We start from the raw sequence: 72089 nt of genomic DNA, 5'->3' as shown, positions 1-72089 counted from the left end.
AACTCACTTTTCAGAGCCACACAATAGAGACCCAATAAAATTTTAAATTAATAAGGCTTTAAATTGTGAATAAATGAGTGTGTCCATGAGTGTGTGAGTGTGTCCATACATTACCATGAGTTTCTGTGACACGCTGTTGTACATGGAGAACTTGGAGGAGCTCTGTGTGGGGGCATCCATGGCTGCGGCATTATGGGATAAGCTGGGCATGGAGAATCCTGGTCTGTGATCCTCCTGGTCGCTGTGTGAGTCGCTTTGGCTGGAGTCTGGACACCATGCATACCACACACAGACGTAAAGCAGAGCCCCAATAAAAGCCCTTCCCTGGATTAAAATCTTATTCTGATCTGATTTGAAATGAGATGTAACCACAGCTTTGAGACTTTTAGGATTTTCCATCTATGGTTGAATTTGTCAGGACTTAAACAGTTAGGCCTATTTATTTGTGTTACTCCAAATATGGGCATTTATGGAATAAATGCTTTCATTTTTAATAAACTGGCAGCAATCACAGCATGGAACAGCTTAATACACAACAACGTCATGACACAGTTCCTTGACAACTAACACCACCAAGAGGATACACATTCTCTTTTTGCTCACTGGTGTTATTAGTACTGATAATAAATGATGGTAAAAACATTATCTTACAGATTTTTTTTTATTACGGCTGCATGACTTCCTAGCTTACCCTGACTGCCGGACAGAACTGGCGACTCCTCATCTGAGCTGGCATCATCACGGCGCCGCCTACTTCCCAGCAGTGGTGCTGATGCTGCCTCAGCTCTCCTTTTCATTATGACTGAAACAGAGAAGGGAGGACAGTCAGGACTCAGGAGCAGGATAAGCAACAGATGCAGTGCAACAGGGACACAAGCAAGATGCAGGTAAACAACTGTAGGCATAACTACAGGTTATGGTGAAGAGCAAATAAGGGAAATGGAGCAGCAAAATGCCTCTCCATATGCATTTCAAATTATAACTACGATACTCAAGAGGGAATATTTTACTGCAACTGTATGACAGTAACACAATGCAGCAAAGGTCACCGTGGCTTCCTAAAGCATGGCTACCAATGCGTGTATCTGTTTTTTTTTTTTTTTTTTTATTATTATTATTATTTTTTTATAAAGCAGCATTAAAAGTAGAACAAGACACAGATAATTAGCTTTATGGTGAGTGGATAAGAGTGAAACCAATACAAGGCATGTCCTGACCTCACTGCTGTTTTTATCTGGTCTCAAGCCGGAAGAAATACTATGTTTGACGAAGAGCCACGGGCTCCAAATGTCACTTATTTTAACTGCTAAATAAATAAACACGACGAGAGCACCCGTGTGTGAACCTCTTCTGCTCCTTGCAGGAGGAACAGTAAGCCATAGGAATAAAGCTAACTTGATTGTAACTGTGATAGCAGTTGGATCAGAGAAACAGAACTAGGATTCAGGTAATCTGGGGACTATGGGTGGCAAAAAAAAAAAACATCAGATCACTTAAGTATCGCAACTCTTTTTTATGGATTTATTAAAATCTTTTTTTTCCCTACTGAATCAATTTAAAGATATTGGTATCCTATGAAACTAGACAGCCTAAGAAACCTGTTGGTACCAAGTATGTGATGCTAGGTTGTTGGCAAGGTGGCAAAATATATATCAAAGTATTGTGCTAACATTTGGTGAGGGAAAATCTGCCATGCAAGTCTTTGCATGCAGTCCACATGAGTTCTTGTGGCCTGTTGTAAAATGGTGTATTTGTGCAGACTGGGGCCTAAACAGTCTTGGAGTTGCATCTATTGACTTTGACTGGAAAGCTGAGACTCTTGTGGATTAAATGAGCCACATTTGATTAATATGTGATGATGTTACCCACCATAGGAGCCATTACAGTATAGAGAGAGCATTTTTCTAAACTTGACATCACTGTATAAGGTGACTTACTGTGACCTTTAGGATAATCACAGCCTTATGAAACTTTACATCCAAAAACTAAAGGATAATTTAAAGAAAAAAATATATATACTATCCAATCACAATACTTGTAGATCCAGAACACTTCAGAATCGCAATACATAATGAAGTCTGGTGACAGTATGAAATCGGGAGATAGAGCATGTGCCCAAGCCCTGCTGGGGACGAGGAAGAAATCAAAGTCCCTTGCAGGATGCAGACATCACATGCACATGTGTGTGCAAGTCCTCCGTGGCTGCATCAGGGGCTTTGCTGCCACTGCTGGGCGCTCACATTAGCTGTTAGCAACAGCACCAAACCAACCGAGCAACAGCTAGCTCACACACACACAGCACCTGTCTCACCAGTCCAACTTACACCAGGTTAGTGGAAACAGACACTGTGGACTTCCACTTTCCTCGCTGTCCTGGGGGACTACACAGTGCCGCCAGCTAGCTGTTAGCTAGCCGGCTAATGTTTACCAGCTCAACTGGATCACTTTATTCTCCTCTGGAGGAACAAGTAGCTGACACTTCGTCGACAAAATTTACTTCCATATAATCATCAAGACTTCCCAGTCATATTCCTATTTACAGGCCAACTTTGTTGTCAAACTGGTTATTTATCGAAGCCCACTGTAGCCCGCGTTCTGTTTCAGAGGTATCAGGGGTCCATCGATGTTTACAGACACGCGGTAATGACGCACGGACGGAGCGAGTGTCCAAAGAAATGCCTGAAGCGAGCCAGCGAGATGGAGACTGCATAATCATTCAATCAATTAATAAATTACAATCGATTAATATGGATCTGTCTAACGGAAGTGGCTTTGCTTAGGCCTAAAAACGATGTTCCAAAAACAACATAGTCAGTCAATGACATTTATTATTATCCAGAACCACAGCGCACACAGACTTTACTACTTTTTTTTTTTTTTTTTTTTTTTATGCTATGTTATTTAAGTGTTTAGTCAGTGTAAACAAAATTGTCACAGTAAGTCTTTATATTTCAGGTAAACATGTCAAAATAAAAAAGTGAAATAAAATGAAAACAGACAGATGGTCCGGGGAAGATTTGTGCAAATGAGCAAGGAACCAGGGAACCCCTCTGCCACCAGGGACACGAGGGCACAGTTTGACTGGTTTAATGATCAAGTGTCAGAAACCCAGAGGCATCATCCTTTTGCACAGGGACCAAACGTCCATATACATTGGGGGGGACTTGTCCCCCCCAATGTTCAGGCACTCCAAAAATGTCCCCCCCAATATTGCTGGAATATATTAGCAATTCAATAGCAAATTCAATATCTGTCCCCCCCAATGTTGAAATGGTGGTTTTGGCCATGCTTTTGCAAATAGCCTCAAGTTTTCCTTGTGCTAAGAACAACATTGTTAAACATACACAGAATCAATTTACATAAGAGTTTAATTGTAGGCTGTTGATTGTAGTCTATCATTATGTAACAGATTAATCTACAGACTAATGTGTTCCTGGCTGATAAATGAAGGATCCTCTCTTCTGTCAGAGCTGCAGCCTGATTTCTGTTGGTTCTTAGAGGGAAAAAAACAATTTGGCTTTCTAGTGGTAGATTTAAAATGATTTATGATATCCAATAACTGGTCTATGTAGGCAAATGCTTTGTCATGAGAAATGAAGGCAGTACCTCTGTAGGCCTAATCTCCTTTGTGTGATTTCTAGCACGCAGCACAGGCCCAGACCAGGCTTATTAGACTTACAGGAAAAGCCTTTCCTTTCGTGATGCAGCTTGAAGTAAAATGTCACTTCATGGCATGACAAACCTACCTGTGGGGTCTGCAGAATCCCTTCGAGAAGAAATAATGTCAGCTGCCTGTTTTGGTGACACCGGAGATAACCAGATAAACTGGTCAAGCTCTGCCTCCTCATGCAAAAGAATTAGGAGGCCTGCTTGTCCCACGACATATATCTATAATCATTTATACAAACAACTGTACTTGAGGGTCTTGTCTTCTATTCAGTCTTTTCAACATTTTTTTAATTTCCTAAGTTACAAGATTTAGTTTTATATTTTGCTGAACATCTCACTGTATAGATGATTGAAATGAATCTCCACAGGTGAATAAGCTTGATGAATGTCATGCAGCCACTGCAGGTCAAAAATTAAACCACAGAATGTCCAAGATTTTCAAAAAGATCAAGAATGTTATGAAAACATGATAGTGGTTTTATAATAAATAACTCTTAGAAAATTGTTATGTCATAGAACGCACCTGTACGACAAAGCCTCTTGTTTTTAATACGCTGGACCAGTAAAGATGTGAAGAATGGAGACCAGACGTCTCACTGTGTTTGGAGTGCCACCTCTCTTTATCCACAGGCATACAGTTGTGACTATAAACTACCCCAAAAACAGACCAGCTGACACCTGATAGGTCATTGGATGCACAATGTTACAGAAATTAGTAGTTATAGCCACTGATTCCTTATACTAGTGAAGAAATCAAAACACTAGTTTGTGCTGAAAGAGGAGGGAAAGATATACTGAGAGACTCTTACATTCAACACAGCTGATAAATGACAGCGCGTGGCATTACAGCGTTAGCAGAGTTGTTTGGCAGAATGGAACATACCTTCCATCCAGTCGAGCTTCACTAGTGCCTTGGCACATAAACACATGGGGGGCAATGATGGACAGAAGGCAATGCAGATACAGACATGTCAATACATGTGGACATGCAATACATTTAAATGTGTGCAGTTTGTCTGTCATTGTTTCCTGTGTATTCATGCACCGCTACATTTTTGACCCATTTTACTGAGGCAGCAGGGGATCTAAAAGGGGAAGTTAAAGGTCAGCAGTAAATACCACAGAGAAGTGATATTCATCATCTGGAAGTTGGGAACCTGGAGATTGATTTGAGATGCGGCTCAGCACCGTGTGTCAAGTTATTATAGTCATAAATCTGTAATAAATATTCTGTTTTGTTTAAGCACCTATTTATCTATCTATTTATTTATTTATTTATTTATATTTTATTTAGAGTGTATAAGGGTTAGATTATTATGACTGAAGGATATGAAAGCCATTCCCATGGTCAGTGATTACATTGTTGCAGCTATTTTTGGGCTGATACCATTTGTTACCCAGATTTAGTGCAACATTTAACCATTTTTGACCACTTGAGAATGGATAAAAATGGTCAAGAGTCCCTCCAAAATACCACATTAGGTTACCAAGACCTTTAGGAACACCACGGAGATATTCATGCTGTGATTTGACATCAAAAACCTTTGACATTTGGAGATTTCTTTGAGCCAGACATCCTCTGAATGTCCTCGGTCTCTAGTTTGTAGATGGAAACTTCCACAAAGCTTTGATTTTCTTAAAGGTCACAATAGGTTTATACAGTGATGTCACATTTGGACTGCATTAAAAAAAAAAAAAAAAAAAAAAAAAAAACTGTATAGGCACCCCTTTGAAAATAGCTATACCGGTTTTTCCCCTCGCCAAAAATGTAGCCCATCTTTGGAGTAATATTTTGCCTCTTTGCTGACCTACCCTACCTTCATCTGCACTTCAGCTTTACAACAGAGCCCTCTGCAGCCTATGTCAGCCAGGCCTGCAGGCGAACCCTGTGGGGTTTGACAAGTATGTGTGTTTGCAAGGAAAAGCTTCCAACCTTTTTTTTGTAATGCCTTGAGCCATTTGGAAACTTTGAAGCTTTTTTTCCTCCCACTGTTTTTTTTTTTTTTTCTTTTTTTCTTTTGTGGATATATCATATCCACATGACATATTCTGAATTGGGCATACTGACAATTCCCCTGTTACTTCATTTTCATTTTTGTGTCATGACCAAGATATGTTCCACATGCTAAGAAATGTAAATGGTGTGCTATCTTGGCCAGGTCTCAAGGGACTTCCTGGTTAAATAAAGCTTGAATAAATAAATAAGTAGGTTCAGGTGTGCACAGGTAAAATGGCTGTTTATGCCTCTGTTACACATATGGGTTAGGCCAGCATCTGCTGTATGCAGACAATGCTAAATCCTCACCAACCAATTTGTGTGGTAATTGTACCTAATTGCTGACCTGCCCGTCCGTGACCCCATTTGATGTCATGACATCGTTGTCTTCTGCACCGCTGATGGGTTTATGTTTGTTTATTCCTTACAGAGGGCCAGGCCAGCAGACAAAGTACATCTCTCACAGGTGTATTAACCCAACAGCAGCTCCAGTGGCTCCTCTAATCCCCCGCAGACACAAATGCACACTCACTCAAACACCATGTGATCAGCTTACGCAATAAAGCCAAGGCTTTATATACTCCCTATAGGGGCACGCCTGCCTCTTGGGAGATCACACAGCACAGGTGTGTATTGGGGCATCTGTGTGAGGGAGCAGGCGTAGTGTGTGTCTTCGGACACGGGGGAGAGAGGTGCCGAGAGAGGGGCTCACAGCGCTGAGGTCGCCTGGCACAAGGTCCTGAGGGCTGGCTGCTGAGGCCTTTTCCTCATCGCAACTGTGAAGCACCGAGGAGAACAACAAAGATGTTTTTCCGCATCCCACGACTGACGCCCGGGTACATCAGATACCTCCAGGTGCGTAAGCAAGCTCCAGGGTGCTTTCTCTCCTTGAAGCGGATTAATAATTGGCTGTAGCTATTACGGGCTCTGCTCTGAAACAGCAGAGAACATTCCATTAAAGCCTCTCATGCCAAACAGCTCAGTGTTTGTTAGGTCTGTATCCCACACTGCAGGCCCTACACCTTCAGATTTATATTGCAATAAACTGAAACCTTTCTGAAAATGTAAAACATAGCCTCAATTTGACATATTTGCCGAGGACACCATTATTTGAGGCTTTCAGTTGGCTTGAATATGCTCATGCTGTATTTATCTTGTATGGCCCATATGAACAAGAAAGAAGAGATGCATGATCTTGCGTATCTGCCATATGTGATTCTTCAAAACTAACAAAAGCATTTTAAAATTGTTAAGGCATAGTAAGCATGTGTATGGCAGAATCCTGTTTTCACTATGATGGACTAATAAAGATTTAATGGTATAAAGTTGTATTATTATAAAGTCTTTTTGTTTTTGAAAAGGCCAACTTTGTCCACAGGGACACTATTGTGACTGCAAGAGTTATTAGGCATGGAACTGGGTTTTTACTGCACTTATTAAATAATTTTAATCAGATATATGGCTATACACTTTACATATACAGTATAGTTGCAGGATTAAACCTGAACAATGATCCTGTGCACCCCAATGTCTCCTGTGCAAAATGATACCATGCACATCTAATAGAATGAACACATCCATGTGTAGTCCAGGAAACTAAAAACCTGTGTAAAATAGCAAACGCACCGGTGGGGGTTCATAGGCTTAATGAGATGTTCGCTGGCATGTTTCAATCTGAATATTAGAAACTAAATCCTGCCTGCTTGCATTCTCTGTTTCATGAAGTAACCCGATAAACTAAGCAACCTTGAGCTGGAGAAATGTTGCTGGGCACTTCTTGCCGCTGTCCTGAGAGTGTCCACTTGTGTGTGTCATGGCAGGATTAGATTACAGGATTATTGCAGCTTGGCTTTGAATGGATTTGAATCAGAGATGCCTTAGCTCCTCCAGGCTCAGGTCTAATTGGATCTCCAGTGGAACGGCATGAGACTCATGCTCCCATTCACCCCAAGAGGTATTTCAGGAGCCTGCAGCTGGATTTACGAGACGTGTCTTTTTCTTTCTCTCTTTTCCTTCAATGGGAAATGTCAAACCTGATTATCTGTATTTCAACTCACCACAGTTAACCTCTTCAACTCTGCAGTGCCCATGTGTAGCTTTGCCATAGAACTCAATTTTAAATTCTAGTAAAGATCCAAAGGTTTCCAAAGAGAACATGTGCTGCTGAATTCCAGGGAAAGGTGTATAAAATGATGCACGAGCCATGTAGAGCTGCTATAAAACAATAACATCTTGGCTTTGAATATTTCACCCAGTAAACCTGACGTAGCTTCAAAGCAGCAGCACCCAGCAGATATACAATGTGGATGCGACATTGTTTTAAATATAAAAAACATGTTTTTCCTAACTTTGAGGCTACTTAAGAGGAAATCTGAGCAAAAACAAGAGTTTAAGGGGTTAAGATTAGATGAATCAGACTATGAGAAATATACCAAGAAAAAGAAAATGACTTGATTTATGTCTGACTCTCAGACTTGTAGGCTCAAAATTCTGAGATGCCCAAACCCCCACAGGACTGTATTATTTGCCTGACTCAAAATTCAAACTTGACAAAATGAAGATCATTGCGCCGTATTGTAAGACCTGTTCTCTCTCTCAGACTCAGGCGGCCCAGACCGTGCTGCAGAGCCGGGAGGGGCCCGCAACGCCACGCCTGGCCGTGCTGATGGGCCTCATGGGAATCGGCGTGTCCGGCTACAGCTCCCGTCAGCTCACACTGCACTACAAGCCATCCAATCATCTCTTGAGATGAGCAGGAGGGAGGAATACGCACACACACACACACACACACACACACACACTGACAACATCAGACCTGCACTGAACAGCAACAAGGAAAGACAAACAAGACCAATGGAACTGTCAGCTTCCATTGGTCTTGTGTGAAAATGTGTGAATTCCTGTACTTCCTCAATTCCTGTACAATCAGGTTCCAGGGAAGTACAGGAATGATGTTTGTTCCTGTCAAAAGCCAGTTTTCCTCTGTGCATCCATACTGTGAATGCCTCCTCGGTGGTTGAACTTCAAAATCATCCTCGTTCTGGATTTAGTTATGTTTTGTTTTTTTTTTCTTGTCATGTTTGAGATGTGTAGTTTGTTGCCTTAAGACTTGTGGAGCAAGGAGTAAAACTATCAAGTCCCCGCTTCTAAATGCTACCTCTTCATTTCAGCACGATGAAGGTATCTGCTGTTTTGAGCTTGATTGATATGTAGTCGAAGATTGAAGGATCATACCAGTGATTTTAAGTGTTTGGCCCATTCACTACAATTGACCCACAGTTTACAGTGCAACAAACCAACTGGTGTGAGGAAGGTTTGAAGCCAACAGCTGGATAAAAAGGTAGGAAAAATGATATCAGAGTTATAAAATATGACTGCTTGCTTTTGGAAACTATATTTTGTAGATATTACATTTAACATGCAAAATCACTGCTATAGGCCTATTCTTGATATTTTAGCTGAACCGGAGTGATGTTGCACTTCAACCACAATCTCTTTAAATAGTCTGTGCCTTATAAAGAGGAGGCGTTAATCTGCAGTCTGAATCAAAACAACAAGCTTATTTTAAGAAATCTGTCTGTGTCAGTTAAGCAGGTAAGGCCTGCTTTGAGAATTCTCCTCCAAAGCCAAGAGCCCTCTAATTCCAAGAGCCACTTTCTCTCCTCTGGCACCTCCTGTGGCGTTTCAGAAATGCCATGATGTAACACAGAGATCACAGGGTGTTCCTCTGAGAGAGTTAGCTGTGACATCTCTGCTTGTGTCCTCTGTTTAGATATCTAAAACAGGGAGAGATAATACCAGTAGCATCGTCCATTCAGAGAGTTAAGGCATTCAAATCGCTTTGACAAACCACTCTGTGATTTCAGTGTGAGATCTGGATTTACCAGAATGAGTTCTGGGCTCTCTGATTTCTTTCGCTTGTGTTTTTGTGACAAAAGGTCTTCCAAGTAAAGAAATGCTCTCGAAAATATATACATATATATATTTTGCAAATCTACTTCTTTTTCAATCTTGATTTTTATTTCTCTCATGAGAATGCACAGAGGAAAAAGTCTTTTGACAGAACCTGATTGGTGACCTTTGACCTATGAGGACACTGCTACTTTGCACTTTGAGGACACTATGTATATATAAGATGTACAAACCATGTGTGTACAGTATTTGATGCTGAATGAGATTAGTAGAACATGACATGGCGTGCGGCCAGCCTGTGTTGTGAGCTGGCCTGGGCAGTATCCAGCCAGATTGACACATTGGCACTGCTGTTTCGTGGTCAGGCTGAGTAGCCAGGACAGCCACCCTGGGTGCCACCTGCTCCAGCAATGTGCTGACAAAATGTGTGAATCCAGCCGGATCTCTCCCAGCTGTGCACGCCACTGTCACATGACGCAGAGGAGGACAGCAGAATGACTTTAGATGCCTGACCTCTCAGGTCTCCTAACATAGCTAGAGAAGTGATTTATCTTGCTGTTTATCTGCTGTGCGTGAGGTTTTATAAAATGAAAAATGACTTTGACAGCGTATGAATGTATCACCGACAAGTAATGTAACTTAGCAGTTAAACTGTGGCTGTGGAGGGGAGTGTTGACTTGAAGGTGTCATAATCTCCTGTTATAAGACTGTTTCAAGGAAAGACTGGCGATAACCATACTTTACATACTATATCCATGCAGGATTCACAAAACAAAGGGATTAGCATGTAAACAGGTCACAAGGTGGGTGTAGTAATACTTCCAGGCCTCACAGATCCTATTAGGATGCACCTTTTTCTAGACCAGCTTACATATGAGCGAGTCACAAGCCCTTCATGTGACAGAAGAAGCGGAAGAAGTGTGATTTTTTTTTTTTTCCCCAGCTAAGCCTGGTCAGTTGAACAAGGGATTTCAAGCGGAAGCACATGCACAGGGTAATGGTGGTTTTTGAATAGTATGTTGTTATGTAGCAGATATTACAGCCACATAGTCAGTTGTGAGTGTTTAGTGAAATGTTTTGTCTGTCAGATTGTTGTTTTGCTTGTCACCAGTGTGGTAGCAAGGCATAAAATGTCTCAAAGACTACTGTCTGGAGCAAAGTTATCCGAGTTTGTATGGAAAGCCACAAAACTCATCTAGATATTTACTGCATATCTGGATACCGATAGACTGTTGATATGTTGGCTAATAGCCTATTTATTCTTTTGGGGTGTCATTTAGTTTACTCTGTGAGGTAAGTGTGATCTTTGCAGGCTAGAGCTGCTTTCATACAATGAAAATGTATTGCATTGATGTATACATACTGTACAGCACTGTTGTATATGGCGTAATTTTGTATTTCATATGTGTTCAGCAGTGTTAAATATTCCACTGTGCTGTTGTTTAGCTTTGCCATAGTGACCTGAGGCATTGTAAATGCACAGCAAAGCACCTTTCAACACTGGGCTGTTCATGTTTGTGATCTGATGAGCATGTATACATAAATAAATTCTAAATTATGAACATAATCAAATAACTGGACATGTTTTTGGCTTGTGTGTGCTCTGATTTTTTTTTTTTTTTAATAATAATAATATTGTCCGGAATGATGCAGACACTACAAAAAGAAAGGCTTTTCCCACACACTAGATGTCAGCAGAGATTTTCAGCCTTCCACAGGGCTGAGGTAAACATATTTTGAGCATCACATCTTACTCGCCATTAGAGTGTGCAAATGCGCACACTGCATGAGGCCAGTGGAAATAACCTCACTGATGCCTGTCACATAATCAGCAAACAAAATATTGAACGGGAAGAGCGGGGCGGTGTTCTGTTTGTCTTACCAGCACTCGTAGCAGGATGTAACCTGGGAGAGGCAAGGAGAGGAAGGGAGGAAGGCGAGTGAGAGAAGGAAGCAGAAGCTAGCAGACTCAGGACAGTTGTTTCCATCTATCATCATCATTACTGATGAAGTGGCTCATATCACAAATGCACGTCCAACAGCCAATATTTAAAGTGCAAGTTATAGTATTGTTTTCTAATGAAAAGAATGCTCCAGAACACACTCAGCACAGTTTGATCTGCATTTTATCAGTACATTAGAGCTACATTTATTTGAGATACTTGTGAAACAGAGAAAATCCACACTAATCTATTTTGTAATGAAAGTAAATGTTTTTGTTTTGGCAAGATTTTTTTTTTTTTTTTTTTTTTTTTAGAAAATACTAGGGAAGAGAGATAGTATATACCCCATTAATACTCAAAGTAAGACTAGGATTTGAATTTGCCCTACATTGAATGTTACATGGGTTGGGCATTATCACAATGCAGGATGATGAAAGGTTCCTACAGGACAGTGTGAGGCAGTTTCATTTGTTTCCTACACCACAGCAGTAGGACAGTGTGCAAATGGTGATGTCAAAATCAATCTCAGGGTCACAAAGGAAAGTGTGAGGCACTGTAAAAATAATAAAAATAACACCCTGGTATTTTTTAATACGAATTTGCTCTGGCTTAAAAGGATTAAAGGCTTGTGAAAGGCATCTGATTGATAATGCCTTTCGGAAGCATTTAAATACAAGAAATCTGACAATAATTACATGATTACTGTAAGTAGTAGTAGTAGTAGTTTCTTCTTCTCCTTCTCCTTCTTCTTCTTCGTCTTCTTCTTCTTCTGGACTAAAAATGCAAATTTTCAATTTTTTCCCCCTAATTTTGCAGTAATTTTGTTTGCAATATTTTTTTTACACTAATATTATGGTAATTTTCTGATAATTTGCAAATGACACCTTTCTGCAGGATTCTGAAGGAAACTGAATTTGCTCAGGCTTCAAAGGCTGAACAATTGAACACCAACACAATATATTTTTTTCATATCAGTGTTCCTAGGACAAAATCCCTTGTGGCTTAAGGAAAACTGTGGACAATGTCCTGTGTCTGGGAAGCATCCGAACAGGTTTGGCGCTCTGTGTCTCACTCTGAGCTGAGATTCTCACTCTTCTCCCAGCTGACGTGTCACGCCGGGCGTCTGTTTGTGTTTGACTGGCTTCTTGGTAAGTTTATCTTCTCAGACAGTCACCGCCACTGTTGCTAGTTAGCACCAAGCGATTCATGGTCAAGGCTAAGACACAGAGCTCTGACCCAGTTACAGATCTAAGCTGCTTTGGGAACCCGACCAAAATCTACACCAGCAGGAGCCAGTCAGGGTTACAGAGTTATGCCACTGTGGGTTTCACAGAAGCTTAGAGTTCAGCTTTACACAGAAAATGACTGGAAATAAACTGGGAAATTCCACAACACCTAGTTAATGTGGGTTTGACCAGTGGTTGGACAATTACAAACAGAAGAACAGAGGCAAACACACACACACACACACACACACACATACACACACACACACACACACACACAAGCTTGTTTGTAGCCTTTTGAAGAGAAACACACACCTGTTGGTCTGGGTTTTTTATCAGGTTCCTCACAGCCTCGGGGGAAGAGAGGAGTCACTGGGAGACAGGCACGACTTCACTCACACTGTAGGCCTACAAGTGTTCATTCACACACACACACACACACACACACACACACACACACACACACACACACAGAGGTCCATTGTGTGTCAGTTTCAGTGCCTTTTCTTCAGGAGGCTCCTGTTACAACATCCTACAGCCAGCAACAAAGAGCCGAATGTCTTTGCTACCTCAGAGATGAATGAGAAAGGGCCCAAGGTCTTCGAAGCATTTTCTTTCTGTGATACTGCTGCTGTGTGAATGTGACTGTAACTGTGTGTGTGTGCGCGCGCACTTGTATATGTTTGGGAATGTGTGTCCCCAGAGGAATTGCTAATGCTCACTACCATACCTGTGTCTAATGAGAAGATACCAAGAGCAGCTTGATTTATTTGAATGTGCCTCATGTTTATCTGTATATAGTTTAAGTTACCTGTCCCAAACAGCCAGTGTTCAACTGTGCAGTCCCAGTTGCCTGAGGTGTGTCAGCATCATTCAGGAAGCTGTCATTATCAAACATGGGCCGGGCTGGATAAACGATTGCTCCAACTGCTGACTGTTGACTGGACTGGACTGGACTTCCCCCCGGCTAACATTTTTAAAAATAACCACCTTCATCCACTCATAGAGGGTTTTATAGTCACTTTTACAAGTTTTGCTTTCCAAAACTAAAATGCACATATGATTATCATTCTAAAATCATTCTAAAATCTAGATTCTATATTCTATAAGTTTGAAAAATCGGGAAAAGTATAATTAAGTGCACAAAGTAAAACCAGACTACATTTATTTTCTTTGGTGATTGAAATGTAGCCTGGTAAGATAAGATAAGATAAGATAAGATATTCCTTTATTAGTCCCACGGTGGGGAAATTTCACGTATTACAGCAGCAAAGTGGATAGCAAGATATGAAGCATAATTCACACTAAAAACAGTATATACAGATTATAAGTACCAAAGAGCAATATAAACAGTATAAACAAGGAATGTAGAAAAATACTATATGAACAATTTCTTCTATTGCAAACAATAGAAGAAAATAACCTAAAACCTGGAGGACAACACACTCCACCGGAGGTTCAGGGTTAGTGTGAACCCATGAGACCAAGTGGCAGAACCTGACTCCCGGTCCTGGGCCTCAGGAACTGTCAGAAGATCCAGCCTTATGGGATCACCCCATCCCTCCCGTCTTTACGTGGTGCAATACATCCTAAAAGGATTATCAAATAAATTTAAACTTACTGATAAAAAAAGGACGCAAATTAGTCACTCACAGTAACTGGAGTAAATGTAATTAGTCACTTCCACCTTTGAGAACATAGAAAGGCTGACGGTGTAAATTCAGGGCATTTAATTTGACTTGATGCTGATGAAAAGAACTCAGGTCAGCCAAGCATTTCAGCACCAATCAACGCAAAATGACAAAGTTAGGTGCATTACATCGAGGAAGCACAGTCAAAATTATCTGATAACAGACATTTATCTTCCCTCCTGCTCCCCTCTGTGCCAGGCGGTGCTGCAGCTCTCTCTGCTCTCCACCTCCCAGTCAGTGGAGTGATTCATGGCAGCAGGGGGCTGCTCCCTAACCTGACGTCCGGGGTCCCAGCCCCTCTCCTGCCAAACCAAACCAAATCCATCCTGTACTTGTATAACACACTAATCACTATCAGTTCCTCCTGGACAAGTGACTTTTTAGTCTTCCTGGGAATACATGAAATTAATATCAAAGTAGAAAAAAGAGAATTTTTCAGAAATGAAATCACACCGTGCATCAGTAAACAGGATGACAGGTGACGGTCTTCTGTTTCTTGTCTTGGAGAATAGAAAAGAGGGAGACACACACAAGCAGCACATTTCTCTGCCTCTAACTCCCTGTGTGCGCACACACACACACACACACACACACACACAGTGTGGATGTTCTGGCATTAAGTCGTTCAGTTCCTTTTTTAGCCTGGTCCATTTGTCTGGGTGCCTGTGTGTGTGCGTGTGTGTGTGTGTGTGTGTGCTCATGTTGTCCGTGACGCAGCACATTCTCCCCTCTTGAACAGTTCTTCTTCAACAGCGGAAGGGCTTAGCCTCGTTTTAAATGTGTCCTGTACCTTGAGCTTATTAGAGACCCTCCCGTGTGGAAGGGCTATTTATTTTTCCTGCGTCCATGCAAGCTGAAACAGTTGCTCTCATGCACAGGGACACACATACACACAAATACACACACATAAACACACAGATGGGCAAATGAGCATACACAAAACCTTTAAACCCACTGTTTTTTTTCTTGTTTTTGTTTTTTGTTTTTTTGGCATGTACCCAAATGAAAAAGCCTATGACATCAGATCTGTAAGGCCAAAATTCATGTATGAGGCCTAATTGAATGGCAACATCATCTAGTTTCTGAAGCTGTGCTCATTAGTATGGAGCAAAAACACAACTCACACTACATCACCTCAAACATGAACATTTTTTTTTTTTTAAATAGCAATAACTAAGCATGCTCAGAGTTAGAGCTATGAAAATCACAGCATATCTTTTATATTATGTCACCTATATCAATGTAAAATTTTTAGACCTATGGGCCTTACTTTATGAGAGCTAAAAAGTTTGAAGTTTGTGGTGTCACTGGTGTCCCTAAACCCTGTCCCTGACCTGGTGCACCGCTGATCCAGTGGGTTTTAACAGGATAAAATCAATAAAAATGGATGTTATGCTGTGTCTAAGGTTACCACTGATTTCACATATGACCGGCAAGTGTATGTTTTCCTCCCACCTGGCTTATTACCTTACACTAAGAAGGAGGTTTGTATGCCAACACACAACCTTTCTATTTTTGGCCTAGGGTGCAGAATTGATGAGGTGTGGCCTAAATGGATGCTGTTGCAAATGGAGGCTGTATCGTTAACAATAGCCATATTACAAATGTGAAATTTCCCACGCAAAATTTCCATCAGGTGTTGAAACTGCAAAACTGAAGTTGAAAAGATGAAAATGGATCGTCCAAGACCAAAGTGTGGGGTACAGGTCATATTCACAAATGCCTGAGGGACTGAGTGGCGATGGAAAAAAATCTGGAGTTATATTTACTTCAAAGTCCAAGTATATGAGTGAAAGAGCACGCATTTTCCTCTACTTCTTGTGCGAAAGCTGCACTAATGACTCAGCGCTACAAACGAACAGCTATCCCGTGCACCAACGACCTGCCGCTGCACAACCAGTTCATCCGCCAGCAAGACTCCTTCATGTTTTATTTCTCCAACACCTATCCCCTCCCCTTTCTCTATGTCTGACCTTTAACATTTGCTGGCAAAACCTCTTGCATTCCGCTTCCCTCCATCCATTTACCAACAGAGCGCTCTGTTTAATGAGCCTGCCACAAAAATCCGCTTTAGAAAAAAAATAGACCCTTACAAACAGCGGCATTGTTAAGAAACCAAAACGAAGAGAGAGGAGAAAGGGAGAGGAAAAGAAGAAGGAAGGATGAAGGAGGAAGAGGAGGAAAGGACCGAAGGAAGAGAGAGAATAGATAAAATGATAAAATCAACAAAACCAACTGACCTCCTGGAGAGTTTCGCAAAGTTTGAGAGCTGAACTAAATTGTTTTCAGCAGGATGTAATCTTAAGGGGAAGAAGTGCACTAGCAGATGGTCCTTCGTTGGAATGTAATTACAGGTCTAGGCGCTGCAACCTTCCTTAAATTGCTGTGCAGAACTATTTAGAGGTTTAAGGGCCTAATCATTAATTGCACTGCATCTCCTGTTCAAACACAATGTGTGATTTACTGGATTGAAGATTCAGCTTTTGGACGGATTATTTCTTTCTGGAGATGTAGGATGTTCTCATTTGCAAAAAAGGATGAGACTAATCTTACGTTTTGAGCTGCAACAAGCTAAGAATATTACACACAAGTTTATTTTCCTTCTACAGATGAAAGTCAGTCAAAAAAGTGAATGCAGTATAAAAGCTAGAAGGTCAAATATACTCCATGTTCAGACAGCACAGCAGAGAACCTCTGAGGACCATCGTGAAGAGTTCGCCTCTGAACATATTTAATGCTTTAATCTTTGCTCTTGGCTAACAGGACTTGATGTGGTCCCGTGGGCTTTTTTTTTTTTTTTTTTTTTTCTTGGAGAACCCTGTGACCTGTGAATCTCATCACATAGCTGTTGAGTCATGGTTAATCCCAGCTGGGTCCTTCCTTGGCTGGTTAACCCACACAGGCCTTTAAGTGCTGGGGTAAAAAAAAAAAATGGCGGTCAGGACAATTTGGTCAGCACAAATCCAAAAAGAGCTTGTTTTCATCTACAAGTCAAATTCCTCTAGATCATGAGTGGAAATTTAGATGGACTGTATAAACCACAGCAAAATAAACACAGTCATGTCTCCTAAACCTGGAGGGCCTCAACCTAGATCTTTCTGAGAAACTTTATCAACAGCTTTATCACAAAACTCCTAACTGTAGCCTTCAATTTTTAAAAAAAAAAAAACACACACATGACTGTATTGCAGTTAATATAAAAATTAATGCACTGACTCATCCCTCATACTGGAACTTAATGTGCTGCTTAGTGACCTCTGTGATACTGTGTGTGAGCTGTTTTTCTGGCCTTAATTATACTGTATCACTGAATTATTACAGACTAGTTTCAATATATTTATTACATTTTCTGCTTTTTTTTTTTTTTTATTACAGTGGTGTGTCATTTTATCAAAGCAATAAGGTTGGAGAGGCTGTTGTGATCCACAGTTATTTAACTGCACATGGCGTTCTGCCTAATAATGAAAAATGTGATATGATTTCCTTCCCCCCCAGCTGTTCTATAAGACAGTAGTGATGCTATCTTCCTCTCATTGTTACTGAGTGCTGGATACTGGCTGGATGCTCCAAATGCTAACTGTTAGCCTCCTGCCATTGAGGTGGACTTCCCCCCCTGCTAACAGTATATAATAATCTTGTTGTGAAAGATCTGGATTCTCAGTGAAAAGTATAAAACATTATGTCAGCCAAGGTGTCGACCTAGCCTGGTGAAGGTTTGTCCCAACTAGCCTGCCTCCTGTCTGCTGGTCTAGCATCAGATTTTATATCTAATTTACTGTAATTTAATATGCGAAACTGAGCCTAGATCACTACTCATATTACTTGGTGTCTTCTACTTTTGATACGGGCTGATCTGAATTTTAGAAGATTTAGTAATTAGTTTTTGGAGTGTTATTAGTAAAGTAACTTGATTACAATTTGTAGAAAATAGTGAGTAAGTTTACTTGATTGCTTTTTTGGGGGCATTTCTGCTTTACTTGATAGTCACAGTGGAGATAGACAGGAAAGGCAGGGGAGAGAGAAGGGATGACATGCAGCAAAGGACCTGAGGTTGGATTCAAACCCTGGTTGCTGTGATTGGCACTAAGCCCTGGTATATGGTACATGCTCTTAACCGGTGAGCCACTGGGGCGTCCCTTGATTGCTTTTTTTGAGTAACTTCCCCAGTGCTCGATGATGAGGGGATGATAACACCGCTACTACTGCTACAGCCAGGAGGAAAGTGACATAATATCAGTTTTTTTTCAAAATGGGCGAACTATTCCTTTAACTTTCAAAACTCATGATGAAGTAGAGCCTCTTGTGGTTTATTTCATAGACAAATTAAGCAGCACTGATAAACATACTGTGGTTCTAGGTGTCCATTGCTCTGTGATGTTGGTGACAGAGGGACAGTTGTGGATAATCCCACCTGTGTCCTACTGTGGCTGTTTAATCCTGCTGCTCCTGTCCTGGTGTCAGTGATCAGCACAGGTGGCACAAACCCAAATTATGTTCAGTACCCAGGTCTTGAAACATACCAACAAGTGAAATAATCTCCCTGTGGGATGAAATAATCCCTCTTGTTTCCAATGATATTCAGTTTGACTCTCAATGATAATCAATTTTCTTGGATCACTTGCCAAGAGGATCATTTTCTTGATCCTAGTGGCTAGAATTGCCTTAGTCTGCCTTCATCATATGAGCACTTGTTCCCAGAAAAAATCCTGAAATGCATGAAACGGCATTGGAAACAAGTGGAATTGTCTCATCCCACTGGCATATTTTTTAAGATTATTTTGGGCATTTCTGCCTTATTAGGTAGGGCAGGAAAGCCCAGGCAGAGACAGGGGATGACATGCAGCAAAGGGCCTGAACCAGAATGAAACCCACATTTCTGCAGCAAGGACTTAGCCTCAGTGGTATGTGACCAGGTTGCCCCAACTGTAAAACATTTTTCACCTGTTTTCACCTCAAAAGCAAAATTTTAAGATAGATCAAGGCTGCATAACCTGTTATGATGGGGATTTTTTTTTTTTTTGCAGTCTTTGGATCAAAAATACTATAAAATACTAGAAGCATAGTACTTGGGCACATGCACCATTTCTATCATTTCATCAGAAAATTGAACCAGAGGATACAAATGTACATAAAAAAGAGTGGAGGTACATAAGAGAGTGGTCCAGTGTGAAATGAAGCTGCTGAACTGACCTGATCTAAAGTGTTTTTCTTTATCAATGTGTATTTCTAGAATTATAATATGTGAGCTTAAAGACAAGAGCTGGTCATGGCACAAGGGAGTGATACAATGTGTTTCAATCATAAGATTAAGTTGTGGGGCAGAAGTTAACTTTCTATCAGCTGACTAAAACGAGTCACTAAAAAGTGCTCTGAGTGATGCTGCAGTCCTTTTTCACGGCAGCCAGTTTGACATGAAATAGCAGGTAAACACAGCTGTTACTGATGATATTAATTAAGACTTGGTTCATTTAGGTCAAACAGCGCAAGGGTCCTGCTATTGTTCATGCAGGCTCACATCAGGAATGTACTGCTTCAGAATGAATAATTTAGATATAGACCAGCAAACAACGTGATTTTGAGTGCTGAAGATAGCTAAGGAAATGTTATGAAGGATGCACAGCCTCTGTGAGCACCGTAGGTTATATAGGACCAGAGCACCGCTGCATAGTGATGGACAGTGGCACAGTAGTTATGCTGGAAAGAGGCACAATAAAGATTCAATTGCAAATGTGTTTTGTTGTGTGTTTTTGGGCAGGCCCATGACTCTGGAGGCAGTGTGTGCGATATGGATAAGTTTGTTCTTGTTGGACACAGTTAAGATGGTTAAGAACCAGTGGGAGCAGAAGAGACATAAGGATAAACCGTAAGCCTCCGGATCACGGACAGAAAAACAAACAAACTGCTGCATGATTTCACACAACTCCAAATCTGCTCAAACGGTTTCTTCGTACAAAATGAATATACATCTGATGAGGAGTTCCATCCTTCCATCCAGGTAGCAGGCAGAGGAGCACAGCCCAGATCATCCTTTCCAAGGCCACACTCACCAGCTCCCCCTGGGGTTAGGTTATCCCAAGGACAGTCAGGGTACACAATCCCCCTCCCAGCGTGTCCTGGGTCTGCCCTGAGGTCTCCTCCCAGTTGGTCATACTCACCTCCACAGGGACACAACCAGTAGGCATCCTGACTAGATGTCAGGATGGCTTCTTTCAATGCAGATGAGCAGTGGCTCTACTCTGAGCCTCTCACACATGTCTGAGCTCCTCACCCTGTCCCTGAGGGTGCACCCAGCCACCCTGCGAAGCAAAATCATTTCCTAACTCATTTCCTAACCTGAACCCACTTGTATCCATGATGTCATTCTTTCGGTCACGACCTAGAGCTTGTGACCATAGGTGATGAGGAGTTACAACTGTGGGGTCTGACGGATTGGTCACCCTTCACCAGATGTTGAGGCCAACCTGTCCCTCTGTCTCCCCCTGCACTGATAAAGATGGATTCAAATTCAGTGAAGGGTTTCTGGTTTGCCTGGTAATTGTTGGGTGGTCTTGAGGACAAAGATGATAAAAGATCATTAAGGTGATTTGGGATATTTGTGCTTCTGTTGGCCACCATGATCACTGCCTTGATAGCAGTCTCTCATCATCACTTTTTCATCGGCACAATGTTGGACCAGTGTATCCCTCTCTGTTTTCAACCCTGCATTGCTCCAGTGTACTCTGGAAAATGTTTTAAATCCTCTGTAGTAAAACTCAGATGGAATACCTACATTGGACGTACGTATGCAAGATGCTTCCTTAGACCTACAGGCCATGTCGGGCCAACATATTTGTGCTATCTGGGAGGTGGCCAACACTGTAAATAACCACACTTGAGATACTATGGGAATGCAATCACTGGAAATTGCGGGGGTGACCCCATCATGACTTCCAGGGTCACAGGTCACTGACCTGCCTATTGATAGGTGACTCCCAGTGATAGACGCAACCTAACAGCCAGCAAGCAGGTCAGCAGGAATGGTTTGTGTCAGCTGGCACTAACCTAAAGCAATTCAGTGCTAACGTCAACCTATATAGACGCATTTACCCAGGCACACTCCTCAACAGGAATGTCCCTGCACACATAGAAACTTACACACAGAAATACACATGCAAAGCCACAGCACAAACTGGAAACATAAAATTGTGAGACTGAACTAGACAGGAAGCAGCTCCAACTGTATGGGTGTAAAAGCTGTAAAAAACAAAACAAAACAAACACATATCTAAGTGCGTCTGCACTGCATAACACATTGAATAACTTCAGATGCTACTGTTTCAAACCCAAAAACCTTTCCAGAGTCAAGTCATGTTTTATCTGATATCATTTGTTTTGTGTAGGCACTGCAAGGCTACAGCAACATCTCACTTCGTCTTAAATATATGTGTTGCTGGCTCTTTGTCGCCAGCAACCATGATCAGAATTACTCACCAAGGTCGCAAACTGCTGTGACGACTTTGTAGCACTGACGTTTTTTCCTTTCCATTCACTTCAGTGAAGCCAATGACAAGTCTGAAAAACTGCTATTAACACATCTGTGAGCCTATTCCACAACATACTGTCTTTTTAGGAAGTGGGATGGAATCTGGATCCTCATTTTTAGAGCAAACGCACTGAAAAGCGGAATCATAATAATAGTAATAATAGTTAAATGATAGTTTTCTTTTCTTTTCTTTTCTTTTTTAACTTTTGTGGTAATTTTCTGGTTATTAAAGGTTTCAAAGGGGTTAAATGCTTGTTAAAGGCATCTGAATGCATCCTCAGACTTACGACAAGAAATCTGACGTTGATCCAGCATCACTGATTTGACATTTAAATATATAATTTTAATAATTATAAATATAGTTTTCTTGCAAATGAAAACTTTTTGGCACACTTTTTGCATACTAATTCATTTTCTCTCTGTTTCAGTATGTAAGTATGTATATATTTATGTATGTATGTATTTGGTTGTTTGTTTAGCTTTGTTTTCAAATGTTTCAGTAAGTTTTTGCTAATTTGCTAAACAACTTTATTCCCCATGTTTTTTCAGAGAAATCAAGTGAATTTACTCAGGTTTCAATGGGTTAAAACTTAGTGAAATATTGTTTTCATGACCAAAAAAGACAGTTAGACTGGATGCCAAATCTTAGTCAGTGGACGGAACTTTTGCGGGCGGGAAAGAGATGAGGAATCCAAGAAACCCGCCACAAGGTAAAGCGATCATACATCTCGCAACCCACATTCCCAGCTGACTAAGCCCTCTGTGGACATGGAGACACAGGAATTTACTTAAGACCGTTGAATCAGGTGAGTGGCGTTACCAGTGTACTGTGGCCATTTTAAGGGGTCAGGCCAACTGCATAATGTGTCATTTGTTTGCCTGGCGTCAGAGGTCTCTGAGCGGGAGGGAGAGGGGGACAGAGAGAAAGAGAGAGGGAAGTAAACAAAACCTACTACAACACACAGCTACAAACATGACACAACTCCTTCTTCAATCAAGAAAAAAATATTTGTGTGTAGCTCTCACAAAGGGCACTGAGGAGGGAATAATTCCTAAATAATGACACAAGTGGCTGATATTTCTTCATAAAACAAGCGGTCTCAGCCCATTCTATTAAATAATTCTAAATCCTCTTGGATGGAAACTACCGATTTATGGCCACTTTTTCTCTCAAAGGCCCCATCAGTAATTTCCCTTGTAGTAGTACTGTCACCCAGCGACTAGTTTTGTTTACAAAATTGATTTATTGGCTTGCTGTTTTTCTGTCTCGGAAATTCACTGTTTGGCCTTTTGATCCAGTCAAAAGCTGCCAGTATATGACATCCAATTTTCTTTTTCAGGCCGTAAAAGATTTATAATGTTTATAAAGATTTGTAATGTTTATAAATCCTGGAGTATAAAAAAACTGATGATTGCTTATGAAAATCCCCAGAGCTTTTTTCTCCATATACTCTACATAGTAGTCAAACTCTTAGGTGAATATACACTCAGTGGCCACTTTATTAGGTCCACTGGCACAATCTAACCCAATCCAATCCAACTGTTCTGTCATAAAGTTTCCTTTTCTGCTTCCTATAATGCTCAGCTTGTGTTGTTGTCACAGTAATTAAGGTGTTCATTCACCTCTATGTTTGCCACTGAGCTCATAGTTAGTGCTGCTGTTGGACTGGACTACATTTTATTGAGAGGTGTTTCTAATATTCTGTCACCCTCATATATATATAAATAGGGAGGACAAAAAAATTAGAAACACTTCTCTATGTAATGTAGTCCAGTACAAGACCTCTGCAAACTACAAACTCAATAATAAACACAGAATTAAATTTACACATTCTCAACAAAAACTGTAGATAATTATAAACTTTCTTAAAGGTATAATTTATGGCAGAGCTGATTGAACTGCATTAGACTGTACAGCTGGATATGATAAAGTGGCCACTGAGTGTGTATCCAAAGTTTAGATTGAGTTTGTGAAGTATAAATGATCACGTAACCCAATAAATGATCATTCTATGATCACATGAATACGGGGCATGAAGCTGGTGACCTTTCTAATCCTTTCCGGCGCTTTTAGGCCAAAAATGTAAACGTGGCCTAATACTACAGTAGATCAGCTTATTTCTTCTGGGAAAGCTTATTAATGAGAAACGCTTTCATCTCTGAGCACAGGCTCAGCTGGACAGGTCTCAGAGTCATATAGGTGCAGTTGTTAAATCTAGTCCTCAGTCTTCTGCATGTCAAGGACTCTCCAAGATAGATTTGACAAGAACTGACAGAAGAATTGTCTTTATCCCTGCAGGGACCCTCTATTTGAGCTGATTTATGTAATTAGAGTTTACTTTACAGTTTGGGTATCAATGGAATGAGTGAAGAATTAAAACCTATATTGAAAATACGTCACTTTCATGCACTTGTTATAACCTTTAGTGAACGGAAAAGTGAAACAAGATGGTTTGGTGCAGATCTCAATGATTCTATGCAGTTTCATACAGGATGGCACCCCACTTTCTCATGATGTGGTTAAAAAAAGATGAATGCCACATAATTCTCAAAAGAATAGAACTTGGAATATATCTTAGGAATAGCTCAGGGTTTCAGGACAAATCTATTACCTCATCATAACCCAAAATATAAGGGCATGTTGCTCCTTTATGAATCTTGTAAATTTGACATGGAAACATCAGATTCAAGACAGGCATTTAAAAGTGTTATATCAAGTCTATTGGTTATTAGTTTTGGCATGAACCTGAGGGGTTTTATGGTTTTCTCGTTCCTCAGCCTAATTCTTAACTTTGGTCAGCAAAGTGGTGTGCCCTCCCATTTCAAACTGCTTGCCTGTCTTTAAGGACCCCAAGTGGGCCCCTGGGAACACTAGGTCAAAGAGACAGACAAGCCCCCTGTGACATGGTCTCATGGGAGAAATGACCATAAATCTCTGGATCCAATAGTTGAATCAAACACAAAAGGTCAGTTTATTCATTTGTTAAAAAAAAAAAAAAAAAAAAAAAAAAAAGCACTGGTCCAGTGGAGAAAAAACCGTCTCAGCGTTTTTCAGTGTGCCAGCCTGCCAGTTCATTTTATCCTGTGAAGAAAAAAAACAAGATTATTATGCATGAATGCATAGCTTAATGTTTGCACTGGCCGAAGATGAAAAGTACGGCGCCTTTCTCCCTCTACCATGGCAACTTAAAGGAACAGAAGGGGGGACAGGGGAGGAGCGACGTTTAAAGGTCCAGGTGGTCGGGGCTGCGTAAAAAACGCATCAAAAACACGCCAAACACTTATGAAACGAGGAGTGGGCGTCATTTCAAAGAAGTCGAACCTTGCAGCTCCTGGCACCTCCGTGGATGGATAAGCTGTTTTCACAGAAAGCAGCAGAGATCACCAAAAACGCAGCGATCGCTCCAGAAAAAAAACGGGCAAAACGGGACCAAACACTCCGGCGTCCGCTCAGAGTTTTTAGTTTGAGCCAAAGGGGGCAAGTTGGCAGAAGAGGAAGACGGCTTGTTTGAGCGATCAGCGGAGATATGTTCAAGAAGAGCAAGAGCAAAGTGCTGGTGGATTATGCGTCAGAGGAGGACGACATGTCCTGGCACTATCATCACTCCTATAAGGTAAGGAGAGAGATGGCACAAGGAAACACTAACTGTAGTCACTATGCGCTGCAAAACAGGCCACTTTCAATAAGTCATGGAGTCTAATACTCCGTTTAGATGCCCATTTTACATAAAACAACTGAAGGGGAAAAGAAATAATGGGAGGTAAAAAAAAAAATCCACTTGTTTCAGGCACAGTCGCACTTGCTCCAGATTTTTTTTTTCTGGAAACAAGTGTCAGCGTCTCAGTGTGACCCTGAGTAAAACACAGCGTCAGAAAATTCTCGGAAACAAGTGAAATAATTTCACCTCAGTGACAGGTTTTGAAAAAAACAAACAAACAAAAAAAAAAAACTCAACATCAAACCACCCAGTTTTTCAGACGGATATTTTGCAGCACGTTTAAATTACGCGCAGTCAACTTTGCTCGGAACCTTTAGGTTATAATTGATAACGCTCTCTGACACCGTGCACACTTTCTTTTTTTTGCAATCGCTGACGTAATCAGTGAGGGGGAAAAAAATACAAGTGAGGTTTGCTTGAGCTTGTCATGAGGCAGATGCTACGGTGTGACAAGATGCTGACATGATCGTGCGGGGAGGAGGAGGAGGAGGAGGAGGGGAGCAGGGCAAGTGCGCACAGTCAGATGTCATGTCAGCTGCTGAGGAGAGTCACAGAAAATATCAGTGAGAAGCAAAACGAGGGGCCTCTCTCTCCTTTGGAAAAGTACTAACATCGATTCTGGAAGGATAGATATCACAGAAAAAAAGCTGTATGCCCTTATAGGGATATTGTCGGAATATTAAAGTGAGACCATAGGGAATTTAAAAAGTGTAAAATATGAAATAGTCAAACTAAATAGTGAGTCCCTGTAGTGATTTATGCTGGAGCTTTAGCTGCAGAGGAATATGGACTCACAGCCTTCCAAAATCCACTCTGTGTCCTTTAAAGGTCAGAGTTGAGGTTGACTGACATTAGTCCGTCATGACTGAGCAGCTTCTGGTTATCTCTTTGTTATGATGATACCAACGTGGAAGCTGCACTGTGTTTTCCAGTGAGTCATTTGGGTAAAGGAGCTCAGCCTCTGTGTTGCAGGAAACAAAGGTAGATAGGGAGATGGACACACACACACACACACACACACACACGCATGCACACATACATACATACACATACAAAAGCCCCCTTTCCCAGGTGAGCAGCAGCAGTGTGTGAGGTCCAAGAGTCCCCGTATCAGCACTCGCAAGCAAGCAGCTGGCTTCTGTCTATGATAAGGGAGCACACACACACACACACACACACACTGAAAGAATATAGACCTATGGTATTCATGGGTTTCTGTCCAGTGTCAGTGACATTTAAACTCATCTCTGGCAAGAAAGTGCAACCTTTACAACTTTTTTTTTTTTTTTTTTTTTTTTAATACAGTTCTGGCAACTGGTAGACTACAAAGTGAAACGTTATACAGGTCTCAAGTGCTGACCTTCTACCCTTCAGGTCTTTACATTCATCTGTCTCGCAGAGGGAGCCATTGTAACCGTTTGACTTTGTCCAAATCCGGCTTCCTCAGAGCACTGAATTGAATTTGAAGCCAGAATCACCAGATCACCACTAAGGAGCAACAAATTCTTTGCTTATGTGTTTGTTTCATGCAGGTTTGATCAAAATGATTTGTCAGTGGTGCATCATGGACTTTATGTGTGACGCATCTTTTAACTGTTGAACAGATCATGGTTTTAAATAAATCCATTTATTTGCATGAATTAACAGACACAAATATCTGATTTGTTTGAGGACAAGACAACATATTCAAACACACACACACACACACACACACACACACACACACACACACACACACACACACTAGCAATAGATGCTTTTATTGGAGGAACATTAGATTGCCAAAACACTTCATAATACAAGGATGTACACTTCCATGTGCAATACTCTAGTTTTGTTAGGTTTACTGTTTTTATAGTTTCCATGTTGATTGTCTAAGCTTTAGTATGTTAATGTATGAATGTATGTGTGTGTTAGTTAGACTAATAATTAATGGAGGTCTTGTCAGTGTTGCAGCATGGCCAGGTGCAGTGTCTCAAGTGGCAGGAGCTGCTAAAGCTGTAGATGGGGTGTAGTGGTGCTGCAGCAGAGATGCCCCCTGGCCTGCAGGCTGTGTTTTCCAGATGAAGGCATGTTGTTTGGTGCAGACCCCAGCAAGACTCACGTCATCATGTTGATATCCTTTGAGAGCCCTGTCTCCGAAAAATTATGTTCCCATACAACTACACTGCATTCTCAATTATGTTTGGAGGGGAACATATTTGGTCTTGGATTACGTTTGCAACAGATCCCAAGAATGTTTGGAATCATTTAGTCTGAAGTCAGCCCTGCGAGGAAGGTGGGGACTTTCACCCAGGTTGTCTGAGTTTAAGTCCAACGTGAAGCAACAGGGGTGTTTGTACTGTAATTAAGTGGTTTTAAGTCCAAACCTACCCTTTCCCTAACCTTAATGATGTATTTTTTATGCCTAACCCTGACCTTGCCTTAACCTTAACCAAATAGCTGTAGTAGCTAAAGGTAAGGAAACTGGCGAAACCCAACATGATACACAAGATGTGTTGATTAGAAATGACAGGAACAAACGTAATCCACGACAAAATCCGTTTTCCACTATGTGTTATGTGATGTTATGTGATGGCAAATGTGTGTTATGTGCAGTGACTTTGAACCCAAGAAAAAATTTCCCCAAGGGGACAATAACGTATATCTTATCTTATTCACACTTCAGGGAAAAAAGAGAAATACTGAAGTCAAACAGGGGATCCAAAGTGGTCCAACAAATAGGTCAGCATTTTTAATCAGGGCTTCTGTTAGAACTTTTCCGATAAAAATACACTTTAAGAATGTTTTAACCGCCCAGAAAAATTTTCTAGGAACAATCAGTCCATATTTTTGAGGTCCTTTGTTTGCACTGGTGGCAAATTGTGTCCATTGCTGATTTTATTTATCACCTGTTAAGATCAGCTGAATGAAGACTGGACTGTTAGTGAGCGATTGGGAAGCTCAACCACCACTGATTCCCAGCATTTCTCAAGTGTTGTTGTGCTAGCGTCAGGATCTGTGGCCCTTTGGCTTGATTTTGTTCCTGATGCTCCCACCCTGGGAAATATTATGTGCGGCCCTTTAGGCCTTTCGAGCTGCTCTGAGGTCAGTTGAATGACTTACTCCCAGTGGTCCCAGCATCTGATTTGGTGCTAGGAGCTGATCTGAGGACAGGCCGGCGACCCATCCTTTAGACTCATGGGAAAGTCGTCAGGGAGGTCTGTCCCTGCCGCCATGGCAGTGAAGTACGCCCAGGGGTCAGAGGTTGGGCTGTACGAAGTCGTAAACACTGTCATCAGGGGCAGAATGGAGCAGGATGGAGCAGAGATCTGGCCAAAAAGATGACAGCACAGTCTGAACATTTGATCTCTCCCTTCCCTGTATACATGTCTTTCCTTTGGCGAAGTGAGTGCTGTTGAGTGAAGGACAGGTAGGAAAAAGAGAGAGAAAGGGAGAAAAGGAGAAATACAGACAGTCAGGGAGAGAAAAAGGCAGATATAGACTGTGGTGAAGCAGTTTTGCCTTTTTTTATCGCAGTGCCTTACCTTTTCTGTGCTTCACCAATGTAAAAAAAAAAAAAAAACATGGCTAGTTTCCTCCTCCAGATTCCAAATAAAATATTTTAACTCTGTTAAACCTATGAGCCTAGGAGTTGACTTGTGTTGTGACAGGTTTTATTTAATCGTACGAACAAAACTCCCTTTATTTCTTAAAAAAAAAACCCTATCTATTTATCTCGATGTATATATACTGTATATGTATGTATATGTATATCTATACTCACATAATATTAATTAATAGAAAGGAAAGAAAATATTTTAAATAAAAATGACAAAAGTCAGAAATTATGCAAATGATAGACAATGTATTTCAAAAATGAAGTTGGAAAAAAAATGTTATAAATAAAGCACAATTATAGGATAAAAAAGACTATGAGGACCTGTAGTTTGACCAAACAAAAACAAAAACAAAGAAAAAGGATCTTAATGGGCCAAGGTAGCAACTGTAAAATATTTTTGAAAGCAATAAGGGAATTTCATTGAGGTTTCAAAGAGGTGACCAACATTTCAGTACTCAGATCTTATGTTTGTATACCATATGGCCTAAAGTGATAATTTTTGCAACATATGAGAGTCTCTCACACTAATTTACAGCATACAAACATTATAGCACGTAATGAACTTGTATCTTCTTCAGTCATTTGACCATGATTGTCTCTTCACTTTGCTTTTATTGAGATTAACGCATGTCTCCTTCCGTTTTCCTTCAGTTGTTTACTATTTCTCCCTTGTATAAGCTTCGGCAAAACAGATGGATTCTCGTCTTGCCATGTGATGAAATTGAAATGGACAGAGCAGGTGGTAAATCTGCCTCACCCAGACAGAGAGAGAGGAGCAAGTGCAGACTGCCAGCCAGACAGGTAGAGACAGACAAATAGAAAGGTCTAATCCATCCTGAGGAAAAGAAAGACAAGGAGAAAGAGACAGAGAGAGCATGGGGGGAGGGAGAAGAGAGAAGAAAGGATTTGAAGTTAATATCTTTCCCTTCCTCCCTCTGCAGTGCTTTAGGGCTGCTAGTCCCGTGCCACAGCTTGCTTTCCCACCGCTCTCTGTTGTCTCTCTGCTGAAGCTCAGCAGGTTGCGCAGAGGCAGGTGTGTGTACACGAGCTCGTGTGTGTGTGTGTGTGTGTGTGTGTGTGTGTGTGAGTGTGTGTGAGTGTGTTTATCTTGGGCTCACAGTGGCAGCAACACCTGAACTCTCCAGTAATGCCACTCTGACTCCACTGTTACAGCCCTCTGTCTGTGAAGCTGGATCATCATATTACAGAGCAGAGTCCAGGCAAATCTTCAGACGTCTTCCCACCTGAAGCGTGGAGAGGAAAGGAGAGAAAAAAACAGCCGAGCTGATCCTGAGAGCTTTAAGATGCGGCAGATCAAACGAGGTGCTTTTTGCCCCACAGGTGCCTCACAGGTTCAAATTAAATCATCATAATCTCTAATGCCAAGCAAAATGGGTGTATGGGAAAGCCTCTTTGTTATATTAAAGGGATAGTTCACCCGTTTTGATAAAGCTGATATAATTAAATTTCCCCCTAGCTGTTGTATAGGACAGTAATGGTGCTATCTTCCTCTCATTGTTAGAGTGCTGCATACTGGCTGGATGCTCCAAATGCTAACTGTTAGCTGGGGGGAAGTCTACTTCAATGGCACGAGGCTAAAAGTTAGCATTTGGAGCATCCATCCAGTATCCAGCACTCAGTAACAATGAGAGGAAGATAGCACCACTACTGTCGTACAGAACAGCTAGGGGGAAATAATGTCAAATATTTTAAAGTGGATGAACTTTCGTTTGATATGCATTATGTTTCCTATTATGTCTAGTGGCATAATACAGGCCTGGATGTTTTCATGGGTGTTGTTTTTGGAGGATTGCTGGTGTGTGAGGCCTTTGTGTCACAGCGCTTTTGAACTTTTGGTGTTAAAATTCACCATGCGTCTTCCTTCCCTTGGTAATCTGGCTCTTACCAGACAGTATGTGCCAATTTTAGGCGCATACACACACGGGGCAAAAAAGCGAGAAAAAAAGACAGAAAGAAAAAAGAAAGAGGGAAAGACAAATGCCCCCCCCTGAGGTGTGAAAGCAGAACTCTTGCTTTCTGTTGTTGGGAGCACTTGCTGAAACTCTACTCTCTCTCTCCCCCCCCGGGGCGTTTACAGAGCTCCCCCCTTGCCCGTCTCACTCTCTCTCTCCCTCTTTTCCAGGCTGTTAGTGCTTTTTACGCTCCAGCAGTAGTCAGTACAGTCATCAGTGAGACTGCCGTGAGTGTGAATGTGTGTCTTTGATCAGCTCAGGTGGCAAAGAACCAGAAGACTTTGCTCAGGCATGTCCACTACCACTTCTCTCTCTCTCTCTCTCTCTCTCTTTCTCTCTCTCTCTCTCTTACACCTTTGATCTTTTTACAGGAATATTGGTTTCACGCCATAAAGGTCAGGATCAGTTCAGATGACTTCTTGTGGCCATTAAAAAAATTAACCAATTCTAGTCATCTTCCCAAAAAAAAAAAAAATAACAACACCTATCTTAACAATTCATTTAGACAACTACTCAGTGTTAAAATATTATTTTTCATAAAGTAAGTGAAAAACTACCTCTTCTCTATCTCTATCTCAACTCTATCTCATCTGGGATGAGATAATCCCACTTTTTTCAGTGGTAATCAACTTGTTTCTACCTTTTTCTACCTTGTTTTGACATATTGATGCTTGTTCCCAGACAAAATCCTGAAACATGTAGAAACTCAATTGGAAACGAGTGAGATTATCTCATTTTACCGGCAGATTTTTTTTTTTTTTTTACCTTGTTTGAGGGAAAACAGGATTGGAGGGTTGGTTGTTGCTTTGATTTTGACCTGTCAATCATATGTTTGCTTAAAAAAAAAAATTCCAATTCATACAGGCCTGGTGTTGCCTAATTAAGATATAATTTCTTGGTTAAAAAAGCCAGTCAGTGCCACTGCAGGCCGAGACAAACGTCACTGATGTAATGAAGCTGTGCCAGAGCCAAAGAGGTCACAGCATGTTAGCTAACACGGGCTAAGACCAGAAAATAGACTGCAATGGTGCCAATACGGATGCTGTTTTAAATAAAGTCAGACTAAAAACAGTGCAAAGCAGGGCAGCGTTGTGTGCTGAAGGTATTCCTGCGAGCAGAAGATGTGTTTGGCACAAGTTTAATTTAGTTTATCAGGGAGCCTGACTGGAACTGACCCCGGGTCTGTTTGTTAGCGTTAGCCGAGCTCTGTTGCAGGGTGTTAGCTCCTGTGGCTAAAGCTACAATTAGCCCGACTTCGCTCAGTTGTTCTTCCAAACATTTTTCATCAGCTTTTTGGCAATATATTTGTTGTATATATGTGGTATTTGTTTTGTTTGTGATATATTTGCATTTGTTATGAGCCCTTTCACCAACTAATTGACTTGGCATGAACAGCACAAAGTGACATTTTTGTAGTTGGCTAAAGCAGCTAGCTAGGTTAGAACCAAGTAGAATCAAGCAGCAAATTTTGCGTTTATTTCATGTCTTTTTGTCGGCTGAGTCCTCAGGGTCCTCGGCCATTTTGCATAGTGCTCCTTTAAAAGAGGATTTATTCCACAACTTGCATTGCATTCCCCACAAAGTAATGCACCTTTCTGCAATGTGTAAAAGAAGCTATTAGAAAATGAGATGTCTTTATTGTGTCGATGCTTGGAAGGTCCTGTCCCGCTAACGGGGTCAGAAGTGAAAGGCTTTCTTTTCTTTCCTTTGTTTAACTTTTCCCTCTGAGTCGAGAGGCTTTCCCCTCGTCCTCCCCGTTCCTCCCTCCTTCCCTCGTTCCCACCTTCCAAACACACTGTGTGTTTATGTTACAACTCCAGAAATAGGTTAGCCTGTTTTTTTTTTTTTTTTTACAGGAAGGCCTGCACACACTCCACACACAGCATCCCTGCTGTGCTGTGTGGACGGTGTGTGTTTGTGTTGGGGGATAGTTGCTATTGGTGTCACTTACCGTTGGTGTGTGTGTGTGTGTGTGTGTGTGTGCGTGTGTGTGTGTGTGTGTGTGGATGTGTCTCAGGACAAAGACATAGAAGGAGAGGAAGAGGAGGAGGAAGAGGAGGAGGCTGTCAGTCCAATATCCAAGGTAAACAACAAGACTGCACAACTATTTGGATATAACATGCACACTCTCATGTGCATGTGTACACACACACACACACACACACACACACACACACACACCAATTGCTTTTTCATTTACTTTCAAACTTTTTTCCATTTCAGCTGTATACAATGTGCACCTTTCACCTTCCAAAAACCACCCCTGCCACCCCCTCACCCACACATCTGCACGCGCCCTGTATCTTATCTTCTCCCTCACGCTCATTTACTCTGCACACCCACACACATGCACACGCAATCACTCACATGCACCTCTTGCTCAAATCTTACATCACTGACAAACACAACCTTTTAGCTTTTTTAACAGCCCCAGCACCCATCCAACCCCCCGGCCCCACACGCACACACACACACACACACACACAGTGCTGTGCAGTGCAGCTGAGGTAAAGCACGAGGGAGCAGGGTTCTGCTGAGGCTGCAGTGTTTATCTGTAAACAGGCCGGCAGTCGCCTATCATCCCCCACCTTATCCTTAACCTTATCACTGGAAAACTGTCTTGTTTATAGTTATTGTGTGTGTGTGTGTGAGAGTGTGTATGTTCTTGTACTTTTGACCTTGTCAAAGACAGTTTGAGTTTTACAATAAAGAAAAGGCATTTTTGCAAAGTGACGTTCCTTGGGAAGGTCCTCATTTTTCAAAGGGCTGGTTTGGTGCCAGGACTTCAGTGTTTGAATCAGGATGCAGCCTCGGTTCAATTCCAGCCAACCCTTGGCTGCATGTCATCCCCTCTCTCTCCACCCTGTCTTTCCTGTCTCTCTCCACTGTATATCATGAAACAGAAATTCCAAAATGTAATGTGTAAAGCGAAATTTAACTTTCATAGAGAGTTGGGTTACCTAGGCGTTAGACGGGCGTTGAAAGGAATTTTTCTAACTCATAGAGAAGTGTGTAATCCATAAAACAAAACTGACCTTTGGCAGAGTGCTGGGTTGTATAATTTCTTGGATGATATATGAGTCCACATAATGGTTAAATATCCTCATTAAATATCCTCATTATATGCTTTGTGTCTCTCAATTACTTTCCACAGTGTGGCAAAACACGTCCCAGAATACCAGTTGTAGCACATAAATAAACACAAACAGAGCAGATTATGCCAATATAAAGAACAAGAAATCCTTGTACCCATTTTAAGGAGATTAAACTGCCCTTTTCTTGTTATTTTGTTATTTAGATCCAGCAAGTAGTGTCTGCAGGAAACATCCACATAGTAACCGCGCACCAGATAGAAACTACCTGATTTTATTTTCACAAATCATCATCTAATGACATAAAAAAAAGGGCACTGGGTCTTGTTATTTTTCATATTGGCAGAATCTGCTTTGTTTGTGCTTGTTTATGTGCTGAAAGTGTTATTCCTGGATGTGTTTTGCTGCACTATGGAAGTGAATGGAAAGATAGGAATACAGTTTTGTGGATTAGCAGCACAGAGGAACACAGAGCGACTGATGAGGAGATTTCACCGCCATGTGTGCACCCAGGGAACTATACAACCCAACACTCTGCCAAAGTTCAGTTTTACTTTAAAAACTCATATCTGTCACTTCCAATTATCTTCACCATATATCACTCTGTAAATCCTGAAGGTTTCTAAGCATAGGTAATCTTGATGAATATTTGGCTGCAGTGCACTTTTGCTAAAAAATACTGTAAATCCGTCAAAATTTGAGGACTCAGCAGTTAACGAGTGGATACAAAACCCCCTTTGAACATGGAATATATTTTGTGTTAATGTGTGAATTTTAAGTGATTGTAAAACAGAGTAAAACAGTAATTTTAGTGAATATATATGCTGGACAATAATGCACAAGATGGAGCAGTTTTTCACTCTTTTTGATCATAAAAGGGCACAAATTGGAGAAAAGTCGATATCTGCAGTGGACACATATGATCATGACTGTCTATGAAAATCAAAAATAGGACCTGTATGGTACATGATGAGGTTGGGTTTGGATTTGTAGGTTTAGGTTTAAGACATGTAGCAGAGAACGGTGGAGGTAGGGGCTGACAAATGACATAAAAATACAAAAGTGTGTGTGTGTGTGTGTGTTTGTGTACATGCATGTGTGTTGTTACTTTATAGATGCTCCGCTGACTGCAGCTTTACTCTGTCAGCTCTGCATTGGTAAATAAGAGCTTAGTGATGCGGGTCTGATGGTAAGGTGCATACACACCTGCACCTGTGCACATTTCACATAGTTTGTGAATGTGAGTGAGCGCTGTGTGTTTTTCTCATGACAGACATGAGACACGAGTATCTCATGATCTGTGTTGACAGCTCATTACCCAGAGGTGCGGCCCTGTCAAAACGCTTTACCAAATGCCTCCTGAGCATGTGAAGCCTGACTGTACACCTCACACACTACATACTGTCGCATTTCTCTGGCTGGCTGCCTACTCTACAGCTACTGTAGGTGACTTGGTTCACATGTGGACACGTTGCCATTTCGTAACCTGTCCTGTTTGTAAGTGAGGAGAAGTCTGGCTGGGCTGGAGAAGGGAAGGAAACGCAGCATTCTTTAGAGGAGTTGGGCCTTTGGAAGGGAACAATCACCATGGAAGATAAACAAGACTGAAAATAGCCGCAGCTGCTCTGACTGTATGGAAAGCTACATTTTTACTGGTTGAGCTATGCACAGTGTGGAAGTGGAGGCAATCGCTTTGGCATCAGAGAATGAGATGTTATCCTATTCACCCACAAGTCCATTGTTAGATATTTTCAGTTATATATATTATATGATTTTTAATTTTAATGGCACAGATGCTTTTTTTTTTTTTTTTTTTTTAACATGCCCAGTGGAGAGACACAAGAGAGTAGAGATGACCGAGCTCAGTCTGAACCCATGACGATGACATGTGTTATCCCGCAGAGCCTCCAGTAGCTGAGGTTGAGTCCAGGTCAGACAGACCTCATCCTGTCTCCAGAAAACTTGCCATTGTTGTGTCTGCTACCTGACCTTGCACTGCCAGCTGATCTCACGAGACCTTTGTGCGACTTATGAAACCCTCTGGCTACACTCCATCCAGAGCACGATAGAAGTCCTTTGAGCAACTACAGTCATGATTTGGGTGATGACGACACGAGAAGCTACACTACACTGAACTGGAAAACAGAAATGAGAGATAACAGCGTGGCTTTTCCTTGCAAAAACAACAAGAATCATGTACTAACAATGCAACAATCTAGCAATATCCTCATCAGTATGCTCGCTCACTTTCACCATCATAGTTGCTGATTTTTGTTTCGATGGTTGATCCAAAAACCTGCCATGTGCTTTGATAAACGGCCATAGCTTTCGCCCCTTTTCCAAATGGTTTGAACCCAACAGCCCAGACTCTGTTTTATGAGATACACTATATTACCAAAAGTATTCGCTCACCCATTCAAATGATCAGAATCAGGTGTCCTAATCACTTGGCCTGGCCACAGGTGTATAAAATCAAGCACTCAGGCATGCAGACTGTGAAACAAGACATTTGTGAAAGAATGGGCCGCTCTCAGGAGCTCAGTGAATTCCAGCGTGGAACTGTCATAGGATGCCACCTGTGCAACAAATCCAGTCGTGAAATTTCCTCGCTCCTAAATATTCCACAGTCAACTGTCAGCTCTATTATAACAAAATGGAAGCGTTTGGGAACAACAGCAACTCAGCCACGAAGTGGTAGGCCACGTAAAGTGACGGAGAGGGGTCAGCGGATGCTGAAGCGCATAGTGCAAAGAGGTCGCCGACTTTCTGCACAGTCAATTGCTACAGAGCTACAAACTTCATGTGACCTTCAGATTAGCCCAAGTACAGTACGCAGAGAGCTTCATGGAATGGGTTTCCATGGCCGAGCAGCTGCAGCCAAGCCACACATCACCAAGTGCAATGCAAAGCGTCGGATGCAATGGTGTAAAGCACGCCGCCACTGGCCTCTAGAGCAGTGGAGACGCGTTCTCTGGAGTGATGAATCACGCTTTTCCATCTGGCAATCTGATGGACGAGTCTGGGTTTGGAGGTTGCCAGGAGAACGGTACATTTCAGACTGCATTGTGCCGACTGTGAAATTTGGTGGAGGAGGAATTATGGTGTGGGGTTGTTTTTCAGGAGCTGGGCTTGGCCCCTTAGTTCCAGTGAAAGGAACTTTGAATGCTTCAGGATACCAAAACATTTTGGACAATTCCATGCTCCCAACCTTGTGGGAACAGTTTGGAGCGGGCCCCTTCCTCTTCCAACATGACTGTGCACCAGTGCACAAAGCAAGGTCCATAAAGACATGGATGACAGAGTCTGGTGTGGATGAACTTGACTGGCCTGCACAGAGTCCTGACCTGAACCTGATAGAACACCTTTGGGATGAATTAGAGCGGAGACTGAGAGCCAGGCCTTCTCGACCAACATCAGTGTGTGACCTCACCAATGCGCTTTTGGAAGAATGGTCAAAAATTCCTATAAACACTCTCCTCAACCTTGTGGACAGTCTTCCCAGAAGAGTTGAAGCTGTAATAGCTGCAAAAGGTGGACCGACATCATATTGAACTCTATGGGTTAGGAATGGGATGGCACTTCAGTTCATAGTATGAGTAAAGGCAGGTGAGCGAATACTTTTGGTAATATAGTGTAGATAGATAGATAGATAGATAGATAGATAGATAGATAGATAGATACTTTATTCATCCCGAAGGAAATTCGCAGTTTTTCAACAGTATCCACAGATTACAGATTAAATAAATAAAAAATAAAGAATAAGATCTAAGTACAGCACACTAGAGATCTAGGTACAACAGTGTGCAAAAAGCAATGTGCAAAAAAACGTGTGCGTAGGTGTATAAAATGTGCATAGATGTAGGTCAATGTGCAGATTTAGAAGAAATATACAGTATACACAGATGATAAATAGCAGTAAGCAATATAAACACTATAAACACTATAAACAAGGAATATAAAAAAATAGAAATATGAACAATGAACAATTTAAACAGAAGTATGAACAATTTAAACAGGAGAGGAAAATAACCTAAACCTGAGGAACAACACGCTCCGACCGAGGTTCAGAGTTAGTGTGAAACCATGAGACCAAGACCATCGACAGAACCTGACGCCCGGTACTGGGATTCAGGAACTGTCAGACTTGATCCAGCCTCATGGAATCACCCCTTCCCCTCCAGTCTTTACGTGTTATCTACCAGTAGTGCAGTATGTGTATGATGAGAGTTATGAAGTAAACAATGGAATCTGCTACCAACATTTCATGAGTTGGTTTCAGCATGTAAAGCCTACTGAACTTTGTTGGGTGAAATGCCTCTTTAATTTCCATCTCTATGGTATGGATGGAAAAATCCAATCCAATAAGAGCTCTATTGCTGTGCCAGGCAAGGCTCTGTAGGTTTCACTCGGTTGGCCTACTGGGTTGGGCAGCAACAGATTAATGGGCACTGAGCTGCTTTGGATCCAGAGTCCTGGAGGTTAATGCAGGAGTGAATACTGGATGGGTCCTGTAGGTCTGCGTATGTGCACACACGCATGCTTGCACATACTCACAAAGCTTGAATTTAATTACAAGCATTCAAGTGTGCGCGCACCTGCACACGCACAGAAAATCTCAGTTGGCATCGCTGGTCTCTGTTCTGCAAACCTCCAACTATGGCAAATCTGATCCACTGTTTACACTTGGCAACACACAGGGAACAACAAGGGCACAGGGAGAGAGCGAGAGAAAGACGGAGAGAGAGCAAGACGGAGAGGAGGCAACAGGGGAGGAGGTAGAAACAGCTGATAGATGCAATTCTGTGAATATTACTCGATGATAAACACAGGAAGATGCTTTATGATGATGTGAGGAGAGGAGATTATTTGTTTTCAGTAATCACCAGCTGTATCTCTCTGCCATGTCTGCCATACTAAAGTGTGAAGACACTGAGTCACTTTGACATAACACTGTCATAACTGTGACATGACAGCTGGCAGGAACATTAAGACACAGACACACCAAACTAACATCAAAGAACTAGTGGCGACAAAGGCCGGCTGTTGCATTGTCTCACATCACCAAAAAAAGTTGCACTTGAACACACCACAAAGACTACAGCTAATGGCCAGCTAGCGCATACGTTCAGCATCTGCATGAGAGGAAATAACTCTCCATACCAGCAGGTGGCAGCAGTCTGTATTCATCATTCCAAAAAGGAAACCAGAAGACCCAGGGATGCAGATACGTTGTTGCAAATGTTACATTCAGGGGCGCCGTATATGGGGGAAAAGTTAGGACAATTCCAAGGGCCCTTGCCTGACAGGGGCCCCAAAAAATAGGTAAGAACTAATATAAAATTATTAAACCATCATCGAGTAAATATATATATATATTTTTTTTTTATTTTCATGGGGCCCAAAATTCCTGGCGGCGCCCGTGGTTACATTCTTTGTGTTGTGGAACAAGAAATAGAGGCAGAGGTGAAAAATAATTCCGTTTCTCTTCTCATGCATTGATTTGCTAAACTTAACAGCCAATCAGAGTGATCTCTCTCACCGACCAGCTCCAACGCCAATTCAACATGCTCCACAGACAGGGCTCTGACTAGTGCCAGCGCTGCGGGCCATACTGTAAAAACCAGGGCCACAGACACTCACTGTCGGCCAGGCATCAGCTGACAGCCGGCCATCGGCTTGGTGTGTCAATTTCTGTGACTTTCTTGCTGACATAATCTAATGTCAAATGGTATCTGCAGGTAAATGCCAGTCATACAAACATAACTTTAAATTAGATGTAAGTCAGGAGAGTGCCTACCACTGCCAGTGTGCAACTCTCAAGATGTGTCATTTCCACGTCACAAAATTGATCAAATTAAACTTGAAGGTAAATTGAAGGTCATGTTTTTTGTGTTTAATAAATTCAAACGTGTTTTTTGTTGGAACCTTTTTGTGAAAGGACACACCCACCACCGCACTCCCTTTTGGCCAGTTGGTTTGAAGGTTACTGAGCTCCTCTTTCCCTCTGACCAACCTTTGCACAAAGTTTTGTGCAAATGCGTTCATAACTTTTTGAGATATCCTGCCAGCAAACTAACAAACTGACAAATAGACAAACAGATGGAATGGGGTGAAAAAAAAAAACACCATCTCACTCTGCTGGCAAGGTAATAAAGTGCCAGCAGACATGTATCAAATTTAAATTTTAGAAGAGATGATATACATGCACGTAGATGGTGCAGTTTTCTCAGTGCTAGAGATGAGGAGGTGCATGGTGTTTGTGTGCATGTGTGTGCAGCCCACAGTTACACGTGTGCTCATGCGTGTTTGGGTGATATTGTAGAGCTTATCAGGTCCTTGTAGTCTGAGCTGTGATGTTGTGAAGCTTCATCTCCACACTGGGGACAGACAGTTCTTATTGTGCGTGTTCCTGTTTGGCTGGTGAGATGGCTGCTTTCATCCCCAGCTGCTTGTTTGTTTGTTGTGTGTTGTCACATCCTCTGGTCTAGAACAAGAGGAAGTAAACGGGAGAGCTGGAATGCGTATGTGTTTCTTTGTGCACGCACGCATCCGTCGGAGCGTGCACGCGCGTTTTAAAGCGCCTCTTGTAGCGCTGAAACTGCAGAGCAAAGACATTGTGAAAGCTCGTCAGGGTCAAACAAATCTATCAATTAATGATGTTGAATACCTCGAATGTTCTGATAACGGTAAAGCAACGCGGGCACGGATGTGAGGAGGAGTAAATGTTATGACCTTGGCAGTTGACATTGGGAAAGCTTCCCAGGCATGCGGCGAAACCGAGCCAACATTTTGTTCCATAATCGCTGAGGAGGGCGGTATCGGTGCTCCGAGGAGAGCTGTGGGGGCAGGGAGGAATTCTGCTGTGACAGGAGAGTCTGGGGGGTTCGGAGGGAGTGGAGGGTCTCCCACTGGAATGTACTGTACACACTGCCAAGTCAACACCACTCTCCCTCTCTCTGTCTCCCTCAGCCCTCCATCAGTGCTCTCTGAATGCCAGCAGACACTGAGCAACACAAACACAACACTTGTTTCGGAAAATAAACTTGCAAGACTTAATTTTGGCTTTTGCTGATAAAAACTCCGGAATATTGTGGTCACGATGACCTGACAGGAAAATAAAGCCCGGCAAAGTGCTGGAAACTTTGTATCTCCGAAATGTCAGCTTCTCAGAAACTGAGCACAGCCTAGGTTTTTAGCTTGACGGCCATGTATTATTGTGTTTATCCATGGGTTTCACCTTTGGATATCACAAGTTAAAGGACTGTAGAATTTAACTTAACTCATAGAAAATCATGTAATCCATAAGCAAAAGTGCTCCATAAGCACTTCTATTGTGCAGCAAAACAGCTCCCAAACTAACACTCACAGACTTGTTTTTTTATATATTGACATAATCCACTTTGTTGTTTTCACTCACGTGCTAAAAATGTTATTTTGGGAGCTATTGTGCTATATAAGTGAATGGAGAGCTAGAAATACAGTATTGTGAACGATCAGGCCATGGGAGCACAGAGCAATGAGGATGTCTCACCACCATGTGGAGTCCTGGAACGTCCAGGGAGCAACACAACCCAACCACTAAAGTCCAGTTTTGCTTTAAACATGAAACTGTGAAGTCTTTGTTCGTAAGTTTTTCATTTTCCAGATCCCAATTTGGAGTGATATGATATGGAAAGATATCTGTGTTAGTAGTAAATTGTTTAGTTGTCACACTTGAACACTGACAGATGGATTCAAAATCATGAAATTGAAACGTGATCTGAATTGATCACTTAAACCTTTTTTTAGTGAATTGAAGTATAGTGTAATTAAGCTATTCTTCATATAGCTGAGGAGCCCCTCAAGGACCCCTGGGGGTCCCTGGACTCCACTTTGAAAAGCACTGGACTAGCCTACACTATGCAATAGATATACATGTATTACAATAAGAGGTTGTACTGTAATATTCTAAACTTCCCTAAAAGCTCAGCTAAGCTTCCCTAAAATTCCCTGAAAGCCTCTTGTTACTGTTGTATTTTTTTTTTTTGTTTTGATGTTCTAACTTGATATAAAGACTTTCATGATTAATATTTATAGCTAGAGCAAATTTCATCACCCCAGAGCCCATGAGACTCCCTAAAAGCACATAATAGAATTTCAAAAATGCGTGGTCATCAATCTAAACGTAAGGCTGCTCTCCTGAATTCCTGTACGGTTGACTGTATTAAACTGTCCTCTGCGGGGAGCATAACTCATCCGGCAGAAAGGCAACAGACGCCGCCAGTGCACAACACACGGGGTTAATCATTTCAGCTATGCGATTCCACGTCAAACGCTCTCATGTCTGCTGACTTTTCATCAGGAGGCCAAAGTGAAGAAGATCATGTCGAAGAAGGAGAGGAGGGAGAAGAAGATGTTCTCCTCGAAGGATGATGAGCACTTCCTGTTGACCGGGGTCAAGCTGGCCGACCGGAGAGGGTGAGGTCACACACACACACACACACACAGGCCATAGCAGTACCAGCAGTATCAGTCTCTCTTTGCTCCTGTTGGTATCACTAAGTCATTACCTCTCAGTTGCACAGACTGTTGACAGCAGGCTGAGAAAAACAGAAACCTGAATAGAATAATGGCTCTATGTCCAATAACTCATGTTAGTTTCTATATATCTAAGACAGAGCTGCATTTGCCAGCCCTCATCGACTTCCTGACCCTGGAGGAAGTGGAATGTATATGGAGAGGAAAACCTCCATAAATCCCCGAACACACAGCAGAGCTGGGGATCTCTACACAGCGGCCCATCCTGTTGGGGATGTTCCACTCTGCAGTGTTTACATATTTCAAACATACCTCTTCTCCACCATGCATGTCAATGTGATCCCACATCCTCATATTTTAATGTCCAGTTACATAGTCATATATATCCACCTAAAGGGATAGCTCACACTATTTGAAAATTTCATATTCACCTCCCCCCTCAGCAGTTCTGTAGGACAGTAGTGGTGCTGTCTTCCTCTCATTGTTACTGAGTGCTGGCTGGATGCTCCAAATGTTTAAGATGTGAGTGGTCGAGGTAGTTCCCACTGGCTGCTTATTGTACGTGTTGGTATATTTTAACTTTATGTGCACTCTCAGCTCTGCAGCCTAATTGTGTCTCTCTTCCTGTCTTTCTTTCTCCCTGATTGTCTCTGTCCATGGCCAAGGTCTCACAAGAAAAACAAGGGTGATGAAAAGGAGAAGGAGAAGAAGGACAAGCCGGAGAAGAGCCACTGTTTCTGGGAGAGTGTCACCATGACCATGAGGCAGATCTCGCCCACCAAGAAGCTGGAGAAGATGGAGGGCTGGGAGCCGCCGCACCTCGGGGACATAACTGAGACTCTGACCGATGAAGCCCCCGAGGCCAAGAGCCAGACCAGGGACTCGCCCGTGTCCTTCCCCCACTCCCTGGGACTCCCGCTGGGCCTGGCCTCCTGGTCAGGCCGGGGTCTGGAGGAGGACTCTTCCCGCTACGCTAACCTGTCAGACTCCAGGGATTCCACGGCCGTGAGGTGGACGGCCCTCGCCAAAGGCAAACTGGCCGGCATCAGCAGGAGGAGTCGGGGGATTGTGTCAGAAAACTCTTGGGAGGGCTTTAAATAATAGTCCCAGCCCTTAGAATCAAGCTGAGACGCCACCCTGCTTTGCCTCTGTTCCACCAGTCGAGAGGAGTCCAACCAAATACATGTTTGTCTTTGAGAAAGTTGCTACTGTCATCTGAGATGCAGTAGTATAGCCTTGAGCAAGACACACGAGGCCTTTCCTTACATTATATCTTCTATATTTTAACTTTGTAGAAAACCTTGAAGACAGTTTGTTGACACAGGGTCGCCATCTTGAATCAATGAGATAGAAAAGCCTCAACACATGCCTTACACTACTGTACCATTAAAACTGTTGTATCCACTGGCTTTTAGACATTTTATATTACTGAAGCAGGAGAACACAGACTTTCATGGATTCTTTTTTTTTTTTTTTTTTTTTTTACAGTTGATCCAAGAGAGTTGATGAGGAATGTGCAAACCTACCGACATGCTACTGCTACTGAAGGCTTTATATTAGAATGTGTCTTTTTTCCCCACGCCTTTCTTTCTATGCAGTTAAAGCCTATAAGTGAAGAAAATGAGTCTGAAGCCTTAATTTATATGTTGTAACAGGCTTGAGTGCTTTGTGCAATCACGAAACAGACTGAAATCCTTTGGGGTTTTAGAGCAGTGGTTTCCAGAGTGGGGTCCGGGGACCCCCAGGGGTCCTTGCGGGTCTTCCAGGGTGTCCTCAGCAAAATGAGGACTTCAATTTCACTATATTTTAATGAAATGAAAGCTGCGATGTCTTTCACAAGCATTTAAACACAAGAAGTCTAATCCAGCATCACTGATCTCACCTTTAAATATATCATTTTAATCATTATAAGTATAGCTTTATTATATTTTTTTTTAGTAAAGCTAAATGCTGTGTGCTAATTTTCAGGTCATTTTCAGTTTTTAAATGTTAAAATCTTTTTCATTTCTCACTAATTTACTAATTGCCTTTTATCTCATATTTTTTTTAAAAAATAAATCAGGTGAATTGGCTGGGGAAAAGTGTGATTTGGAAATTAGCAAAAAATAAAATAAAATAAAAAAAATACTGAAAGATTACTGCAGTTTAAAAGTAGCCAAAAAAAAAAGGAAAACCAAGAAAAGGAGGAAAAGAAGGAAAACACAAACATTTACACACCAAAAAAAAAAAAAAAAAAAAAACGATCAAAAATATAAATAAAACTGTATTGTGATGTATTTAAACATCAGATCAGTGAGGATGGATCAATGTCAGATTTCCGGTGTTTAAATGCTTTTGAAGAAATATCTGTTGCGTAAAACCCCTGATCTGGTGTGTGTGTGTGTGTGTGTGTGTGTGTGTGTGTGTGTCACAAGGAGAGAGAGAGAGAGAGAGAGAGAGAGAGAGATGGAAGAAGTGTGAGCATGTTTGCAGTTGTGTTTCAGTTTCTGTCCACTTGTCCCCAGGTGTCCCCGTCTACTTCCTGTTTGAATCTGATGCTGAGTGATATTTATTAGAAATCCTGTGCTGATGAAAAGACTCGAGCCAAACTGTGTTTGTACCAAGACCACTGTTTGTCAAGTAAAGCCGTGAACCTGTGATGTGCCTCATATCAGATGAATGGCATCCTGTGTTTACTGTCAACCTGTACAAGACCAAACCGCCTTCTCTGACCAAAAACCTGCCGCTCATGTCCAACGTCAGTGCAGGTGGAAGCGGGTCATCCCAGCATGCACCTCTGCTGCACCAGTCTTGAGACACTGCCAGGGACTAAGCAGTGTCTCTTGATATGGTTTGCTTCAGCAGCACAGGTGTCTGAGTGGACTTTGTTTTGTATTGGAAAAAAAAAACTGACCAGTTTTTTTTTTGTGCTGTGTTTGCATAATTGAATATTGTATTCGACTGAAGAGTAATTTTTTCTTTTCTACAGTGATTGTTTCTGTTTCTTTAAATGATTCCCACTGGTGGAAGCTGACCAGTCTGATAGCCCTTTGAAACCTCAGCAAATTCACTTGATTTCTCTCAGAAACATGGGGCAAGAGGGAATTAGAAAAATAGCAAAAAACAACTTAAACATTAGCAAAAAAACAAACAAAAAAAACCCCCCACAAAAAACAAAACAGAAAGAATGGATAATTAGCCCCCCCAAAAATCATAAAATTACAAGAAAACTATATTATTAAAACAAACGAACAAACAAAAAGTCATAAAAATACAAAATATCCTGAAAATCAGCAATCAGCAGACTTTTACTGGAAAATTGAAAAAAAAGTAGTAAAAAATATACACGAAAAATATATTGACTCTAAATATATATATTGAGGTTGGTTAAAAAATCTAAAAAATCTACAAGAAAATTACAAAAAAAAAAAAAAAAAAGAATTCCCGTGTCAAAAATTTAAAATTAAAAAGAAATAAAGTGAATTGTGTTAATAGGGTGAAAAAAATCAAAGCCTGCCCACAGGCTCCTGGGTTTCAAAGGGTTATGATTCCTGCCAGTGGCTGTTTCTTCACTTTCCTCTTTCCTGTGTTTGAATGTGTTTACTGAGCGTGTCTGATGCTGAGGTCGGCCTCACCGCAGCCAACACAGTGCACAGATACAGGGCCAGTCACTGCAGCTGCAAAGATGCCTGTATCCTGTATTTACGAAAAGGCAGGGGCGCATTTTTCCAACCAGAATAAAGGCGTACCCCGGACAGCCTGGCTCGACTTATTTCAACACCCTCCAGTGTGAACTAAATGTACGGTTTGCTTTGGCAGAGATCACCTCACCACAGGGATGGTTTACCCTGAGACACAGCCGGCCCACGTCCTTCATCACAAGTCAGGAAAAACACCACCGACTGACACCTCAACACACGAGCTGCTGACCATTTTAAAAAGGGTTAACCACTAAAATTATTTTTATCAGTCCCTTCTGCAAACAAAATCAAATTTCCCAAGATTTTGTTGGCTCTGCTTTGACATTTGATGAGTCACAAAGCAGATGTAATGTAACCGTTATCAGCCTCCTGCACTGGTGCTGCAACTGCATCTTCTGATTCAAAGAAATTACGTACAAATATTAAACATACATGTTTTGCCACAATTTATAATGTACACAAGCCAGTTTCAAAGGAAATCCCCTTTTAGAGGACCTTTCAGCACACAACTATATTATCCATACATCAAAGATAGATAGAAATGATTACCGAGTGCACACCAGTGATAGTTTTGCTCAAATTACTGTTTACAACTGTATTTTTGCTGTTAGCAGGAAAATATCCAGGAAGATCTGGTTTCTTCTGAACCTCCTCAAACTTGATTTTTGCAACAACTTAAGATGATTAGGGCAGTTATTTTTCAGAGTGTTAGCTGGGGGGAAGTCCACCTCAATGGCAGGAGGCTAACAGTTAGCATTTGGAGCATCCAGCCAGTATGCAGCACTCAGTAACAATGAGAGGAAGATAGCATCACTACTGTCCTACACAACAGATATCAAAATATCAAATATCAAACTTTTCAAAATGGGCAAAATATGGAATTGGCTGTTCCCTGAGGCCAGAAAACTATACTATATATACTATACTATATATATTCTGTATATACAGTATATAATGAAGCAGAATTCAAGAAAGATAAGCACACATGGACAGGTTTTTAGAAATATTTAATTGTTACAGAGCTAGTTCCTGTCCCATAAAAGTCATGAAAGTACCATCAAGGGTCATGGAATGGTAAAGGAATATTACAAAAGTTGAAGAAAGGATACAAAATATTTTTTTTTTCCATAAATAAGGTTTTTACATTTCTTCTATCTGTCCACTTGACAGACCTGACAAAAGTATACTGTAAAAAGTTGTACGGCAAATGCAATTTTACATTATTTTCTTTTCGTGTGCCTTTGATGTACACAGAACACAGCAAGAATTCACAAAGGACGATATATGTAAACAGACACTTGACATGCATTCGGTTACTGCAGAAAAATATCACCTAAACAAAACAGAGCGACAGACAGACCCCCTCCACCGAGTCATCTGTGAACAAACGAGTCAAGTTGTTCTCCTAAGATGTACATGTGCACCTTGCCCCAAGTCCAGTAACACCACACACATTTTACCCATCACCTGCATGCCAGAAATCATGTAACACATTTTTTCTTTCCTCTGTTATAAATGACCTTTTCTTGTCATGAGGAGTTTGTGCGAAAGGAGCGAAAACATAATAAAGTGTTTTACATCATGTTACCCATCACCAACATTATCAAAATCATTAAACATGTAAGCTCTTTTTTTGTCCCCTTTCTTGCGTTGCCTTTCTTCATGTCATGGAGACAAATATTTGTGCGGAAGGAACAACGACATGAAAAAAGTCTTTCTTTTCAGCTGGAGCCCTTTGTAATTGGGGAAAAGACATCAAAACCATCACACACACACTTCACTTGGGAGTGAGGGGACACGGGTCCTTCTCTTGAAGAACAACATGGAGATTAGAATTTGAAGAGGTCGATAAAGTGCTGGGGGGAGACGGGCATGAGGCAGTTGTCTGGATCGCTGGATGTGCACGGATGGCCACAGTCCTGCAAAACAATATAGTGCTAAATCATTATGAAGAAAATACAGAACACACCCTTGTGCTGCATGCATCACATGGACGGCAAAGAAAACAGAAACATTTTGCTAAAAAACAGCATTAGACAAAACGACAGACGTGAATTAAACATTTGAGGAACTTTATGACCCAATGGAAAGGAGCTGTTTTCAGCCCTTTAAGGTATACATTTGTGCATCATAAAAGTCAGCAAAAAGGATGACGCTGCTTGCGACACACACCCACATGACAAAATGAGGCTATAAGAGTGAAAAACAGAGACAGACACATAGAAAACCAAAATCAGAACCTCAGGGTGGCATAAAACATAGTGACAACTGAGGAAACTGAAAGGCACAATGGGACAGGGAAGTACCTTGAATAATAACGCCAGGTGGCGATCCTTAAGAAATCGAAGAAGAGAAGGGGAACCGGGAAGAGAGGTAGGAAGGAAGGGAGACAAGCATGGGGAGGGATGCAGAGAGGTCAGAGGTTAGAAAGGGCAGGGAAATCAGCCAAGGAGAAGAATACTAAATGTGGCCAGCACATAATTCCAAGGAAGAGGAGTGGGTGTGGGATGCTGTGGGAATTTTTGAACCCTTTGAAAACCTAGGCAAATTCACTTGGTTTCTGTCAGAAACATGGGGGAAAGGGTGCCTGGCAAATTTGCAAGAAATTGCTGGATCATTAGTAAAAAATAATGGTGACAGAAAATTAGAAATGATATATATTTAAACACCAGATCTTAGATGTGAAATGTGAAAGGCACGTTAGCCATCAGCACCATGACTAACACTGATCAAACTGTATTCGTCACTCCAGGTGGTGCAGCTGAAATGATGGAGGCTCAGAAAATGTAGTCACACATTCATAGAGGAAAGCGCTCCTGCATCCTGAGGTTTATTTATTTATTTGTTGCTTTTCCTCTAATTGCCTTTCAGTGGCATCCAAGTTGTGAGCTCAGTAGAGGATAAACAGCGTGTGAAAACGCTAAATGAAACCTCCACTGTGCTGAAGCTACAGAGGAGGTGTTTCTCCACTGGCCTTGAATCTGCCAGGTTGGATGTAGGTCACATGCTGCCTACAGAATCAGGTATCATCTTAGCACCAGAACATGCTGTTATAGCTCGATTCCAGAGAGACAAAATATCCATTATCTTCTGCTGCACTTGGAGGAAGTCTCCAGAATATGTTGATCTGATCACACCTCCACTCTCACACTGATAACACGCTGAAAGGCTTTGAGAAACAGCACATTATTCCTCTCTCAAAGATACAAAGAAATCTTGATGTTGCCTGTCTGTTTTAACTAACTACAGGTAAATTTCCTCTCTTTATTCTTGAAGACATAAAGAAATGTTGCTCTAGCTGCTGATAGGGATAGAGATGATTCTTAGTGACGCACATCAGCACTGATAGGCTCAGTGCCAACGTCTGTGTGCTAATCATGCTAATCCCTGCTGCCAACAGACAAAACGGTAATGCCAAGACACACGTCATCTACTTATAGTTATAGTAGTGGTCAGAGGTCATGTAAATGGCTTGTTAACCTTCAGTGGCAAAGCAGCGGCGTTCATACAGTGGTGATAATCTAAAAAAGGTCAGTGAATCTGAAAATACAGTTTTCCAGGCCCTGAAAAAGTTATGAAAAATTGTAATTTTGTAAAAGGCTTTGGAAACATCATGGAAAAATTCCCCAATTGATTAACACAGTTTTTCAGAGGCAGCTCTAAAAAAATGTTTACTTTGCTCAAAATAGGGTAAAATTTAGGGAGAAGTCATGGAAAACCAAATCAAGATTCAGATCATGGTTTTGAGGGTCAGGCTTGATCATCTCTGGGGAGGAATTACTAGCTCTGATCATGTTCTTATAACCTTTTACTAATTTCTTGCTAATTTTCAGATCATTTTTGTTAATTTGCCCATCTCCTTTTTTTCCCTGTGATTTTGAAAGAAATCAAGTGACTTGGTTCAGGTTTCAAAGGGTTTAGCAGTTATTTTGTAGCACAACAGCATTTCATCCATACATAGGTTGGGCTTTTTGTGTAGGTTTTTTCTTCTTTACTTCATTAACTGCATCTTACTCTTGGGAGCAGGAAACTTACTTACTTTGGTCATAAAGCTGAACTGGACTGAACTGAACTGAATTATCCCCTACATGACAGAAGCAAGTGAAACTGCACTGTGTCTCCTGGCTCACCTTCCAGAAGAGGATGCTACAGTGTTTGCAGAAGTGCAGTGTGTCTCCGTATTGTTCCCTCTTGGGGTAATACTTCTGCAAGGTGAAGTACATCAGCTTCCAATCCACGTTGTTGCTCTCAGTCAAGACCAAGTTCCTACGAAACTGCTTTCATGTGCAGGTGCACACACATATACAAAAACATACACACACACAGACACAGAAACAGTTTCAGAGTGTTATAATAAGTGTTATAATAAGTGTTCTGATTTAAGGACCTTATCATGTCAAAAACAAATTGCAAAGTGTGTGTTTATGTATGTGTGTGAAAGAGAGAGAGAGAGAGAGAGAGAGAGAGAGAGAGAGAGAGAGAGAGAGAGCGCACGAGTGAGATTCTTCCACAGGAGAGTAAAGTGTGCCAACTCTGCTCTCTAGTGGACAACAGGTGAACTACTTGACCATAACTACTATCGAACTTTAGAGTATAGATCACTCTTTAAAAAAATCAGTGTAAACTAACACTCATCCGTGTCTCTCTTACCTGTTTCTCTGAGAAGTGAAACTGGCAAAGCTTCTTCCACAACTTCCTGTCTTCACTGAGGACTTGCAGAGTGGGTGTGGCCTGTCCCAGGTTGATGATGTCATAGGCATCAGAGAACTTGTAGAGTATTTTGTTCTGCATCTGCAGAGGCAGGTCGCTGAATGTCACCCCGTTGGAAAGTTGCTGAGGAGAGACCAATGGGTGAGACACTGAGATCAGAGCTGGACTGAATAAAGTTCTGCTGTTTTAAACCACTGGAGTACTAATGCATTATAATTCATATGCACTGTATGTGCACTACCTTTTTGGAAAACTGCATACCACTTAGCAGGCAACTAAATATCATATTTTTCAAAATAGGTGAACTATCCCTTTAAAAGAAGACTACCTCTTGACTGTCTGTAGACACTCCTGGCCACATTTCATGGTTGTCACTCATTTAATTTGCGGCTCCCACCCACCCCAGCCTGCAGCTCTACCTTGGGGAACTGCAGGTTGCTGAGCTGCTGCTGCCAGTTGAGGATGGTCTCCAGCCGGCATAACCAAACGTTGTCATTTCCCACCAGGACCGACTTGCCCATGCCCACAGTCAGGCTGTGCAGCGTCGAGCTCAGGTCCTGCAGCAGCTCCTTGATAAGGCGTGGATTGCAGTGTTCGTCCAGGACTACAGCCAAAAAAAAAAAAAAAAAAAAAAAACCTTACCGGTCAAAACTTTACCATATAAACAAAGCAAACAGTTGTTATTCATCATCATCATTTGACAAAACAACAACAACAACAATTATAATAATAATAATAATATGATGATGATGCCAATGATGATCTGTTGAAAAATCTTAATTTTGTTAAAGACCAGATTCCATATTTCTCGTGAGATTTCGTATCTGCAAAGTTCTCAAGCAGGTTTGACACAATTAATGGTTCTACTGACTTGCCAACATAGCCAAGTATAATCGCCATTTAATTTTGTATCAGCCAAATGATCATGACAAACAGTTCATGACTGTGACTCCATTTAAGTTCTGTGAGAGAAAAAAACAAAAAAAAAAACTTTCAATTTGATTGCTGACTAAAGCCTATTATGTCTTTAAAAAGAAGACATAACTGTCTTGCATTTTTTTTTTAGGAATGTGAAAGGTAAGACTTCTTTCAGAACCCTTTTATCAAACTCTTTGAAGTTCATTGCTAAACAGCCTATATTTGTCTCAGAAACAAACTGTTCTGGCATGTCAGAACAGAAAAAGGAACAAAGCACCACTGGAAAAGACAATGTTCCATTACAAGTGATGCTTAACTAGTTTTAAATGACTTCTCTTTATTGTAAGGGCAGTACTGAAGCCAAAGAAAAACTCATTCAATACCAAGCAAACTAATCCAAGTTTTCCCATCCATAAATATGTGGCTTCAGTCTAGATGTGTCCTTTGATCCACCCGGTAACACAAATCCATAATGAGGGAGCACACTGGTCCTGCTGGTTTTGTGGTTGAACATTCACCCCAGGAGAAATGCCTCGACTAAATGGTACCATGAAACCCAAAGATTAACTGTGTCGTTTTGGGATATGGCACATCGAGAGAAATGTTGAGTTTGTTATGTATGAGGCCGCGTTTGCAAATGCAGGACGCCTCCAGTAAGGATTGGTCTGGGGTCAAATGACAGACTCTGACATCAGGGAGGATGGTGTGGCTGCTGGAAACTAGAAACACCCCGTTCTTAATGTTGCCCAAAACCACTGTGATTGGTTTAAAGGAATATAAACAGGCCAGAGCATTTTTTTTCCCTATAGCAGGATGATATTAGGTTAACCAAGACCCTTCTTAAGCACTGACAGAGCACTAAGATAGGTGTGGCTATGTAATACTAGGATTTTACTGACAAAACAATGGCATGTGTGTATGTGTGTGTGTGTAGTGTTTACACCCATTTTTTGAGGATGAAGACACTATGTTTTTATGAATGGCATAAAGCGTGTGTAGTGTCAACACTAGGGGGCTCTAGTAGTGACATACCAGTTTCTAGGCCTTCCCCTCTAGTGGGGGCCCGGCAGCAAATTGCAATAAATGTCTCACGTCTCCTACCTTTCCGTACAATCTTCTCCAGTATGTTGAAGTAGTTTTTCTGGGCAGCTCCACTCAAAGACGTCAGCTGGGATTTAGCTATTAGCTGGAAAAGCTGACGGAGAGACACAAAGACAGAGTCAGCTGTAGAACTGGTTCAATAATTTCAAAGCAGTTTCCAAGACAATCAGTGTTTACTTACTTTTGCAACATAGTTGAACCTCCTCAAGTCCTGAATGGCACTGGAAAAGTCTAGGCGGTTGAAGGCCTCACCGAGTGTGCAGTATCCATGTCGCTGTGCACAGGCAGACACACACACACCCAGTTTAACACAGACATGATGTGACTGAAACCAACTGAGATGTTTGCATCTATAGCTAATAAACCCTTAAGGTGAAATCTCACATTAACTTTGAAACCCAGAAGTACATGGGCTGGCTTTCAGTTTGAAAACTTTTATTTCACCTTCTTGAAAAAAAACACTTCATTTCTTATTTTTTCTATATATTTAGAGAAATACTTTGGTGATTTTGTGGTCATTTTCTTCTGATGTAATTTAAATACGTATTTGTAACAAGTATACATAGTTTCCTTGTAATCTTTTTGTAGAGTTTTTGATAATTTTGGGGTATTTTTTTGAGTTTTTTTTAATGTATTTTTTGTTCTAGTAAAATTTTACTAATTTATTGCTAATCTGATCAGCACCTTTTTTCCCCATTTTGTTTTTCAAAGATATCACGCTGATGCCTTTTTTGATCAGCATCACTGATCACAGACATTTAAATATATTCTAATAATTATGAATATACATTTTTGTATTTTTTTTGGTAAAATTTCAGGCAATTTTCAGGTAGATTTTGCAAATTTACTGGTATGTTTTTTTCAGATTTTCTGGTGATTCTCTTGTAAATTGTTTAGCTATTTTTTTTTTTTAAGTAATGTTACGGTATTTTTTTTTTTTTTGCTTAATTGTTAGTCACCTTTTTCCCCCATGTTTTTGAGAAAAGTCAAGTTGAGAAAAGTCAGCTTTCAAAGGGTCCAGTTCCTGCTCCAGCACTCACCTCTTTTGTGCTTCCCCTGTGCACGTAGATCCATTTATCCCTGAAATCAACTGGAGAAGAAACAAGAGAAAAATCAGTTTGTTGGGGTACAGCTGCCAAACCTTTTCTGGCACACATGCAAGCTTCTTGAAGTTACTATCTGGGATCTCATTTGACCTCATCACAGTTTTTGAAAACATATGTCCTTTAGGAGTTCTAGATGAATGTGTCTGGGCATGTTCACACTGCTGCACTGTGTGAAGCTGACACTTTTTCTTTTTTACCTCAAGATAAGCGGTGAGCAGAATGCACATTTTTTGGGGGGAGTGGACCAGTCACAACAAGCAAGAGATGGGGTTTGAGGCTATTTAGCTGACATAGTGCATTTATTTAAGGGCTCCCAGGTTGGCAGAGGTGAACTTGATGGATGGATGAGTTTTAAAACAGGCCCTCCAGGCAGCAGATTCTTTACCTGTCTGTTATAAACCAGTCACAAAACTACTACTACTCTGCAATTAAAGAACAACTTTATAACAAGAAACAAAATGTCTTTATCTCCTGAGTTGTCATAACATGCATTTTTCCCCACAGAGCTTATAAGAATTCTGAGTTTGTGTTGCTATTTTATTGGGGTCCACAACATGTCAATTAGTCTGTTGCTGTTTTTTACATATTGTTTGACAATGTCACACATATATTCTCTATTTGCTGGCTTCAGCTTCATTGAAGCTACATCACACTGATATTCAGTGAAACATTCAAAGTCAATATGCCATTGTTTTATGGCTGCAGCATTACAACAAATAGAAAATATCTAGATGTCTTGTGCACCATTTCCCTGTAATTCAGGGAAACATGACACATTTGGTATTTTTGAAAAGCTTGAGATTTTCAGTAGAATTTGAAATAAAGCTGTATGGGTGTGAACAAAGCTCGGCTGTGCAGAATGCATTTGTAATGGCAAACCCACTGATGGAACAGTCAGGGCTGAACAGGTTAGCAGGGGAAAGTTCAAACAATTTTGACCTGTTTTTCAACATGTTTGACATAAAGGCTCCAGGCCATCTCCTTAGTGTTTTCAACAGGACTCTGCCCTACCTGCTCAGGTGAAACTCACAGTGATGCAGGTAGACAATATCGTGGCTTCCAGGATTACACACCCCCAGGTGTGTAATCTCCAAGGGCAGGACGCTGTTTTATTTTTCTTTGTTTGTCTACTAGTTTGTCTACTAACCAAAGCTGTTGGTGCATCATCAACGCCATTCGCATTATCAACTGAACAAAGTGTTTGATGTTTTTATCCCTTTTACCAACTTTTTCAAGCACAATTAAAATCATTTGGACTAAAACTCATCTTACCTCAAAAAACAGCTTTTGTTTCACATCACTATGCTAAAATTCTAAATGTAATGCTTTGAAAACACTAGTAAAACTCAAAATTAGCTGTCATGCACACTTTTGTACTTTTGTACCAAAATCTCAAGTAATAATTTTCAGAGTGAATAAAGGAAAAATACACCGGCACCGAGTGGTGTAGGGCCCTATAAAATTTATTTTTATTTTTTATTTATTTTTTCCCAAATTCCGTTTTATTTTTTCCCAAATTCCATTTTTTCCATTTTAATTTTTGGAAATTCCGTTTTTTACCTTTTACTCTTATTTTACTACCAAAAAAGAGTGTGTTTTTAATGTTAATGACTAAAATGTTAATGACTAAAATGCAGACAAATGAAATAGAAATTACCTTAAATTAATTGAGGTAACAAATAAACAACACTTTATTTATTTATTTAACAATTACGTTGTTATAGCAATAAAAGGTGAAAATGATATGTTATTAATGACTGAACAAAAATGACAAGAGGATGCATCAGTAATTATTTCACCTGAGGGTTGATGTTGGGTCAATGCATGCACACATTTAATTTAAAAGACTGTTAACCGAGTGTCGACCATTGTACGTACAGGCTATTCACATTAACTTCAACAAATGACGATGTTTAGGACGCTGCAGTCTCTTGCATCAGTGGTCACATCCACAACAACGGAGTATGTTTATGAGCTGTAGAACATAATAAATTATTTTAAAGGAGTAGATGTTTACCAGTAAGCTTGACTCCAATAATTTAACAATATGTTAAATTATTATTTGTTTTAAAAATGTAAATTACTTATTAAACAGACCAACAATTCAGCTACCAATGAATGAGCAGTAGTATGCATGTGATAACATAGATTGAAAAATAAGCTTAAGTGATACCGCTTCTCTGAATAGACAAGCTAAGCCAGTGTGCTAGAGTGACAACTCTTCGCTTTGTTACACAATCCATGTCAGTGCGCTGCTGTAGCCTGGAAAATTTCTTTGCCTTTTGGACTCGTACGGTGCCGGTGCAGTTGTTGTAATTTTTTTCCTTGGTGGTGCAGGTGCAGGTGAAACGACTGGAGGGCTTGTGCCACTCAGATTCGCTTCCCTCCATGTAATTTTCCCCAGACATACCTTCATATTCCACACAAAAACAGCATTTCATTCAAATTATGTCAAATTCCGCGATATTCCACGCTAAAAATAGATTCCGTTTTATTTGGCTAATTCCGCGATTCCGTCCGCGATTCCGTCCACGATTCCCTGATCGCGGAAATTATAGGGCCCTTGTGGTACACATCAAAATGTTGTTTCTATTATTTTGTATGTAGAACCCCACACCATCAGCGGCTAGGTGTGCTCCGACACATGGTGACATGCCACCTCATGGCACTTCTTGCCACTGTCCTATTTCCAGCCTCACTACCCCTGAAAAAAAATGTTTTTTTCAGAGAATAAGCTGTTCTGTACTTCTGTGTTTGTCTTAAAAGCTACATTACGACACTTCCTGTTGGTGCTAGAGGCAGCACCAGTGTGTTTTCAGCTCAAATGTCTCCAGTCCAATAATTACTAGGGAAAAAGTGTTTTAACAAGTTATATGCACTCTACTGCAATTAAGACCTTTTCCTTGTTCTGTTTAGCACAAAAGTCCTCTAATTTTCATACCACAGACTTTTGACATTGCAAAGATAGTGATTATGCACTGCTGCAACTCACACTGAGATTTGGTGTTATTGTTGTACAGGTCCTTCTTCCTCTTTTTGGTGGTGAGCTCGCACATGTCTCCGACAAGCAGATTTTCATGGTTTTCGTTGCAGAGCCTGTTTGGACAGAGAAGGCATGGGAGGAATGAGTAAATAACACTGCATGTCACTGTGACTGCTTCAGTGTGAGTATGAGGTGAGTGCAGGGTAAAGAACACCTGGATTCAAGTCCCCATTAAGACTTGACCTTGTTGAAGACTTGGGTGGGGCTGCACCAGCTGTTTTTAGGTCCTTAAATTGTAAAGTTCACACTAGGGGCTTTTAGTTGGGTTGTAACTCAAATATGGGTTGTAACTCCAAAATGACTCAAATAACATTTAACAGAACATTTCATTTCCTTTTTAAATTGTCACACATTTGCAGATTGATTACTATACTGCTTTTTAGGTTGATAATCCTCAGTATGCAGCTACAATTCTGTTTTCACTGACAAAGTGAAAACAGAATTGTAGAAATTTTTGTAAATTTAATAAAAAGAAAAAAGTGAAATATTATATACACACACACACACACACACACACACATACATATATATATATATATATATTCTTATATATATTCTTAAAGTAATGATGGCCACTCGTTTTTCTTTAGTTAGCTGATTGGTTTTTGCCATAATATGAATTTTAACAGTTGTCCAATAGGGCTGTCGGCTGTGTAGTAACCTGACTTCTGCACAACACAACTGATGGTCCCAACCCCATTGATAAAGCAAGAAATTCCACTAATTAACCCTGATAAGGCACACCTGTGAAGTGAAAACCATTTCAGGTGACTACCTCTTGAAGCTCATCAGAGAATGCCAAGAGTGTGCAAAGCAGTAATCAGAGCAAAGGGTGGCTATTTTGAAGAAACTAGAATATAAAACATGTTTTCAGTTATTTCACCTTTTTTTGTTAAGTGCATAACTCCACATGTGTTCATTCATAGTTTTGATTCCTTCAGTTAGAATCTACAATGTAAATAGTCATGAAAATAAAGAAAACGCATTGAATGAGAAGGTGTGTCCAAACTTTTGGCCTGTACTGTATATATATATGTATATATACACACACACACACACACACACACACACACACATATATAGTATTCAGACCCTTTACCCTTTACTTAGTATTTAGTTTAGGTTTAGGCACCTTTGTCAACAATTACAGCCTCGAGTCTTTTTGGGTATGACGCAAAAAGCTTTGCACACCTGGATTGGGGGATTTTCTGAAATTCTTCTTTGCAAATCCTCTCAAGCTCGATCAGGTTGGATGTGAACCATCCAGCCATTTTCAGGTCTCTGCAGAGATGTTGGATAGGGTCAGGGCTCTGGCTGGGCCACTCTAGGACATTCACAGAGTTGTCCCTAAGCCACTCCTGTGTTGTCTTGGCTGTGTGCTTAGGGTGACTGTCATGTTGGAAGGTGAACCTCTGGTCCAGTCTGAGGTCCTGAGGTCTGTAGAACAGGTTTTCATTGAGTATATCTCTGTACTTTGCTCCATTTAGCTTTCTCTCATTTTAGTCACTCAGTCCCTGCTGCTGAAACACAGCTCCACAGCCTGATGCTGCCACCACCATGCTTCACTGTTGGGATGGTGCTGGGCAGGTGATGAGCGGTGCCTGGTTTCCTCCAGACATAACATTTGGAATTGAGGCCAAACAGCTCAATCTTGGTTTCATCAGACCAGAGAATCTTGTTCCTCACAGTCTGAGAGTTGTTCAGGTGGTTTTTCCAAACTCCAAGCGGGCTTTCATGTGTTTTGCACTGAGGAGAGGCTTCCATCTAGCCACTCTGCCATAAAGCCCAGATCAGTGGACGGCTGCATGGTTGGTGATGGTTGTCCTTCTGGATTTTTGGCATATCTCCACACAGGATCTCTGGAGCTCAGTCGAGTGACCATCGGGTTCTTGGTAACCTTTCTTACTAAGGCCCTTCTCCCACGATGGCTCAGTTTGGCCAGGTGACCAGCTCTTGGAAGAGTCCTGGTTGTGCCAAACTTCTTCCATTTGAGAATTATGGAGGCTGCTGTGCTCTTGGGAAACTTCAGAGCAGCAGAACTTGTTTTGTAGCCTTCCCCGGATCTGTGCTGTGCAACAGTCCTGTCTCTGAGCTCTGCAGGCAGTTCCTTTGACCTCATGGCTTGGTTTTTGCTCTGATATGCATTGTCAGCTGTGAGGCCTTCTATAGAGAGGTGTGTGCCTTTCCAAATCATGTCCAATCAATTTAATTTACCACAGGTGGATTCTAATCAAAGTGTAGAAACATCTCAGCAACGATCAAGAGAAATTGGAGGAACCTGAGCTAAATTTCAAGCGTTGTTGCAAAGGGTCTGAATACTTATGTCAGTGTGATATTTCAATTTTTTTCTTTTTAATTAATTTGCAAAAACATCTAAAATTCTGTTTTCACTTCATCATTATGGGGTACTGAGTGGAGATTAATTAGAGAAAAACAGAATTTAAACGATTGTTGCATCAGGCTGCAACATAACAAAAGTGAAAAAAGTGAAGGGGGTCTGAATACTGTCTGAATGCACTGTATATGGCAACAGACATGAGGATGAAGTTCATCGTCAAAAACTGCCATTGTAATTGCTATTCCAGATCAAGGGCTTGGTCTGTCTGTGTAAATGTATATGTGTGTGCTGCGTGTTGGACAAGCTACATGTTATCATAGCACTCTGTTGTACTACGTGCTTATGTCCTGTTCAAGTGGTGTGCTGCACTGTATTTGATATCCACAGAGCACTTATTGAAACAGAGGTGCAAAATGCTTAACAAAATAAACTGTGAGCAATGAACTCCATCAGGGCAGAACTGAAAACAGGACCAGAGAGTGTAACACCGCTGATGTGTACATGTGTGTGTGGCATTTGAATACACAGGATGTAAATGCTTTCCAAGTCGAGGCCATGTGTGCTGTCCTTGTTGTTTTAGTTATGGTATGTCAAGTTCAGGCCTCCAGCAAACTTGTGGGCATTTAAATTAAGGCAAGTAAATTAAGTTAATGATGTGAACAAATCTGAGTTTGTCCTGAAGATAATCACTTAATAAAAAGTAAAATTAGCTAACAGTTTAAACAGCATGATGGCATTCTTCTTCTGAAAAGGTTTAATGTAAGAGAGAATATAATGCAGAAAAAAAGCTTTGTTGCATTCCCTGTAATTCATTACACAACAGATTTTTGGCAAGTATGTATGTGTAGTCCAAATCTTTTCTGAACACTGAATCAGATTTTGCACAATTAAAAATATTTTGGGAATGCCAAACAGATTTTTCAGAGGAGAAATGTAAGTTCTGGAAATGGCACTCATATATACAGACCCCACAACCCTCAATATTTTTGTTAAAAACAAATGTATTGCCATCCATGGATCAATTTTTTATTGAGTTACTCATTTGATAGCCAAGCCACAGGTACCTTGCCTGGCTGAAGCCTATCTTTACCACGGTCAGTAAACCTGCTGGAATTCAGGATCTGTATCAAGATCCTTATACTCTGTAAATAAAAGCATTTCCTAATGACCTCTGACTGAGCGATCAAAAGGTCTGCACTGAGCTGATACCTGACTCTCCATGCATTAATAATCCATTGGCTGAAGCTGAGCACCTGACTGGCAATGCTACTAGCTAACCCCTCTTGAACGCATTTTTGTATACAAAGAAACACACAGGCATACAAACACAAAATAATACAGACAGAGTGAACTCTCTCACTTGGCTATAGCTTGGCTATAATGTTCACACAATTAAAATTTAAAAGCAATATTTTAATGCCAAGCTCTGGTTGTTGGCATCTTGAGAGTAAAATGAGGCCCGGGGAGTATGCTGGGGGCATTGCTTCTTTGTAGAAATAACACATTGGGCCTTTGGAATAATTGATATGCAGGCCTACCAGATAACAGTCTGGATCTTATATAAATTGATATCTTAAAATGATTTATTTCACCTTCTTAACAAATTTCATTTTGACAGGGGATTTTTTCCCCCCAAATTTTCTGGTCATTTTCTAGCAAGTTTTCACAGTTTTCTAGCTGATAGTCTGTGTCATTTTCTGGTAATTTTTTGGTAATTTGTAACTAATTTTCTGGTAATTTTTGATTAGTTCATTTATTGCCTTTTCCCCTGTATTTTTGAAAAAAAAAGGTGAATTTTCTCATGTTTCAGGGAGTTAAATCACATTCTTTTGATGCATTTGTAACATAACGTTCCATTTCACCTTTATTACACAGCTGAAAGTGAACAGTGACAAGAAATGGGTCCTGAAGGAATGGTTCATGAGTCAAACTTTAACCTGTGATGCTGTGTGTACCTTAAACCAGGACAATAGGCCCACAGAATGTACAAACATGATGTTTATTCTGTTCAATAAAAAATGCAGGGGCTGAGCTATATGTTCACCAGCTTCCAGAAGTTGAAGAAAACAATTTCTTGGCCAAAATACTAAAATAGAAATTTGGGTGGCTTCTAATCTACAGACAGGCTACTGGACGGAGAAACTAATTTACTTTTTCCTCTAGCAGAAGCACGACTTTGCGTGTGTGAGTGGGCCCTCTGAAGTTAAATGAGTGGGATGAATGAGCTCTATGGTAATCCCTCTGTCTCTATCCATTTATCCGATCACACAAGCATACACACAAACACACATCCGCACGCAGAATCTGTCACAGTGAATTACAGGTCAGGAATGCAATAACCTAGCATTTCACACAAGATGCATGTGGAGCAAGAGCCTCCAGAGCACAATAAAAGATGTCGCAGAGCAACCGAAAGTTCAGTTACCTCTCTCTCTGAAATTCTTCTGAAACATATACTCTGTGACTTGAGGAAGAACGCTATGTGGGAAGGCTACAACAGTGTTGATAGATGGAAAAGTTTTTTTTTTTGTTTTTTTTGTTTTTTTTTTTGTACCTGGGACTACCTACTCAGAAAACTGGTGACAGGGTCATTAGGGGAAGTCCTTGACTGCATATTTAACTTCCAAAAAAAAATTCTATTTACCAATTGGACGGATGTTACAAATCCATTCCAAAGAAGGCCATTTATTGGTAATTTATCATGTAATATATTTATACAGATGTTAGGATTGCCTTCTTAAAATGCAGAGCATGACCTGTATCAATCACTCCTAACACAATCTGCTGTGTAACTTCTCTGAAGTCTGCAATGAGGGTCTGTCTTCCACTTTCGGAAAACCTGCAGTTTAAGAGAAGGTCGCATCCCACCTATCACACAAAAAAACTGCTCCCCTTCACTGTAGCACATTGTGATGGCCAATTACAAACAAAAAGCAAAACTTAAGCTTCCCACTGCACAAGCTGACATTCTGCATCAAGCCACTGTCTGTCATAAAGCTATCTTTCTTTCAGCGAGTTCACGTATTGGCATGCCAGATGTACAGAGGAGCCTCTGCTGTATGAAGTCATTGGGCTTGAGTGAACATGCCCTTGGAGGGCAGCCAGTGTGAGAGATGATGTCACTGGTTATTGTCTGATGCAGCGCACTGTCATTGTGTGTCTCTCTGTGAGGAAACTGTGGCATGCTGACGGACTAATGTGGTACTGTGAGGTACTGCTGGTCAGTCAACAGAATGGCAGATATCACCAACTGGTACAAAAATTCCCTTTAATACTGCATCCAGCAGCTCTAAAATTCAATTACAAAAGGCTACTACAGACACACAGAAACAAATACACAAATGTAATGTCCAAACACATGCAGGCATGCACACACACCCATGCACATGTCCACGCACACACCATATGTATTATGAGCAGACAATGAGAATAAAAAGAAAGGGGAAGAATGGGAAACCCCCTCATCCCTTCCTATATGTGGCTATTCACTGCCAGTCAGTACGAGTCAAAGCAGTACATGTTTCCTGCAGATAACAAGGCCAGCTCTCCTGCCGGGGGACAGCCTCGTCTGCCCACAGGGGCACATATAATACAAACCAGAAAGACCGAAATAGCCAGACTTGTTTTTAGTTCAACCCCTCCCAACAAACAGTGGTGATTACAAAGTTTTTCAGGCGGCTGAATGCCTTTGAGAGGCAACGGTATTTCAAAAGGGGAAGAACAGGTATTGTCTAAACATTCTTGGAGTTATTCACTTGTTACTGTACTCTAATATCAGAGAAGCTGTTATGTTGTATTTGTCACGGATTTAAAATGGGAACTGCACACATTTTAAGATGTCATGTTATTTCTGTGCTCCAGGTCTATTCAGTCATTAGTCAATCAATAGTCCAGATGCAGGAACAATGTACTTCTTATTTTTGTTGGTACGCACCGATTTGTTCTTATTTTGTTTGTGCTCGCTGATTTCTGAGATTCACCAATGTTTGCTTATTTTTGTTTTTTTCTTAAGAGGAAATGTGATTTTAGCACTGATGGAGTTCTTTTTCTTCCTAAAGCCTTGTTTGGTAACATCTGCGTATTCTGAGTATTCTGCACACGGCACAACAACTGCCCTTACACAGTATTTAAGGGCCATTACCTATGCTAATAACAGATGCTTAGACACACAAGTTTACAAACAGGTGGGATTCATCATTAAGCACACCAGAGTAACAGCATATTTGGATGGTGAAGATAATTTGATGAATCTGGATTTGACTTCTCTTATTGTTTGTCTTACCAGAAAAATAAGCAAAAAATAAGCAAAATTGAAGAGAATATTGTTGTATCCCACCCAGTGTCTGTTCTCTTGCACCACATTCACTCCATATACCATATATAATGGGTATATAATGGGTGCTGAGGAGTCATAAGATGTCAAGTTGTTGCCATATTCAAGTTTCATTCTAGCACTGCTGATAGGTATGATCCAGTATTTAAACATCAGTCGCAAAAATCTTCCCTGATTCCAGTGACATGACAAACTCTTATTATGTAATTATGTAATTTTTAAAATGAGCAGCATTCTACTTAAAAGAAAACACCCCTGAGACAAGATTCATACGTTATACTGGTTCAGTTATACTATTGGAACATCCTCAGGCCACTCCAGGAGACAGATGCAAGGTGTCCATTTGTTATGTCCTGCAACACCTTCTGAAACCGTGTTGACATTTACACCACAATGCTAAGTTTCCAGTGCATATGCCTACATGCCTTACAGGCCAAAAGATATATATATATATATATACACACAGTACAGGCCAAAAGGAGTTCCCAGAGTACAGGCCAAAAGTTTGGACACACCTTCTCATTCAATGCATTTTGTTTATTTTCATGACTATTTACATTGTAGATTCTAACTGAAGGAATCAAAACTATGAAAGAACACATGTGGAGTTATGTACTTAACAAAAAAAGGTGAAATAACTGAAAACATGTTTTATATTCTAGTTTCTTCAAAATAGCCACCCTTTGCTCTGATTACTGCTTTGCACACTCTTGGCATTCTCTGATGAGCTTCAAGAGGTAGTCACCTGAAATGGTTTTCACTTCACAGGTGTGCCTTATCAGGGTTAATTAGTGGAATTTCTTGCTTTATCAACGGGGTTGGGACCATCAGTTGTGTTGTGCAGAAGTCAGGTTACTACACAGCCGACAGCCCTATTGGACAACTGTTAAAATTCATATTATGGCAAGAACCAATCAGCTAACTAAAGAAAAATGAGTGGCCATCATTACTTTAAGAAATGAAGGTCAGTCAGTCTGGAAAATTGCAAAAACTTTAAATGTGTCCCCAAGTGGAGTCGCAAAAACCATCAAGCGCTACAACGAAACTGGCACACATGAGGACCGACCCAGGTCACCTCTGCTTCTGAGGACAAGTTCATCCGAGTCACCAGCCTCAGAAATCGCAAGTTAACAACAGCTCAGATCAGAGACCAGATAAATGCCACACAGAGTTCTAGCAGCAGACCCATCTCTAGAACAACTGCTAAGAGGAGACTGCGCCAATCAGGCCTTCATGGTCAAATAGCTGCTAGGAAACCACTGCTAAGGAGAGGCAACAAGCAGAAGAGATTTGTTTGGGCCAAGAAACACAAGGAATGGACATTAGACCAGTGGAAATCTGTGCTTTGGTCTGATGAGTCCAAATTTGAGATCTTTGGTTCCAACCGCCGTGTCTTTGTGAGACGCAGAAAAGGTGAACGGATGGATTCCACATGCCTGGTTCCCACTGTGAAGCATGGAGGAGGAGGTGTGATGGTGTGGGGGTGTTTTGCTGGTGACACGGTTGGGGATTTATTCAAAATTGAAGGCACACTGAACCAGCATGGCTACCACAGCATCCTGCAGCGACATGCCATCCCATCCGGTTTGCGTTTAGTTGGACCATCATTTATTTTCAACAGGACAATGACCCCAAACACACCTCCAGGCTGTGTAAGGGCTATTTGACCAAGAAGGAGAGTGATGGAGTGCTGCGGCAGATGACCTGGCCTCCACAGTCACCGGACCTGAACCCAATCCAGATGGTTTGGGGTGAGCTGGACCGCAGAGTGAAGGCAAAGGGGCCAACAAGTTTTAAACACCTCTGGGAACTCCTTCAAGACTGTTGGTAAACCATTTCAGGTGACTACCTCTTGAAGCTCATCGAGAGAATGCCAAGAGTGTGCAAAGCAGTAATCAGAGCAAAGGGTGGCTATTTTGAAGAAACTAGAATATAAAACATGTTTTCAGTTATTTCACCTTTTTTTGTTAAGACATATCTCCACGTGTTCATTCATAGTTTTGATTCCTTCAGTTAGAATCTACAATGTAAATAGTCATGAAAATAAAGAAAACGCATTGAATGAGAAGGTGTGTCCAAACTTTTGGCCTGTACTGTGTATATATATATATATATATATATATATATATATATATATATATATATATATATACATATTATTTTTTTGTTTAGTTTTATCAGTAGAACTTGACTGGAGTAGCATAGTCACTGAACCATTTTTTGTGGTAATTTGGCTGGTACAGAATAAAATGGCAATTGTGGTAAGTTGCTAAGGTGACAATGCACATCAATAGGGCTGTAAAGTGTTTCATACTAATTTGAGAACTGAGAGGATATGTTGTGCTCTGGCTAAAAGCAGTAGTCAGTGTTAACAGTTACCGCAGGTTGGTTCAACAATCCTCAATTCCCCTCCAGCAGCACAAGATGCCTCTCCATGCTCCAGACACTGTTTGTTTGATTGGTGCTGCAAAACCTGTCACGTCAGTCAGTCAGCAACTTGCTGCAAGTCAGTCACATAAAGCCTGTTCTACTCAATTCAAATTCTTTGGCTCTGTGGCATAAAAGGTGAGATTTAAGATTTTTCTTTTCTTTTCTTTTTTTTTTTACTGCCTTACCTTACATATTCTAATCAATATGACTCACAAAAAAACAATAAATCAGTATGTAAATCAGTTAATAACACAGCCAGTGCATCAGCAATTAGCCAACAGGAAAGCCAACAGGAAAGCCAGGAAAGCTGGTAAATAATATCTATTTACTGATTACCAGGTTTTTGTCTATTTAACAAGAATTTAAATATTCTGTTAAGTTGTAGGACTTGTTGGCTGAGCCTGTGTGTGTGTGTGTGTGTGTGTGTGTGTGTGTGGGATAGGGACGGGTTGGGTGGGGTCTGGTGGATGGTTCCTTAGTTATGTGCATGTGTGGTTTCTGGAGGATAGGTGTCATTTAAATGTCTGAGCAAGTCCCTAAGAAACAGATATTTAACATTATCTGTGCAAAAACATCCGCCCTAATGTTATTTTGAACATTGCAACATGCCCTTGCTCCAAATGAATACGCTGAGGAGTTGGCCTTATGTGAAATTACCCTCTGACTATCTCAACTCACCCTTACTACAATCTGTCTGTTGCCTTGACGCCCCTGCGGCAACAACAGGCTACAATTACGGCATGCAAATCATTTAATCAAAGGCTTACTTTCTCCGCTATGGCCCTGATAAGAGTTGACTGGACAATTTTCTTTGCTACTCTGAGTAGCTATGACCTTATCGCTGCAACATGGTCTAGAATTAACTGTGCCACTGTTATCGCATGCTGAGGGCCCGGCCGCTTCCTGCTGATACTTAAACTCGCATGTTTCCTTTTTTGCTGACCCACTGAGCAATTCCACCTTCGGTCACTGACACAGATTGTACTACACACCATCTTCTACAGCCACTGTGATTCAGCACGTGATCAGAAGTACTGTGAGATAGTCTGTGAGTTAGAAGGTGTCTGACAGCCAGGTCAACATACAGAGAGAGCCTTGGCACTCGGCGAGCTCTGGTCAGGCATTAAAGTCCATTTCTGAACAGAGCTGCAGTCCTAATAAGATCTAATCTGGGCTACATCGGTTTTAGTAAGATTCCATTCTACAGCAACATCCAGTTCTGAGAAGTTTAGATAAAATAAGCCTATACTACAAGTACACTGAAACATGTTTGATTCTAATAATGTGTGCATTTGCCTATTTGCCCTTATTCATCCATTGACTGACATTATAATGAAAAAAATCAAAAATCATGGGTGAATGAGGCAAGACTTCAAAGCGATGATACTTAAAAGGGAGAGAAAGGGGAGGCTAAGCAAAAAATGCCTTGAAAAGGAAGGATAATTATTCAGTTGTGCTTCATGTTATTATAATAACCCCAATACCTGGATCTATAAAGGAGACTTTTAAAAAGGCAACACAGGATGAGATAAAAGTAGCTTCCTTTGAAGACATTTATTGTTAAGCTCTGTGAGCAGAACACAGGTCTCATTCCAGGCTACTCTCAGAGCCATAAATGATGAACCCCGTGCACTATATGCCAAAATAGACCAGAAAACAATGCAAGGTATGTCGTGATATGCATGCAACTTATTGTCATTATGTCTGCTCTCCAACCCATGGACTCGAGCTTGGTGAATCTATGGAAAATGGCAGTGTGGTCATATTGAAGGCCCACAATAATTCATTCAATAAAGACAGTTTTGCAGGCTACCTGAGTATATTCACTATGTGGCTGGTTCCACATTAAGAAAAAACTGCAAGAAATAATACTAAGCACTTGTCCATCTGAGCACATAATGAGGTTGTTATTAGAGAAATTTGGTACCTGTAGACTAACACAGAGACAACATGAGTTTTACTCTGTCTGTACAAAATGACAGTTATAAAAAACTGTGTGTTGCAGTCAATACGTAACATTTAAGGACAAAGCATTAGTGTAAAACATGCAACTTGCCTGCTTTTGAAGTGGATTTATTCTAAGTCTGAGAAACAGACGGCATCCTCATTGGATTTAGGTTAAATTCATTAAGTCATCAGGAAATGGAAAGGCCCAGGCCTGAGAGGTAAATGTAAACAGGTAAAAATGCTCTTACTCTTTCAGTTCTATCTCTTTGTTGTTGTCTGCCAACTCGTGTCCGAAGAACACAGTCCTCTTCCAGCCCTCCTCTGTCTTTTCCCAGATCCATCCTGGCGACCTCCAGTCTTGGCCCAAGAAAGGCATCTTTAAGCTGGGGACTGTGCGCAGAGAGAGTCGCTGTCACTCCAAACACCTGGATGGTTAACCACCATACACCTGTTAAAAGGGATTTGGCGTTGATTTTTGGCTTGTTTACTGCATGCAACTGTCGGCTTATGAGCTGACAGTTGCCAATGAACAAAGAAATGAGAAACTGCTCTGGCAATGTCGCAGTTCCCTGGCTGTCATAACCTGCTGGTTCTCCGTATTAGCGTGTTACTGCCAAAGCTTGTCATTGATATTTAAAATGGCACAGTGAACCAAATTGTTGTAACAGTGCACCTGACAGCGACCATAACGTATTTAGCTACAAAAATGGAAGGCGTTAGCAAGGGATGTCTATGCCTTTTTGGTTAGGTTGAGTTGTCCAAACGTTAAAAACCCATGGAAGTCAACGCTGTCACACAATTCAACACAGACAAATGTGAAAAGCATGCGAAAAAGCATGCCAGTAACACTAGCATATCGCTATGTATATGTTCAAAAGCTTGTCACAAACCTTTATTTGCGAGCCACTCCTTTGTTGTACCGTTTCTGCCTCTGGTTCTTCTCTCTCCTGCTGAAAATATTGACGGAAGTAAACACAGTACGTATGGTGGAATGCGTCAACGCCCCCCTGGTGCGCTGCGATTGGACAAAAGGTTTGTATTTATCTTGTTGCTACCCGGCATCGCGCCGCGCATTGGCTGTCACGGTTGTCGATCACTTTCTTTTTTGTCCTGTCTGTTTTGCTGGGATGTTTCCCTGCACGTGACGGAGTTTTGCGCACATGTTCTTATGTTTTGGTTTTTAGATGGGGGAAGGGAAAGGGATTTCTGGGAGACATGGAATTGTGGTCATTTTTGTAAAATATCAGAGTCATGACGTACAAATCAGAACAAAAACAGACGATCTTTAGAACAGTAGTTCAGTCCCTGAAATACTCATTATAATATTGCAGAATATTATTATTCACCTTCCCTTCTTTATGCTACCTCATTCTTAATGGAGCTTATAGTTGTGGAAAGTGAAATGTTCAATAAATGTTCAGAACTGATGAAATTTCAGCTATTTGTTTTTGAGGCGGTGGTATTTATACAGGCTTGTCTGAGAAGCAGGTAGCTTCTGGCATTCTTTGTTATAATTTGACATGGCAAATTGAAAAGCAACAGAGATGTCTTTCTCAAGTATACTAAAAATAGCATCAACTAAAAATAGCACTGCATAACAAAACAAGCACCCAGAATGGCTCATGAATAGAAGTAGCTTTCCCCTTTGGGCATCTTTCTGTTTGATTTAATTAAAGGTATAATCTTGTTACAACAGGATTGGTATTCTTCAGCTGCTTGGATGTTTTACAGAATGGGCCTTTTGCTAACCATATTAGCTAAAACAGATATAAAATAATAGGGACACACTGTCTGGGGACACATTGTTGAGGAAACCCTCTCCTCGGCTGGCCTCTTGTGGAACTGAACTGCAAAACAACTAGTTTCAGTTTTCCTGTTAGATACTGCCCTCTTCAGGCAACACATACAGACATCCTTCTAATCTATAGTCAGTGGACTGATCAGTTTTTATGTGAGCACGTAGTCCAACTCAGGGTCTTCTTGGTGTTCATATATTTTCTATACAACTAATTTAATGTGATTATATTAACCTATTTGAATAGAATGTTTTAATATGCTTCATTATTGCAGCTGATGTATTTACCAACGTTTTAAACATGGATAATTTGTTTAGTAACACTTTACCAAACACTTCAATCACTGCCAACTTTATGTGCAGCCTTAGTACTTTTCTGGAACAATTTTTGCACAAGCCAAAAGACACAGAAACACAGAAAGTTCCACAAGCAAAGCAACATCAATAGACTTTATCATGAGCGTTGATAGGCCCTGTTTTTGGTAAAGTGTGGGGTTAGTCCAGCCAAGAGCATTAACTTGTACACTGACCTATGGAAAGCCTGTGTGTGAACACAATAATACATCTTAGTGAAAATCCTCCCAACAGCCACAACACTCCCAAGCCTTCAACAATGGAATTAGTGCACAAATCATTGCATTCATGCAGTTCTCACATTGTGCTGCTACTTATGCATTAGCACACAAAATATTCTACTTATTACAATACTTTTCCATCAGTTGATACAAAAATGTACATACTTGTAACGCCTCTGAAAAGTACAGCACTCTGATGAGGACATTTAATTACCAGTGGAAGTCACTGAACATTCTGGTGCTGTGTCTTGCACTGGTAAACATGTATGGTTATTTTTCTGTTCAGCTCTCATGCAGACTGTTGGAAAAGACAGGACAAGACTTGCCTGCGTACAGGAGTCAGTCTAGAGAAGTAGGGGCATGTCAACAACATGACAGTACATCTGCACATTGTGTGTCACCTCACACAAAAATTAAAATGGGTAATCAGTGTGTGTGTGTGTGTGTGTGTGTGTGTGAGAGAGAGAGAGAGAGAGAGAGAGAGAGACTTAATGTCTATTATTTCACTTCCCCCCCAGCTGTTCTGTAGGACAGTAGTGTTGTTATCTTTCTCTCATTGTTACTGAGCGCTGGATACTGACTGGATGCTCCAAATGCTAACTGTTAGCCTCCTGCCATTGAGGTGGACTTCCCCCCAACTAACATTCTGAAAAGTAACTGCCTTAATCCACTCAAAAGCTTTAAAATCACTTTATAAGTGTTGCTTTGCAAAAGCAAACCACCAGTGAGTGCACATGGATGATAGCTTTGCTCAAATTACTGTTTATAACTGTATTTTCCCTGTTATCAACGTTATCAACATCCAGAAAGATCCGGTAACTTCTGCACTTCTGTATCACTCCACACCGCAGCAGCAACAGCCACCACAGAGACAAAAGTACTGTTTGCTGTTGTTTGTTTTCGGCATTGAAGTAGCTATGTTGTGGCTAGCTTCTTGGGTAGCTTCTTCTTTTTTCATTTCATGAAGCTTTCAGACACCTGCTAGTCACTGCTGTAACTGAGGACCAGCACAGTGAGCTTAGACCACACAAGAAAATAGTTCTACTGTTAATTTTTTTTTTTTTTACATTTTTTTTTTTTTTTTTACATCAGTTCAGACTGTAAAATCATCATCAAACTCAAACTTTGTATATTTACCAATTTCAGTAGATTAAGGCGGTTATTTTTAATAATGTTAGCTGGGGGGAAGTCCACCTCAATGGCAGGAGGCTAACGGTTAGCATTTGGAGCATCCAGCCAGTATCCAGCACTC

At 41.0% G+C, this 72089-nt stretch overlaps 3 protein-coding genes and 1 long non-coding RNA gene across 7 annotated transcripts in view; 2 read left to right on the top strand and 2 right to left on the bottom strand.

The window, feature by feature from the left end:
* cmtr1 (cap methyltransferase 1) overlaps nucleotides 1-2643 on the bottom strand; it is a 16792-nt gene extending 14149 nt beyond the window's left edge. Inside the window, exons 1-3 of one of the 2 annotated variants that reach the window (XM_030046946.1) lie at nucleotides 2325-2643; nucleotides 692-802; nucleotides 115-266 (exon numbers count right to left, since the gene is read on the bottom strand). In XM_030046946.1, coding sequence (XP_029902806.1) covers nucleotides 115-266; nucleotides 692-797 — 258 coding nt within the window. In that variant the 5' untranslated portion in view covers nucleotides 798-802; nucleotides 2325-2643. Of the gene's footprint in view, nucleotides 1-114; nucleotides 267-691; nucleotides 803-2324 lie in introns of those variants that run through there. The other variant, XM_030046945.1, reaches the window with a different exon arrangement.
* Nucleotides 2644-6255: 3612 nt separating this feature from the next.
* Nucleotides 6256-11157, top strand: LOC115355989 (uncharacterized). Its single transcript, XR_003927933.1, has 2 exons — nucleotides 6256-6520; nucleotides 8265-11157. It is a non-coding gene; the product is annotated as an uncharacterized LOC115355989 (long non-coding RNA).
* A 13899-nt stretch (nucleotides 11158-25056) lies between these two features.
* Nucleotides 25057-44707, top strand: LOC115355986 (testis development-related protein). Its single transcript, XM_030046947.1, has 4 exons — nucleotides 25057-25573; nucleotides 33270-33335; nucleotides 42686-42801; nucleotides 43527-44707. Exons 1-4 carry the CDS (start codon nucleotides 25487-25489, stop codon nucleotides 43960-43962), a joined length of 705 nt encoding a protein of 234 aa, XP_029902807.1. The 5' UTR covers nucleotides 25057-25486; the 3' UTR covers nucleotides 43963-44707.
* A 2824-nt stretch (nucleotides 44708-47531) lies between these two features.
* fbxo25 (F-box protein 25) lies at nucleotides 47532-69474 on the bottom strand. 3 transcript variants are annotated; one of them, XM_030047458.1, is made up of 10 exons: nucleotides 69358-69474; nucleotides 68716-68915; nucleotides 57369-57472; nucleotides 54311-54360; nucleotides 53452-53544; nucleotides 53271-53364; nucleotides 51671-51855; nucleotides 51192-51374; nucleotides 50672-50818; nucleotides 47532-48460 (listed from the first exon to the last, which is right to left on the bottom strand). In XM_030047458.1, the coding sequence occupies exons 2-10, from the start codon at nucleotides 68841-68843 to the stop codon at nucleotides 48371-48373; spliced, it is 1074 nt and encodes a 357-aa protein (XP_029903318.1). In that variant the 5' UTR covers nucleotides 68844-68915; nucleotides 69358-69474; the 3' UTR covers nucleotides 47532-48370. The 3 variants fall into 3 exon arrangements, with proteins under 3 accessions (XP_029903318.1, XP_029903321.1, XP_029903320.1); XM_030047461.1 differs by having other exon boundaries at nucleotides 50672-50815; XM_030047460.1 differs by having other exon boundaries at nucleotides 68716-68892; nucleotides 69358-69451.
* Between the last annotated feature and the right edge of the window lie 2615 nt (nucleotides 69475-72089).

The sequence above is a fragment of the Myripristis murdjan genome, chromosome 24 (genome assembly GCF_902150065.1).
Source record: "Myripristis murdjan chromosome 24, fMyrMur1.1, whole genome shotgun sequence".
Taxonomy (NCBI): domain Eukaryota; kingdom Metazoa; phylum Chordata; class Actinopteri; order Holocentriformes; family Holocentridae; genus Myripristis; species Myripristis murdjan.
Note: the sequence above shows the minus strand (reverse complement) of the source record. Positions and strands in the feature narration are given on the sequence as shown.

Coding starts and splice junctions, on each gene's coding strand:
- LOC115355986 (XM_030046947.1), top strand. CDS start 25,487: ATGTTCAAGAAGAGCAAGAGCAAAGTGCTGGTGGATTATGCGTCAGAG. Junction 25,574..33,269: donor ACTATCATCACTCCTATAAG/GTAAGGAGAGAG, acceptor GATGTGTCTCAG/GACAAAGACATAGAAGGAGA. Junction 33,336..42,685: donor CTGTCAGTCCAATATCCAAG/GTAAACAACAAG, acceptor ACTTTTCATCAG/GAGGCCAAAGTGAAGAAGAT.
- fbxo25 (XM_030047458.1), bottom strand. CDS start 68,843: ATGCCTTTCTTGGGCCAAGACTGGAGGTCGCCAGGATGGATCTGGGAA. Junction 54,361..57,368: donor CAATAACACCAAATCTCAGT/GTGAGTTGCAGC, acceptor TTTCTTCTCCAG/TTGATTTCAGGGATAAATGG. Junction 51,856..53,270: donor GGAGAAGATTGTACGGAAAG/GTAGGAGACGTG, acceptor TTTTGGCTGTAG/TCCTGGACGAACACTGCAAT.